The sequence below is a fragment of the Gracilinanus agilis genome, chromosome 2, assembly GCF_016433145.1.
Source record: "Gracilinanus agilis isolate LMUSP501 chromosome 2, AgileGrace, whole genome shotgun sequence".
Classification (NCBI taxonomy): domain Eukaryota; kingdom Metazoa; phylum Chordata; class Mammalia; order Didelphimorphia; family Didelphidae; genus Gracilinanus; species Gracilinanus agilis.
Genome location: NC_058131.1, coordinates 113,309,046 through 113,381,134, shown reverse-complemented (window position 1 = coordinate 113,381,134; position 72,089 = coordinate 113,309,046). Strand labels below are relative to the sequence as shown.

The 72,089-nt window shown below is 36.7% G+C and overlaps 1 protein-coding gene across 1 annotated transcript; it reads right to left on the bottom strand.

The window, feature by feature from the left end:
• Nucleotides 1–17,967: 17,967 nt before the first annotated feature.
• On the bottom strand, nt 17,968–66,992 carry PAPOLG (poly(A) polymerase gamma). Its single transcript, XM_044660673.1, has 22 exons — nt 66,736–66,992; nt 62,491–62,649; nt 61,051–61,117; nt 50,728–50,809; nt 50,531–50,644; nt 45,222–45,271; nt 44,792–44,903; nt 43,689–43,778; nt 38,146–38,284; nt 34,676–34,748; nt 34,160–34,280; nt 33,904–33,988; nt 33,157–33,210; nt 29,803–29,922; nt 29,474–29,583; nt 26,821–26,942; nt 26,064–26,239; nt 25,402–25,511; nt 25,104–25,327; nt 22,109–22,174; nt 21,823–21,879; nt 17,968–19,423 (listed from the first exon to the last, which is right to left on the bottom strand). The coding sequence occupies exons 1-22, from the start codon at nt 66,750–66,752 to the stop codon at nt 19,325–19,327; spliced, it is 2,247 nt and encodes a 748-aa protein (XP_044516608.1). The 5' UTR covers nt 66,753–66,992; the 3' UTR covers nt 17,968–19,324.
• Nucleotides 66,993–72,089: the final 5,097 nt, after the last annotated feature.

Here is a 72,089-nt window from a genome sequence, read left to right as displayed (position 1 = left end):
AAATGACCCCTAAATCTCCTTTTAGCTTAGAGATAATTCTGGGAACTCAGTATTTTACTTTGTTGCCTCTCCTACAATGTACTTTGAAAACAAAACCACATTATTTAAAAGTTAAATATTTTCTACAGCAGACCATGAAATGTTATAGCCCCAGGCAGCAAAAAAGTTAAAATAATTTTAAAAATAAAATATTTGGCCTAATTTAATTGAGTAATCTAATCAGTTGGTCTGATTAGATCCTGGGGATAAGAAGGGAAAAATGATCCAGGTTCTCTCTTCTAGGAGAACACAATCTCCTGACCCTGTTGTTGGTTTCATTTTAATAATAATGATAGCTAACATTTAAACACTGCGTAGCCAGGCACATATCAGTGCCTTCTATACCTTTCACACAACCTCTTCCCAGTGTCATTGTAGGGTATGCTTTATGATTCACAGCATGAAAAGATTATGCTGATAACAAAGCAATAAAGTGCAACCTCTGCTAGAAGACCTTTAGTTACAGGGAACTCACTACCTCCAGAGAGATATCCAAAGATCTCTTTCTTAGGGATCTTTGAAGAGATAAGACCACACAAACATGTATAAAGCTTCTTTCTTTTCCTTTCTCCATCTCTATGGCTCCTCTTCTTTTAGGAGTTCAAGTCACCTGGAAATGAATTTTCTTCTGAAGAATTTTTTACCACCCAAGTCCTGAGATCACATGAGTCAAAGTAAACCAGGATAGGCATTAGGGCAAATTAAAATAAAATGAATTCCAAGAATGTTTTCTTTTTCAACTCGAAGTGGACACTGAAATGGATAGAATTTTCTCAGTGAATCTATGAGAAATTCAGCAAGGCAAGAGAAAAGTGGGAACTACTGGTAATAGCAACAGTATCCAAAGCAGTGTTAGGTTTGGCTGGCACTTCAAATACTAAGAAGCTGTTAGAAATTTGGTCTTAGTTCATGGACATTGATTGAATACCTACAATGTTCAAATCTCTGTGCCATGATCTCTTATTAGAGGCTCTTTGGAGAGGAAGGAAGTGACGAGAACATCCATCACCTCTATTTGGGTGACATCCAAGATCAGATCACTCACGGAAGGAAGTGTCCGAACCACAAGACAGCTGCCATACTCACAACTTATTCTGCCTTCTTACCCAATTGTTCCTCTTTAACTTAACACTCATCATTGTGTTTCCACCCTAACAGGGCCTTCCCTTCTGAGCAAATGGAAATTAATTAGAAATCTGGAAAACATGAGTATATGAAAGAAAAAAGAAGACTTCCCAAATCTAGACAGGGGAAGGGAGAAAAATTCTCTGGATATGGGTTAGAAAGAGGTTTAGCTTGAGGAGGAAAAAAAAAACAAACTAACAGAACAAATCATGTCTCATTAAATAGTACTGTGTGACTGTAGTCCACCTGATTTCTAAAAGTTATGTTTAGGTATATAAAACAGAGTTGGGCCATAAGTTTATAATGGAGGCAAATTATGCCTATACTTTACAAAATAGTCAAGTAGGTATTATGGTTTTGAAAAAAGTAATTACTTGGGGACTTATTGAAAACATAGAAGATCAATGCTCATTCTCTCGTGGAAAAGTGGTTTAAGGGCATGAAGAGGCATTTTAAAAGAAGATTTTCCGCCATGTGAAAGGACATTCCAAATCACTAATGATAAATGAAATGAAAATCAAAACAACTTTGAAGCTCCTGTCACTCAGCAAATTGGCAAAGATGGCAAAAGCTGGGAAAAGGGGTGATGCTGGAAGGGCCGTGGAGAGACAGCAACATCACTATTTTGTTGGAGGAGTTGTGAATTGCTCCTGTCGCTCTTAAAAGCAATTTTCAGTATGCTAATATGTGTGTATTTTTCTTTGGAGAGGTGAGGTACTGAGAACAGCCTGGTCAAGAGCCCTTATCATCACGAGCAGTGTGTTCTCTTGATGCAGTCCCACGTGTGCTTCAGCACACACACACACACACACACACACACACACACACACACACACACACACACACACAGAGGTATTGTTTCCATTCTGCTTACCATGTGGCGGAGTCTTTCAATTATCTGCTGAGCTAAAACAGAATCCTTCCAACAGGTACCAACAGGATGATTAGAGCCTCTTTCTCACCTGGTTCATTATTTAAAGTAGAAGTTTGGCTAAGAATTCCCCAGTGCTTATCTTTAAAGACTAGACTAAGAAAGTAACTAAATGTGTGTTATATAATATCCTTTGACTTTCAGATTCTAATGTCTAATGTAAATCCCAAAGAGGGCAAAGACAGAACGGAAGGTTCCAAATATGCTAGATAGTTAGAACATGCCTTATTATGGAAACAAAGGACTAAAAACAATGTAGATACTCATAAATGGGAGGATAGCTTTAAAAAGTGCATTGCATGAATATGATGGAAGCAAAAAAATTCAGAGAAGCATCAGAAGACTTAAATGAACTGTTGCAGAGGGAAGTAAAAAAAAAAACTAGGAATGTAATATACATGATGACTTTAATAATGAAAATAGAAAAAACAATACTACCAATAAAATAGAAACTGGACACTGCATAATTACAAGCAATAAAAATAACAAAATGGAAATTGAACATAATATAATGATTAAACTTGGCCCCAAAGAAGAGATGAGAAAATCTCTTTTTAGGTAAAAAGTCCTCTTTTCTTTTTTTGTCAGAGGTTGAAGTCTATGGGCATGGAGCACTGTATATACTATTATACTTAGTTGATACATTGATAGTTTTTGCCTCATTTCTTTTTTCCTTCACTTTAAAAAGAAATTCTTTGTTACAAATGCAACCAGTTGCCTCTTGGCTTACTGGCAAGTGAGTGTAGACTAAAGGACTAAGAATGTTGGAAGAACCTGAGACAACCAAGCAAACTTTTATCCAGATGCCTCAGAAATACTGAAGAGAGTTGAGAATTGAAAGAAAAAGAAGGATAGAATAATCCTTCCTTCCACTTCAAGTGCAGGATGGGGGTGGAGCATTAGAGGGCTATGCCTTGGCATTGACCATCCTTTTCTACTTTCTGTGGTCCTTCCACATTAAGGCTCTTGTGGGTTTTAATTCTTTCTTTATCTGAAAACTGCCTTTTTATGTCCCTTGACTATTTGTCAACTGGGGAATGGCTTGGTTTTTTTGTACAATTGTCTTAGCGCCTTATAAATTTGAGAAATTCGTCCTTTGCCAGAGGTTTATGTGATAATTCCGCTCCCCCCCCCAATTTGTTGCTTCACTTCTAATTTTGGTTGCATTGGTTTTGTTTGTATAAAACGTTTTTAATTTAATGTAATCAAAATTATTCATTTTACATTTTGTAATGTTTTCTATCTCTTGCTTAGACTTAAATTCTTTCCTTTCCCACAGATCTGACAGGTATACTATGCTATGTTCACCTAATTTACTTATAATTTCCCTTTTTATATTTAAGTCATTTACCCATTCTGAATTTATCTTGGTATATAGGGGTGTTTTAATTCTAGATGATAGCTATTGGGTAAGATGGAAAGACTGCTGAGAGCTGACTGGGAAAGTTGCTGAGGAACATATGCACTGTGCTTCCCACAATTTCCTTTCCTTTTCCTCTTTTCCAGGCAAAAGAACAGTCTAACTGTCTTTTGTTAGTTTTCCATTGAAGAGCAGAGCTAAGAGAAAGAAACTCATTCTGTTTCCTACCAACTACACCTCTGGGCAGTTGGTAATCAAAACAAACTGTCCCCTAATTGTTTATTGTCCTTTTGTTGCTTATCTATTTAATCTCTTTGATATAAAAGGGGAAAATGGTGAATACTAATCCTGACAGGCGTGGTTTATGATGAAATGGAAAGAGCTTCCTAGAGGTAGTGTATTTTTGCCACTCAAGGAGAGATATTTTACTCCCCTGATAGACTGCTGGTAGGAGAGTAGAGGTTTTGTCCTGACTCAAGAAATGGAAGACAAAATTTCTACTCACTCTGGTCTTTTAATTAGAAATGTTCAGAAGTGCTCCCTTTTATTAAAAGTCCATGAGATACAATTCCTTTTTAGTATTAGCAAAGGTGGAGTAGGGAGGGAGGGAGGGAGGGAGAAAGACAGACAGAGTAAAAAACAGAGACAGACACAGAGAAAGAAACACAGAGAGAAGGAATTAGGGAAAACCATCCCCCTAGCTAGATTAGGGGCTCTTAACCTAGGGTCTGTGAACTGATTTTTTTTTTTAAATTTTGATCACTATTGCAATGTAATTTGGTTTTCTTTGAATTGCCTATACCTTTTATTTTGTGTATTTAAAACTAAAATTCTGAGGAGGGGTTCATAGGCTACACCAGACTGCCAAAGAGGCAATGATACAAAAAAGATTAAAAATGCCCACCCTAAGGGGCATCTGGGTGGCCCATTGGTTAGAGCACCAGGACTGGAGATGAAAGGTCCTAGGTTCAAATGTGACCTCAGACACTTTCAAGCTGTGTGATCCTGGGCAAGTCACTTACTCCTAATTGTCTAGCCTTTGCCATTCTTCTGCCTTGGAACCAATACTCAGTACCCAAGTCAGAAGGTAAGGGCTAAAAAAAAATCTCCACCCTCAGCTAGTAAAAGAAACCATTGAGGCCATATATATGTATTATTACACCTGAGACTTATTATAGATGAGTGACATCAAAACTAAGGGAAAGAAAGACATATCTGGAAATGCATGTGGTACAAAACCTAAAATATATTACCCCTTACTTTCTCCTAACCTCCCACCCTCAAAAAATAAGCAAATAAAGATGATTTCAGAAAAAGCTGGAAAGATCTGCAGGAACTGATACAGAGTAAAATAAGCCAAACTGAAAGGGCATTGTACACAGTAACAGCAATATTGGATGATGATTATTTGTGAAAACTTGGCTACTCTCAGCAATGTAATGATCTGGGACAGTCCTGAAAGACTTATGACAGGGAATGCTATCTACCTCCAGAGAAAGAATGGTTGGAGTCATCTTTCACATCATTTATGTTTTTAAAATTATGATTTTATTTAGGGGATTTGGTTATGTATGAGTTTGGTCTTACAACAATGACCAATGTGGAAGTGTGTTTTGCATGATGATAAAAAATGAAAAAAAAAAACACTATTAAAGAAATAAAGACTTAAAATGAAAAAAAAGCAAATAAATTTAAAAAGTAATTATGCTTCCTTGTCAATTTTGCTTTATTATCTTCCCAACTATAGACAAGTTAATTTCTCTCAGCACATTTGCTCCCCTGTAAAATGGGGAAAAGAATATCTATAGTACTAGCTCTAAATAGAGTTCTTGTGGCTAGGTGAAATGGATCAATTCAGGAAATGTTTTTTAAGCATTTTACTCTGTGCTAGGTAGGGCAGAGGGGCACAACTGAGGCTGCAGGTGGCATTGTCAGGGCACTGTCCCAGCCTAGTTTAAAGACAAATAGATATTTAAGTCAGCTCATCTATGTCTTCAGATCTGGGGGGCCAGGATCAGGGTGGAAAGGAAGAGAAAGTGAATAGCTGATGAAATTTTAAGAAGTTTACAATGTTTTGTCTAGGTGGTTCAGGATTTTTCTTCTCATTTTCTTTTGCTGGTGTTATGGCCCTGAACAAAATGACAGAACCCATGGCCACCATGCTCCCCTCTCTCAGGGCCTTCTTTCTGTCTGGGTAGATTTTTTCCATTCCCTACCCAGGCGCTAGCTTACTTGAAGACCCATACCATTAGTGACTTTTGAGATCTGGTTCAGTGAGAGAGATCAGAAGTCAAATTCTCCTGATTCCCTAACTAGGTGAGGACAGGGACAGTCTGTTTTCCTTTGTTTTCTCAGCACTGAATGTTACCTTTCATAGAAAAAGCATTAAATGTTTGTTAGTGATCCAGATAGCAGCTGATACATTTCCTGTCAGACAAAGAATCTACCCACTCCCACCACTCCTACTTGCCACTTCCCTCTCTTCTTCCTCTGCTTTAGTCAACCAAATAATCAAGGAGGTTGATTAAAGTCCAAATTTGAAGAGGTCTAAGTACACCATTAGAACCCTAGAGCTCATTTAGCTTTTTGATACTTGGGTTCCCCAAGTACTATGGCTAGCAGACTCCTACTTTCCATTCCTCTAAACCCTGTGATTCAGAAAACTTTCTGATTTAGTAAAACTCTCAGGTTCAAAGCCCAACTCTACCTCTTGCCACTTATATGAGCTTGGACAAATCAATCCTTCAACATGCTTTTATTTATTGCCTGATAATAAAGATTTTGGAAGAGAGCATTTACAGAAAACAATAGAACACAATATTATTATTTTAAAACATTCTTACCTTCTGTCTTAGAATCAATACTATACATTGATTCTAAGGCAGAAGAGTAGTAAGGGCTAGGCATTGAGAGTTAAGTAATTTGCCCAGGATCACATAGCTAGGAAGTGTCTGATACCAGATTTGAACCCAGGATTTCATCTTCAGATCTGTTTCTTTATCTACTGAGTCACCTAGATGCCCCCTTACACATATTTTATTCAATGCTGACAACAACCCTATGAGATAGGTGCTATTTATTATTATTATCTCTATTTTAGAAATGAGGAAACTTAGCCTGGGTGAGATTACATGATTTGACCAGGATCTCACAGCTAGTAAATTAAGTGTTTGAGACAGGATTTGAAGTCACTAGTTCCTGACAATGTCCAGAACTCTATCCAGAAGTACAAAAGTGAAACAGTTCATGCTCTTAAAATTTAGCTGAGGAAGCATGTTTTTATATAAATACAGCATTTATAAAACTGATATAAATTAATTGAAGAAAGGGGAATGCACTAGCAGCCTGGGGAATCAGAAAAGGCTTCTTGAAGGAGGTGATATCTGAACTGAGTCTTGAAGTAACTAGAGATTTCAAGAGCTAGGGAGGCGTGAGAAGAGAGTGAATGTTAGCCAGAAAAAAGGCACAGTTATAGTGTGGCACAGATGAGGTCAGTTTGATTGAACCTCAATGTACACGAAGGAGGGTGATGATACATAATAAGGCTGGAAAAGTGGGTGAGGACCAGGTCTGGAAGGGCTTTAAATGCCAAAAAGGGATTTGAAAGGATAGAGAGCCACTGGACTTTACTGAATAGGGGAACAACTTACTCAGATCTCAGGATTCTTATTTGTATGATGAGAGGATCAGGTGAGAAGACACTGAAGGTCCATTTTAGTGCTAAATCTATGATCTGGTGATCTCTCCCCATAATCTCAGGCTCACTAGAACCCTTCTCTAGTCCCTATCTTTTTCTGCCCTTCTTTGCCACTGTGCCTTCTGAAGTAGTGCCTAAGGTTTTTCCCTGGGGTTTCTCTATACTCTCTTTTAGTGACCAAATCACCTCCAGTGGATTTACCTTTGGGGTAAACCTCTTTCCTAAGCTTTAATTCTGCATTATCAACCTCCTCCTGGACATTTCAAACTGGGTATCTTATAGGGATCTCAAAACAAATGGATCTAAAACAGAATTCATCATTTTCCCCTCCAAATCAATTTCTCTTCTGAATAGCCCAATTTCTTTTGAGGGCACTACTATCCTCCTCATCACTGAGGTTTGTAGTCTTGGAATTATCTTTCACTCATCCCTCACATCCATTCAAGTTGTCGAGTCCTTGCAATTTGTTCTCCATGATGTGTCTCCTATCATCTTATTCCCTTCCTTCTACTCCCAGGGCCATCACCTCAGCAATTCTTACCAGAATTATTATAAGAGCTTCCTTCTTGGCCATTCTGCCTCAGGTATCTCGATTCTTTTTCCTTTTTCTCTTTCTTAACCTTTACCTTTAATCTTAGAGGCAATATTATATATTGGTTCCAAGACAGAAGAGCAGTAAGAGCTTGGCAATAGGGGTTAAGTGCCTTGCCCAGGGTCAAATGAGGTCATATTTGAACCCAGGACCTCCTGTCTATAGATCTGCTCTCAATCCACTGAGTCACCTAGGTGCCCCCATCTCTCCCTTTTTAACAGAGATGCCAGTGGTTTTTTCTTTTTCTTCTCATGTTTATACATTGAGTATTTTTTATTCCCCCTATCTACTTCCCCCATGTTCTTTGCTTAAATTTAAATTTATTTGCTCGTTACATTAAAATATCCAATTTATGCCTTCCCTTCCTTCCTTCCCCCTATTAGAGAAGGCATCATTTGACAAAAGAATATATATGTTTATAATACTAGGTCTTATTTACTTCTATTTATCCCTTCTTTCTCTGGAGGTAGACATGCACAAGTCATTCTTAAAACAATATTTCTGTTGCTGTAAATAATGTTCTCTTGGTTCTACTCATTTCATTCTTCATTATTTCATGTAGGTCTTTCCATGTTATTCCAAAATTAACCTGCTCATTATTTCTGACAGCACAATAGTATTCCATCACAATCACATGCCACAACTTGCTTAGCCATTCCCCAATTGATAGCATCCCTTCAATGTCTGGCTCTTTGCCACCACAAAGAGAGATGCTATAAATATTTTAGAACATAGAGGTTCTTTTCTTTTCCCCCTGATCACCTTAGGAAATAAACATAATAGTGGTATTGCTAAATCAAAAGGTATATTGAGGTTAAAACTTTTTTTTTAAATCCCTGACCTTTTGTCTTAGGATCAATATTAAGTTTTGGTTGCAAGGCAAAAGAATGGTAAGGGCTAGGCAATGGGGATTAAGGGATTTGCCTAGAGTCACATAGCTAGGAAGTATCTGAGGCCACATTTGAACCCAGGACTTCCCATCTCTAAGTTTGACTCTCCAGTGAGATTCCTAGCTGCCCCTACAGTTTCTTAAGTCTTTTTAAATTATACTTTCTTAAGTATACTTAAGAGTATAATTCCAGATTACTTTCTGAAATGACTGGATCAGTTCACAGTTCCAACAGTGTACTAGTGTCCAACATTTGCTATTCCACCCTTTTATCATTTCAGCCAATCTGATGGGTGTAAGACAATATCTCAGAGTTGTTTTGATTTGCATTTCTTGAATCAATAATGATTTGGAGCATTTTTTCATATAGTCATAACTTTGATTTCTTCAGCCAAAAGCTTTCTGTTCATCTTTTGACCATTTACCAATTGGGGAATGACTTATATTCTCATATATTTGATAAAATTCTCTATATATTTGAGATGAGACTTCTCTGAGAAATTGTCTATTAAATCTTTACCCCAACTTACTGCTTTCCTTCGAATCTTGGCTACATTGTTTTTATTTGTATAAAACCCTTTTAACATATTCAAAATCATCCATTTTATATCTCATAATGCTTTCTATCTCTAGTTTATTCATAAATTTTTCTCCTATTCATAAATCTGATATAAATATGTTCTCTGTTCTAATTTGCTTAAGATTTCCCCCTTTAGGTCATGTATCCATTTTCATCTTATCTTGGTAAGATATTGGTGTATATCTAGTTTCTGCCAGACTGCTTTCCAGTTTTCCCCAACATTTTTTACCAAGTAGTGAATTCTTATTCCCTAAACTTGGATCTTTGTTAAACACAAAGTTAATCTTTTGTAATTGTTTGTTGTGTATCTATTCTCACCCACTGATCTACTTTTCTATTTCTTAGCCAGTACTGTAACTACTGCTTTAAAATATAGTTCAAAATCCTGTACTGCTAAACCTTTCTATAAAATTTTCTCATTAATTCCTTTGATATAATTGACCTTTTCCAAAAGGTCCAAATTGAACTTTTCAAGTTCAATAGAATAATTTTTTTTGGTAATTTCATTGGGAAGGCACTGAATAAATAGATTGGTTTAGTTAGGATTGTTATTTTAACTATATTGGTTCTGCCCATCCATGAACAATGAATATTTTTCCAGTTATTTAAGTCTGATTTTACTTGTACAAAAAGTGTTTTATAAGGGTGTGCATGTAATTTCTGAGTTTGTTTTGGCAGATATACTCCTAGATATTTTATTCTATCTATGGTTATTTTAAATGGCTTATCTCTTACTATCTCTTCTTGCAGGATATTGTTGGTTACCTATAGAAACACTGATGATTTATGTGGGTTTATTTTGTATCCTGCTACTTTGCTAAAATGATTGGTAGTTTCAACTAATTTTTTAGTTGAATCTCTAAGATTTTCTCCATATATCACCATATTATCTTGAAAAGATAGTTTGATTACCTCCTTGCCCATTCTGATTCCTTCAATTTCTTTTTCTTAACTTATTGCTATAGAAGTTTAGACAGCTCTAAGATTATAAATTGTAAGCAATTGTCTGGAGCTTCCCTACACAGAAGCAGTTATGGGGTGCAGATGAATGATGGTCTTGCAGTCAGGAAGTTGAGCTTAAACCCTGCCTGTCTTAGACACTTAATGGCTCTGTGACTCAGGTAAAATGAAGAGAAAGAGGCTCCCTCTCTCACCAGGGGATTCTGAAGATCAAATGAGGCAAGCTGCAATGTGTTAGTTGTTATTATAATACTAACAAAATGGCAGACCTTGTTTAAAGAGGGAAGAGAGCACATTTAGGAGCTCACTTGTGAAAAGGCACAGAAATGGAATGTTCTGCCCAGGAGTTGTGTGCTAGTCTGACTGAACTGGAAGGGCCCTCCAGGGGAGTAATATGATCTAGGAGCAGCAAGGCCATGGGGTGGATGGCGGCTGGGCTTGGAACCATGAAGACTCATCTTTCCTGTTCAAATCTGACTTCAGACACTTTGTTATTGTGTGATATTGAGCAAATCAACTTAATTTTGTGTTTCTTCATCTGTAGAAGGAGCTGGAGAAGGAAATGGCAAACTGCTCCAGTATTTTTGCCAAGAAAACCCCAGATGGGGTCACAAAGAATCAGACAGGACTGAGATGACTTAACGACCAATATGAAATAGACAAGGGTGGGAGCCATATTGAGAAGGGCACTAAACGCCAGGATGAAGGAGTCTTCTTGTCAGACATAGCACAGGATCCAGACCCAGAAGACTCTGGTCTGAATGTCACCTCTAACCATTAGTAGCTGGGTTTGTCACTTCCCCTTTTGATAAAATCAGGATAATAGCTGTAGTGCCGCAACATAGGGTTGTTTAAAGGAGCAATTGAGATAATCTCTTTAGGGATATGGGCCTGCTGGTTGGGGCACAGAAGAGCACCTGGCCTGGAGTCAGGAGACTCAGACACTTACTAGCTGTGAGACCCTGGCAAGTCACCTAATCCTTAATTACCTCAGTTCCCCATCTGTAAAATGGGGACACACTGGAGAAGGAAACGACAAACCGCTCCAGTATCTTTGCTCAGAAAACCTCAGGAACCAATTCACGGAGTTATGGAGAGTTGGACACGACTGAACTAACGTGTGTATGAGTGGGGGAGATTGAGTTCTGCCCCTCCTTGGGCTCTGTTGATGTCGTCACAGGACACCTCGGCAGATGGGGAACTCCTAACGCACTCCCCAAATGACAGTACCGTTCTGTCTTTACGAAATGGGAACATTTCTCCCCAGTGAGTTGTTAGGGAGTAATGTCACTGGACAAAGCGGGATGGGCAATGGTCCCGGTGTTCGGAGAGAACAGGCGGGGAAATCTCGGGGAAATCTCGGGCTCTTTGCCCATCGCTCTTTATCAGCAGAGCTCAGGGGCTTCCTGAAGCAGAAGGACACATTCAGCCGCTGCAGGGTCAGCTCCGGGACCTGAGGGAGCAGTGCCTGAAGACAGATCCGATGAAGAGTTGTCCCTGGAGGCAGCTTTGGGGTGCCCCAGACTCTCTCACAAAGAATCAGCCTTGCCCACAAGAGAGAAGCAGCCCCGGCCACAGAGCTGTGCTGCAGAGGGCTCCCAAAGGAAACAACTCTACATTCCTCCGGTATTTAAGGAATAGGCTGCCCTGGTCACCTTTTCTACACTGTGTCAGTAAAGGGTAACTCAGGTTTGTGGGGAGAATGTTCCGTCATCCTATTCTTCTCCCGCGATCTCAGGGAAGGCTTTGGCTAAGACTAAACATTCCTGTGGACTGCCTGGGGTGAAACAACAAGCCGGAGGAACACAGGAGCAGCCCAGCAGCAGGGCTACGTGGGTGGCCCGAACCAGATTAAAATACAATTGGGAAATGTTTTAGCAAAATAAAAATACAATAAAACACAACTAGATGTCCCTGGCTCAAAGAAACCCTCCAGTCCTGTTTAGGGGCTTCCATTGCGGTGTTTGAAGCCTACAAGGCGCATGCTCCGATCGCAAAGGCCTTTGGGCCACTGCAGGGCATCTGACTTTGTCCTGGGATTTGGATCAACTCCTGTGACTGGGGCCTTCGGGAAGCCTCGGTGCAAACCTATGTAAAAGACTTAAGAAGCTGTCAGCCAATATGGCGCAGCCCCGAGCTGCAGCTACTCAGCGGGCGGCTTGTGGGTCCGGGAGCCCGGAGTCCCGGAACCCTGACGCTGCGAGTCTAGGTTTTTGCTCCCGGCCTTCAGGTGACGTTGCAGGCCAGAGTACTTGTGAAGTACCTGGGAGGAAACTGAGGAGACTCCAGCCTGAGGCAATGAGGAAAGAAATGCCGTTACCAGAAAGGATGGAGATAACAGTGGCATGAAGAAAAGGGAGCCGCACGTCCGGGTTCAAACCCTAACTCTGATGCTCTTCAGGTGGGCGACCTGGGGATTCAGGGGAGCCCGACGGACAGGAGATCCTGTGGAGATCTCGCGCGGGCTGCTTCCTTTTTCTGACTGCTGTCCCTTTTCTTCGGGTTCCTGATCTCCAGCGCTGCCTCATGTTTGAAGGAAATGAAATGGCAACTTTGCTCCCTGCAACTTCCAGATGGAATATAACAGGCGTTTCTTTCCAAACACTGAACTCTGATAACAGCAGTAAAGTGAAATTAAGGGACACATTCTACAGATCAGACTAGACGCCCCAGACTTCCTGCGCTCAGAAAGATCAGAAATGGCCCAATCAATGCTTGTGGGTTTAAAAAAGATGAGAAAATACCAAAAGGCCAATAGTTGCCTTCTTAGCGGGTGCTACTCAAAGATCCCACGTTTATGGTGGCCTCTGCTGTGCCCCTCCTATTCTTCTCTAGATGGAGGGCTCCACCTTACCCCCTTCTAGAAGGGCCGTGGTCCTGAGACATAAAATAAGGGGCCTCTCCAAGTACCAGCAGCTTCTTTGGCCTAACTGTATAGACCAGTGATGGCAAACCTAAGGCATGGATGGCACACAGAGCGCTCTCTGTGGACACATGAGCCTCCCCCCCCCCCCCCCCAAATTTGTTACTAGAAAGGCAAAGGGACTTGGGCAGAGCTGCTCCCCTCCTCCTCTCCACCATGCCTGATGACATTTTTTCACATCCTCCACCCCTCTGCTCAACAGCACAATGGGAGTGCTTTCTCCCTCCCATGTGAGGTAAGGATGAGGGGGAGGAGGGGGCACAGCACCCAGTCCAAGAGATTCACCATCACTGTTATAGGCCAATGATGAGCCTGGACTCCCACTCAAGCTCTTCTTTTGGATTTTTTGTTAAAACATTAAAAAAAACCAACCAACCAACCAAACCCTTACCTTCTACCTTAGAATCAATAGTGTATTGGTTCCAAGGCAGAAGAGCCGGAAAGGGCTAGGCAATGGGGGTTAAATGACTTGTCTAGGGTCACACAGCTAAGAAAGTGTCTGAGGCCACATTTGAACGTAGGACCTCATGTCTCTGGGCCTGGCTTTCAATCCACTGAGCTACCCAGTTGCCCCCAAAACATTTTCTTTAGTATTTTCCTTTTGTTTAGAGAACACAGTCAGAAGGAGATGGAAAAACACCTTTCTGAGAGGTTCCTTTTTAAAGGGCTGAGTGCTTTTGATTCCAGGCTGAGGATAAGGATTATTGTTTTAAAAGGGCATCAATTGAGCCTCTTGGGGTGGATGAACTGGCTACAGTACTGGATAAATTACAGTGCTCGAGGCTCAGTTTTCCTAGCTATAAAGCAAAGCAGTTGAACTGAATTCCCATTCAGAAATACAATTATTCCTATAGCTAGTCTTTTTGAATTATGTTTTTGACTGAAAAATAGTACACTGAACTGTATTATGAAACATTTTGGCGGAAGGCAGTCTCCTTTGTCTCTAAGAAGCAGCATAGTGTATCAGAGGGATTTCCTCAAAGCCAAGAAGACTTGGGTTCAAGTCCCGCCTCTGACATACTCTGTGCGACCCAGGATGTCAATTTCTCTAGCCAGCTTCTAGGACTCTTGCTGCAGAAGGGCTACCAACCTGCATTGGTAGAGGGTGTTCTCAACTAGGAGTGCCCTACACTAGTGAAATAACAGCGCTAGTTCCTGTTCTGACAAATCATTTTGGCTTGCTGAGCCATTCCTGTCCTCTCCCCACAACATTCATTCTTTTGCCTCTCACACCGGCATTTCCCCCAGGTGTGCAAGGCATCCCATCCATAGCGCTCTTTGAAGGCTCCATCAAAGCTCAACTCAAGGGCTGCATCTCCTGATCCCTTTTCTTCAAATGTATTAAGTATCCTTTCTACACATTTTTTTGGCTTTATTTACATGTTATTTCTTCTCAACAGAATATGAGGCTCCTAGAGCCATTTTGTTTTTGTCTTTGTTATCTCTAGTACTTTGTTTAATAGATATTTAATAGATGGTTCTTGAGTGCTGTCTGTACATCAAGGGTTCTTAAACATTGTGCCATGGACTCCTTTTCAGGTTTTTAAATTCCTAAAACACATGAGAATACAAAGGAAACTTTATAGTGAAATGTAGTTAAACAAGTCCATAAGACCCTAGGTTAAGAACCTTGTCAGGCTTTATGGGGAGTTTCTGGGTTGTCTAGAGACAGAGGTTGACTTGCTCACTGACCTAGCATGTCAGAGGCAGGGCTTGAAGGCACACCTTTCTGACTCAAAAGGTTAGCCCTTTATCATTTTGCAGCCATGAGAAATATAGCCCAAAGGAAAAAAGCAGCAAAGCAAAGCAAAGCAGAAGAGACTTTAAAAAATATTAATGGACTTCTCCAAAGACTTTTCCTATTAGATTTTCTTATTCTTTTCTCCCTCAAAAGTCCTTGAGCATTATAAAAAGGATCATAGCTGGGGAAGAGCTTAGAGTTAATTAGTTTTAACCATCTTATTTTACAGATAGGAAATCTGAGGCCTAAAGAGATGACTTGCCCAAGATTATACAGTTAATCAGCAGAAGAGAAAAAAATTCACACTTAAGTTCCCTGTCTTCATATCTTAACACTTTCTACTTTACCATGCTGACTACAGAGTGGCAGGAAATATTCATTCTGGCCATTTCTCCCATAGCAAAAATGAGAACATTTGTATTGAGAAAGTAGCCATTGATATTTCTGGTAGCATCTCTTAGTTTATACTTCACCTGTTAATAAAATCTAAACCATTAACAGAGCTGCCAAAGCAAGTTTATTTGATTAGTTTATTTGACACATAATTAGGTTCATGTGTACAACCAAGAAATAAGACAATCCCCAAAGGCAGAAAAGATGAGAATTACACCAACAACCGTCTAGAAAGGAAAAGCAGCTGTACTAATTTCACATGATAATGTAATTACGTTCACAGCACCATTTATCTCAAAGATATTTAAAGTGCTTTACAAACCAACAAGGTTGTCTTTTGCTGCAACCCTGACAATTCTGGGAAATAAACACTACCTTAAAAGGAAGATCAGCAAAGAACTTTTTAAAAAAGGAAAAAAAACCATGAACACTGGGTAGGATATTGTATTTAATAAAGGCCTTAAAAGAAAAATCCAAAGGAAGTTATAGGTTGGATGACTAAGTCCTGAATCAATGCCACTTACACAAGGCAAGCTAAAAAAAGAATATAAACACTTGATTTCTTTGCTTCTGGTCCCATTAAATTACCAGAATTTAATTCTTAATCCCTTCAATGTCCTGCTTCAATTTGCACTGAAACTTCAAGTCTTGGTGCAAGAACTTAGTTTTCATGCTAGATATTTATAATGAGATAGGATAGTTCTTCCTTGAAATAGGCTTTGCCAAAAGCAAAGTTTAGCCCAAGTATGGTTTTAACAATTCTAGGCTGAACATTCCTACTAAATCATATACTTCTTTTGGAGTCAGTCACATCTGAAGTATACTTTTTCACGAATAAGGAAATAAGTTCATTAGCCCACCTATTTCTTACCTTTCTTTTTTGTTAAGATTCATACTACATAGTAATACTACTTATCCAAGGCACTATCCATTCAAAAGATAGGGAATAAAATATTAATTGGCTATATATTAATCAAATGTAAGCTACACCAAGTTTTGTGGCTATTTTTTAATTGATTAATTTTTGATTTATTTAATTTAAATTGATCCTTTAAAGCTTTAGGTCATGGTGGGAAACAAATTCATGTTTATATTGTCAACTTATGTGTCAGTTTAACAAGCAATGAATTACTCTGCCCTTGCCAACTAAGTTCTGGTGATCTAAAGTTAATCTCTTTGCAGGTAGCAAGCACTAACAACACTTTTTAAATTCCCTTATCTAATCCCCCTTACTTGATCTTCCCTACTGTAAAGAGAATTACAAGGCATAATTGACTCTCTCAGGTTTAATGATGGTACATGTCTCTGTGCAACCAAGAAACTCAAACTGATTTTTAGAGTCTCTACACACACATATATATATATATAATCCCTATATCCTTCCCTTTCTCCTACATAAGCACAAATTACATAGTAAAATATAATGAATCTGATAAGTTCTACCTACTGTTTTGGGTAGAAAACATTTAGATTCTGCCTAAAACTCAGTTTTGGAGTGCACCTGATCTGGCTTACCCTTTAATCTTATGCAACCCTCTGATGTAAGGTTTACTGTCAAATTACAATAGGAGTTTAAGAATATTGTATTTAAAGCTGAAATCTGAAATGAACTCTAGATTCTATATGGATCTGTGTTTCTTATGTAACACTTTGTTATCTCTTTGAGAAATACTGATTGGGCATCTATACAAAAAGAGAGAAGTGGGGTTTGATTTTTGAGCTTAGAGGAAATGAAGTATGAGGAAAATTTTCTTATAAGTAAGGGAAAGATTCCATATTTGAATACACACTCTTCTCATATAAATAGAACACAAATGATTCTGGAGAAGGATTTTCTTTTTAAAACAGTAAAGGAAAAGAAACATCTTTGATGAGTTGGGGATGACTAGGTATTAACACAGGAATTCAAATACAGTATTCTATATTAACAATGATTCATCAAATTCATTAATAAGCTTTAAAAGTTAATTAGTTGGACAACTTTACCAAATACTAAAACAGATAGGAATCATCCAATCTTGCTCAAATTAAATTATTTGGGAAATAAACACCAGCAAGAGATGCGGCATCCATTAAGAGTCATAAGGATAAAGGCAAAGACCTAAGCTTTCTGGAAAGTTTATTAAGGAAAATACTAATTGGGTTACTCCTAATAAAATAATTAAGGATAATAACCAATTTTGTTCCTCCTTTTCTTTTCTCTTAAAAAGTTTCATTTCCCTTTTCACAAAGTAAGCACTATAAATTTCCATTTCCCAGACCATGTATGAGGGGAGAAAAAAAAAAAAAAAAAGGAAGACCATGTAATAGTTATGGAATATACTGAGTACTGAAATAAATAGACTTCATGACCAAGGTTCACAAAAAAAGATATTAGCTACTGTTACCTAATCTGATACAAATACACTCACAATTCTTGGTCAAAAAAAAAAAATACATATGGCAACAAAAAATTTTTGTACCTGTTTGAACTGAAATTTGGAAAGGTGAACCTGTCAGTTTACTTTTTGTTTACTAGACTCAAATGGTGAGTAGTAAGGAGACAGCTGAAGATGTTAACACATGCACATCTATAAATAGATTTTAGATCTGTATATCTAAATGTCTATCTATAAACATGTAGATATAAATAAAAGTAGGTGTGATGTAATGTGCACTACTTTTAAATGTGTTTCTTCCAATCCAAAAGGTAAGATTTTTTAGCATAATCCATGTAAAAAATTAAAGCGAGACGATAAAGGTTTTAAAGTTTTCTCTTTGAAAAGATGGTATCTTACAGTACATACAAAAATACTCTGAAAATACATACGACTTCATTTACAAAACATTGAATCAAACATATTACAAGAGGAATTACATGGTTATGGTTTTTTTTTTTAATAAACTGCATGCTTTCATGAAACTTAAAAAATTACTAAGAAATGCACTGAAAAAAGCAGTGTAAAAAAAAGACAACACATGTAGTTTGTTAAATGAAGATTACAAAGGCCCTGAGCCAATTAATGTTCAGTTGTAATGGTCATTCAAAAATGACTTTTAGATTTCAGTAAAACCTACCGCTTGTTTCTGCATGCCTCGTCAGTGGAAAAAACCTTTTAAGGTTGTGGTGTAAAATGATGGTGTAGAATTGTCATGCCCAGTTAATTCCACACCAGAAAGATGTATACTTCTCATATATTATGGTGTTAATATTCATTGGTACTGGAATGAGTTCTGTTGCTCTATAAAAGCGTTGCAAAAACATGAATTAACCAACAAGGATGACATGAGATGTGGTATATAACAATTCTACCATTCATACACTGACTTTCAGTATCCTGGTTACATTTTGATTTTTAATAAAGATGCATTTCACAGACCTCCATAGGAGGCAAGTTAGAAAGGATACATGGTGCTTGGTGCCTGTATTTAATCACTGGACTAATACTCTCTAGTAACTAAGCACCATTTTGACAGAAATGCACACAAAAATTAGTTTAAATATTCTATGTGCCAACCTGTGGGAAAAATAATTTAAATCAACAATAGATAGAACAGACAAGTATATCTACACAAATTGGGAAAGCAGAAATGATACCTCACATTCATGTATCTGACATTTCACAACAGGGCTTCACTGACTAAAGTAAATATGTTGACATTTAGTAGATTACAATTATGGGACAATTTTTTTTTGTTTTTAACTTTTCAGTTCCAGACAATGATTATAACACAAGACTTGAGGAAGGGGGAAAAAAATCAGGACTATTCTATGGTAGTCCACAAGGGTAAGGATGGGTCCCCCCATAACAGAGGAAGCAAGCATCTAAAGTTAAGGCAATAAAACTCCTAAACTTAAAGCCATAATATAGTAGACAGTCTGACAGCAGGTGATTCTGGAAAAAGTTACACGTAGTAACAGGAATATCCTATACCATCTGCAGGTCAAAGTGAAGACATAAAAATTCAAAACCAGATCAGGGTTTCCAGGCTGATGACTGTAACTCTCACCGTATTTTATGTAGGACAGCAACTGCAATAAAAAAAAAAGAGTAGCTGCTTGTGAGCCACTAAACCATTGCATATTCTTTTTTATGTGAGGAGGCACATTGCCTTTACCGGTTAAGGGTCAGTCGGATGGAATTTTTAATGACTCGGATGTTATTTGTTGGAACAGGAGATGATGAATCTGGTAGTTCTTTACTGGGTAGTCTCTATAAGAAAAACAAAATCAATCAGGAAACGTTAACACAGACTTTAAAGATCTGACCACTAATTTAAGATACCAAGTAAAAATGATAACTCTAGTCCCTATCCTGCCACAAATCCTTTAGCTCCTAATTTAATACAGGTAAGTGTCCTAAGTGTATTCAGTATCTTCTAGTATTCATAAATAGCTTTTCACTCTAGCCTTTTAGTTCACATATTTAAGGAGTTCCACATTTCTATAGGGGTTGAGGGAGAGAAGAAAAATAGATAGGAAAGAAGGGAGTATCAACAAAAAGTAAAATTCCTGTTAATTATACCTCTTTTTACCTTCTTTCCTTAAAGGGGGAAATTAGTTTTCCCAAAGAAGGCAGGAAGACTGTAGTTCTTCAATAAGTCAGACAATGTTGCCAAACATATGGTGCAGGAAAGATGGGAGGGACACAGGTCATACAAAAACAAATGTGGTTACTGCCTTGGGAAGGGCAAAAATTACCAGAAATGGAACTTGGTATCTGATATTCATACACTTCCATATTATTTCTGCATTGCTTCCACAGAGAAGTTAATTAACTGTCAACCTGGATTGTTGTAATTTGTAAGAAGCTAAAACCCCAAAGAGATTTGTACCTTCTGGCCATCCTTTGTAAGATTATAGAAAGTGGCATCTTTGTGGGAGATAAGGGAAACACCAGGAAGGAAACTATCTGTGTGATGGATATAGCATCATTTTCTTACCAACAGTAATATATATATAGTATCCATGTTAATTCTTCTCAGTCCTACTGAACACATGTTCATGAAACTCAGAGAGCTTTCTCCAGCTCTTATTATCTTCTTTTCTTAAGTGCCAGGTATTTGCAATGTATTGTTGTTTAGTCTTTTTCAGGGTCACATGGCTAATGTCTGTCTTGAGGCCAGATTTGAACTCAAAGAGAATTCTTGAGACTGGGCCTGGCCCTCTAACCACTGTACTACTCAGTTGCCCTGTATTTACAATGCAGGGAGATATAAAAATGAACCACAGCATCTCTCCTCTCCCTATTATATACGGAAAGTTCTTGCTTTATGTAAATGGATTATTATACAAACCTCAACCTAAAGCATGTTTTCACAATTTGAATTTGCCCCTGGAGTGGAGAAGAGAGATAAAGGTAGGAGGGAGTCACATTCCCACAGGAAAGGAGGGGGGAAAGAAGAGGCAGCTTGGGACAGAGAAGTGATAATGGGTGTATGTGTATGTTTGTCCTAGAAAGATGGAAGACAGACATAGAGGGGCTACAGCAGGGCACAGGTCTCTTTTCTCAGTGCTGGAAGTCTCAAGCCAAGCTCCAGTGGTCTCTCCAGGTATCTGTTATTCTGATTTCAACTTGGAGGGTTTTGGTTTTTTTTGGGGGGGGGGGTTAGGTGGGGAGGGGGTGCAAGCAAGGGTGGGACAGCAGGTAGGAAGATGCAGAGCACTGAACTGAGGGGCAGGAGCAGAGCATATTATTGTATAGTGAAGTTAACAGATTTTTTTGAATGTAGATTTCTTTCATAATTCTTTAGATAGCTGAATTTGCATAATGAGAATTTATATAAAGCAAGAACTGTCTGTAGTCATTTTCAAAACAACCTTTAGGCTTGGGTGAAAAAAAAAATGCTTTTTCTATCCCCAGGAGGTTGCTAGATTGCAAGGTAGCATAGTTGATAGAACACCTAATATCAACCATAGCTGGGCCTGTCCTTGATTGCACAGCCTGCAAAAGACTTAGAAAATGGTTCATGTAGAAAGTGCAATAATTCTTATTCCAATGGGTGTTGGGCATTTTGTTCACTGTAAACTTCCAGAGACAGTCTTTCCCATGATTTACATAAACCTGTTTTCTGATTGATCTGCCAAGAGATTCTATTTTATTATTTGGGGAGATTCCATTTAACCTTAGAACATTAATTGAAATTTTATTAGTTCTGATTTTTATATTTTATGATCTCCACCATGAAACTACTATATATTTAATTAAATGCCAAATTTTCCTATAATGTAATTATTTGTTCAACATTAGATTCAAAGTTTATATTGAAAAAGTATTATGAATACTATTTGTTCTTTCGATAACAATACTATATCGTAAAATATCAAACCTTTTATTGTGATAAAAGATGCCATGGCATCAGATTTTTGTGTTCAATCTCTACTTGTTTCTTAAAAACTAAAACAGAAAAGGAGGAAAAAAATTTGACTATGGAAGTCCTCCACGAACCCAATTTCTCTAGCCTATAATGGATTCTTCTCTGAACTCCTAGAGTATTTATAAAGTTAGTAATATGCAGCTTAATATATTTAATTGTTTGGCTTTATATATTTGTCTCCCCAATTAAGTCATGATCCTTGCTACAGAATTTTTACTTATAAACTATTCATTACCTGTAGTCTAGATGTGTCAATGGTTGGAATAGGCATAGACTCTCCTCCAAGGCTATCCTAAAAGGACAAAAGCAGGTAAGTGAAGCCTTTTCATTTATTGTGAAACAACTTGTGACCATAAATGACTCAGTTCTTACAAAGATAAAAAACTGTATTCAACACACATGGAAAACAAGATATTTAATTTGCCTTGCTTCTCAAACAATATATTCTTCCATTTATTATTATGCACATTATGATGTAGTTCTTTATAACTAAGTACTTAAAATGAACATTACATACTCACCATAGGTTTTCTCTTCCCATCTTTAGGAGCACAAGATTCTCTGAAAGCTGAATCAAGTCCAATAAACTATAAGAATAAGGATTGGATATGTATTAAAATCATTTGCCGTCACATAAACAATCTTTAATATATGGAGAATGACAAATATATACATATTACAATCAACTAGCACAATACTTAAAAATTAGGGTAAAGTCAGTACAATTGAACATTTTTCTTTTTATGTCACTTTCAGCCTCTACAACATGAGGGATCATACTGATTTAGTCAGAAGTCAACTACTAAATCCTGCAAAAAAATTACTCATGCATTTACCACCACCTGCTGGACATAAAGCAGATCAACACTATCACCTAAGCGGATAATTATGATAGGTATCTTAATTCAAAGTCAATAGTCATAGCTTTTATGTAAGTCAAGTAAATTGGCTTTAATTTTTTTAGCATCTTAAACCTATCACTGATAGGGGTACTTAGGACATAAGCTGTTGACACGATTCTTCCATACTGTTTAAAACATGTCCAGGTTTTCTGTTTTCTCTAGCCTCCTCTATTATTCATCTAGATCAGGGGATGGTATATGATCTGTCATCTGTTTTTGTACAGCCCCATGAGCTAAGAACCATTTTTACATTTTGAAATAAGGTTTAATTTTATTAAAATCGGTTCTAGTTTGCTGACCCTTAATCTAATTCCTCCTTATAATATGGTTGAATCTACTCCACTGACATGCTACTTTGGAATATTTCATTCAATACACAATGGGGCATAGGGTGGAGTGGCAGAGAAAAGTTCAAGATGTGTAAGGTCTGCACAGCAATGAGCTAAGTAGCTGTGATTCAAAAACCAGCACAGCTAAATTCAGAGTGGGTTTTGAGCAAAAGGTTGGCAAAGAGGTAATGGCTTTTTTTTGTGTGTGTGTTTGGTAGCAGTCGATCCTCAGAATAATCTCCTAAACCTAAGGAATAAAAGGGTAGTAATCTCCAGTGGAAGAAATACTGATATTGAGACTATAAACTCCCTAACAGTAGAACTGTGTCTCATCTTAACTTTTTATCTTCCTAGTGCCTAGCAGAGTGCTTGCCCACAGCAGGCACTAACTAAAATGTTTAATCCCAAAGTGCTGAAATATGGCTGAAGATATTAAATTTGCTTTAAAACAAAACAAAAAACAAAACCCCTTGCCTTCTGTTTTAGAATCAATACAAGTATCAGTTCCAAGGTAAAAGAGCAGTAAGGGGTAGGCAACTGGGGTTAAGTGACTTTTTCAGGGTCACAGGACCAGGCAATGCTGTGAGGTCACATATGAATTCAGGACTTCCTGCTTCTAGGTCTTGTACTCCATCCAATGAACCTCTTAACTGTCTCTCAATTTGCTTTTAAGAAATCAGATGAATGGAAACTTTCATGAGAATTTAAACAACGTATCAAAGTATTTTATATTTAAAAACAAAACAAAATAATACAGTCATGGGTAGGTTAAGCCAATATAATTATATCTAAAAAAGTACCATTCCTAAATTAATACCTAACCTCATCAAAGTACTGCTTTGAAGGACTAGAATTTTAAATTCATACGGAGGAAACAAAAAGTCAACATTTCAAGGAAAAGTATAAAATAAAAAGTGAGAAGACTCTCAGCACAAGATCTCAAACTATACTACAAAGTGGTAATCTTTGGTACTGATTAAAGAATAGAAATTAAATACTATACAGAAGTAAATGAACATAGTACCATAGTATTTGATAAACTCAAAGCTATTTGATAAAAACAGCAGAGAAAAACTAGACAACAGCTTGGTAGAAAATAGGCATTTAACCAATGTATCTTAGTATAGACATCTCTCAAGAGTTGGGTATTTATATTATACCAAGATAAAATTTCAAATGGCTAGTAAGGTGATCTCATAAGAAAACTTGAGAAGCAAGGAAAAATTTAAACTTTCAGATCCATGGATAAAGAAGAGTTCATGATCAAACAAGGGATATATAAAGGATCAAAGAAGATGAAATGAACAACATAAAATGTTAAAGGATCTGCATAAATAAACCTAATGCAGTCAAAATTCTAGTGAAGATAGGTAAATGAGGAAACAACATTTGTAGCAAGTTTCTGTTAAAGACTGCATACCCAAACTGCATAAAGCACTGGTTGATTTATATGATTCTGGCATTCCAATAGATAAACAGCCAAAGATTGTGCAGAGGTAGTTTTCAAAGCAAGAAATCTAAGCCATCAACATCCATATGAAAAAACGCTCCAGATTACTAATAATTATACAAAGAAAGTCTGAGCAGAATGCCAAGGAAGAAAATGACAAACATTGGAGGGGCTGTGAGAATAAAGGCACACTAAATATTCTGCTGGTAGAGCTTGTGAACCATATGCACAAAATATTTATAGTAGCTCTTTTCATAGTAGCCTCAAATTGTAAAGTAAGGGGAATGGCTAATCAAATTATGGTATGTGAATGTAAAGGATTATTGTACCATAATAAATTATGAAATAGATAATTCTATAGAAAACTAGGGAAGCTTATATAAAATGATAATAGCGAACAGAATTAGAACTATTTATACATTATGAAAAAAATTTTTGAAAGACTTTAAAACCGATGATCAATGCAATGATAGGCCTTAAGTCTAAAAGACTGCAGATGAAACATGTACCACCTCCTGCCAGAGGCGATAAGGCTTAAAATGTTGAATGTGACATACATTTTTGGACATGGTCATTGTGGGAATTTGTTTTACTTAACATTTGTTATAAAGATTTCCTTTTCTTCTTTCTCAAGTCCAATGTGGCTAAGGAGTGCAGTAGGAAGAAGTGTTAATACATGCTTGTAAAATTAAACACAAATGGGAAAAAGTAGAATAAAACAAAACCATTTAGGTTCTTAGATTAATAAGAGGACTGAGAAAGCCAATGGGGAATGTCTGAAGTAATTGTTAGTAGCATTAATTAGATCAAAAATCTAAACAGAAATTGTCCATACCTTTTCTATGTCTTTCAACCTTTTGGGAGATCCATCTAAGGAAGGTGAATGAGATCTTTTGGATATAGCACTCTTAGATGTTACACTTAACATCCCATTTTGATGTTGCTGCCCTTGGACTAGATTATGGGATGTTATTATACGAGGAATGACATTTCTTCCTACTACAGTTGGAATGGTGCAGATAGCTGGAGGTGATATGGCTTTTATTGTTGAATCAATTTCTGCAAAAGAGGAATTCTTTTAGACTATCACACATACAATGGAATCATTAATAGCAAGAAGTCTAGATACATACTTGAACCAATAACTGGGATAGATAATCCTTGAATTGGAGGTGAAGGAACAACATCCAATGGCTTTTCTGCAATGGTGGCAGGTGCCATTTCATCAGGTTCAGCACAACTGCTGTTAAAAAGAAACAAAATCTAAATTGTCTTATGATTTAAAACAAGCAAATATTAGCTTTAAAATAGGTACTGCTACAAAAAAAAATTCCATATTACTCTTAGGGCTTCCGGAATTATGGGAAATCAATGAGATCTTTAAAACTTCAAACACAAAAATGAATTTTTTTATTATCTGTTTACTTGTCAAAATTCTCCATTAATAAGCTTTCATTCTTGTTCATTACACAGAAAGATCAAATGAATAATTAAAAACTTTCACTAAAAGACTATATTTGAGAACTCTTTATAATCATTTTCCCAGTGAATTTTTCTCACTTGTCATTCCAAAAATCTGAAGATTGAGGTGTAGCCTATTTTTAGAAAATATCTGAATGCTAATGAAACTGACTAGCAACCTAGCACATTTAACCTAAACATTTATGCTAAGTTTTTTTAAATTGCACTTAGTTGCAAAAGAAAAAGGTTGTTTTTTTAAAAAAAGTTCCATATTTTAGATCAAAACATATCCTACAAAAGCTATTTAATGAAAGATAAACTTGACAATACCTACCTTTCCATTTCTACCACAGGAGGACTCTCAGGCTTGGAATGCTTGTTTAATAACACAGGGGAATTAAAAGGTGTTCCATTATCAGTGTCTCTGGAACTATCCAAGCAATTTCCATCCAGGGATGATCTCTTTGACTGAAGACCACTAGCACTTCGATTAATATCTTGTAGGCTTTGCTGAGAAAAAAGTTTGCAGGATTAAAAATTAAAATACAAACAAAAACCAAAATTGGATATAAAAATTTTTATTATATTATTCTTTCATGAATGAACAAAGGCAAAATTTAAATCTAGGGATGGCTTTGTTCACGTAACTATCTCCACTGTCAGTATTCAAGGAATATATACTTAATATTAACTCAAGTAGAAAGGCAAATCTATACAGGTCTATTCTGAAATGCAAACACAGATAATTTGCCTATATGGTTAAAAACAAACAAACAAACAAACAAAATCAAACCTGTCCCATCTGTATTAGAGTCAATATTAAGTATCAGTTCTAAGGCAGAAGAGCAGTAGGGCTAGGCAACCGGGGTTAAATGACTTGCCCAGGGTCACACAGCAAAGAAGTGACTGAGGCCAAATTTGAAACCAGGACCTTCCATCTCTAGGCCTGGCTCTCTATTCACTGAGCCACCTAGCTGTCCTGCAATTATCTTTTGCCTTGGATTTTGCTCCATTTGAAATCATCTCTCTTCTTATTAGGGAGAAAAACTGAGACTCGGTTAAATCAATTAAGAATCAAGTTACATACTTACTTTCTTTTTTTTTTGGAAAATTTCTGCAGGAAGATAATGATGAAGCTGCTTTTTCTTTACATGAGTTGCTTCGATCTTCATTCCTTCTTTTAACATGTTTATGTTATTTGCTTGCCTATATACTGTAAAACAGTGTTTTGTTATATGGAAATTTAACGTTTAAATCACAAGAGCTGCTTTTTCTTAATAACACAAACTAGTACTATGTATAGGCATACTTATGAGACTAGTATTCCTAAGAACATTTTAATTATAATATCACCATTATGAAAACAACATATAACTGATTCAGACCAGAAAATATCTTTGGAAACATCTGATTATAAGTCTGTTCAAAGACAAAGATAGAATGATAAGAATATGACCAAGAACCAGTCCCCAATATCTAATCAGATGGAATGAAAAGCAAATCAAAATAACTGAAATTTAGCTTCACACACATCAAATTGGCAGAAAAGATAAAAGTAAGAAATAATGGAGGGACTGTGAGAAGTTAAGTATAGTAATACACTGTTGTCGTGGAAATCAACTTGGAATTATAATTTTTTAAAGTGCTGAATTTGTTCATACCTTTTAACTTAACCCACTACTGAGGGGGATGTACCCCCACAAGGTCAATGACAATTCTAGGTCAAAACATTCACAATACCACTCTTTAAATTGGGCACTCATCATATTGAAAGAAGGTGATGTGGTGAGATAATCAGAGGAATGTGGGAAGAGTTTTATTAATTGACACAGAGAAAAGAAAGCAGACAAGAATATACATGACTAAGTTAACGTAAGGGAAAATGTTAAAAAGCCATTAGAATGTAAATTAGATATAGAACCTAATCTTAGTTCCAGAGGACTTTTCTACAGGTAGTACACTACAGGAGCAGACTATCACAGATACTGCCATCTGGAATATTGATGGTTTGGTTAGTTGTGCTTTTATTCTTTTTTTGTTTTCTTTGTTATGAAAGTTTAAAGTGAAGTTTGGGGAAATGATAAAATAAAAAGTATTAATAAAACATTAACAGAAAGAAATAGACTAGTCAACATTAAATTCAACAAAGCTTTTATTAACATGAAATTAACTCATGGGCACATATTTACTAAACCCAAAACACTCTGATGCACAAACTCCTCAACTAGGTTCTTGACATTCTCTGTCCTACAGATTCCCTTTTTCATATGCTGTAGGTTTGGCCAGTGGAGGGACTCATTATAAATACCATTATCTCAATTCTTCCTAGACCTGGTCCTCATAGCTATGTGTTGGGTGTGCATACAATTTAGTTCAAGTGGCATGGGTTCCTTCCCTTGTTTCTTACTGGATAAATACCCTAAGGATTAAGGGAAAGCAAGATCAAAAAACATTTCTATTTTTCTGGTGGGGAAAAAAGGCCATGATAATAATCATCTTCTTTAGCTAAATCTTTAAGAAACTAGAATTATATCTATAGCTTGTAGATCAAATATGTTTTGTTTGACTTTGAGGCTTTGCTCACATTAATATTTTAGGCAAAAAATGTTCTAAATGAAGTAGCAAAAAAACCCCAACCACCTGAAATTTATAGCTATGTGGTTAAGTTCTCGGTAGGGCTTAAGATGACTTGGCTTTTTCATAAGGCTGGTGAAACTACATCAATGACATGTAAACTTAGAGCTGAGCCTCTGATATAATATGTCTCACAATTCTCATGAATAGTTCAGTGTGTTAAATACCAGTATTCTAAATAACGCCATCAGGGCTTCTAATGAACCCCCTCCTGCCCTAAAAAAAAACAAAACTTGGGATCTTTGTGCTTTATTACAGAAGCTCACATTTACACAGCTCTTATAAATTGCTTTACATAACTCATTTCATCCTTGTAATAATCCTGTAAAGTAGGGGTTATTATGATTTCCATTCTACAGACACGACCATGTGCCTTCAGGTGAGATCTGAACCTCAAGCTTCCCAAGTCCAATACTCCAGACCCTGCTGTGCTAGAGTTCATAGGGCAGGAAGTGCAGGTTCTTGGTCCTTTGTGCTATTTCCTATGTTTACTCCATGCTATTCCTTCCCATCTACTGATTCCCTCTATGATTCCAGAACAGTTCAACACTCTACAGAGGTTTATTACTTATTGGAACAAGTAAAAAATTCTCTCCCTGGTTTTCAAGAATTTCCCATAATAGGTTCTAATCTTACCTATAATATGGAAAAATTAAATTTCTCTCTCATCTTCTTGACATTTCAGAAATCATTTAAAAATTTCACAGTTATTTATATTATTAAGAACTTAAATACAGTTGTGGCAGTAGTTATTATTTTTTTAGTGTGTACCATTAATAGCATATCTTAATTTTTAGGAGGCTATTTGTAGATAGCTATAGAACTACAGAATGAGTTAAAACAAATAACTGTGGCAAGAGGTCAAAATGAAAGTGTCATTAAAGAAAAAACCAAAACATTTAGGTATCACTTTGCGTGATACTATTAGAATGATAATTTTAAAAATTATTTCAGCAATACTATACTTTGCTCCTCACAGTTAATAAGCACTGAACCAAGTGGCCAAAAAGGTCACATTGGGTGTGTAGCCTGTACTTGGGTAAGCCTGCATGCATAGCTTTTTACATATGAAATTGGGTTCAATTTTTTAAAAAATCCTTAAAGTCTTACCTGTATCAGTAAAAGACTGAATATCATATGTTAAGTCTATGTTAACACTTTCTGCATTTTCAACCCGCCGGAAAATTATTCCAAGGAACCACATTGATACGTAGTCACTCCTTTTAAAAGAAAAAAAATTAAAAATAAATCTTAGGATAGTCCCTTAAATTTAATAATGAAAATTATAGATATTTTTCAAAAATTACAAACTTTTATTCTGAAAATCTCGTAGCTAGCCTAAGCATTAAAATTTATAGTAAATGTCAAACGGTCAAATCAAAAACATAAAATGTCAAACAGCACTGGTTCAAGTGGTCAAGAAAAGATTTTAAACTTACTCTTTATAATGTTCCTTGTTCCCTGGAAATGACTGAGGATTAACATGGGCAAGAGTAATAAATTCATTCCGCTCCAAATTTCCAACAAGTACACGGATTTTAGATTCTACTAAGCCAACCCTAAAAAAGGAAAAATGCAATAGTTTTCTTGGTTTTACCCAGTATTAAATTTGACAGCTTTGTATGTTTGCCAGAGCAACAACCCCAAGTGTTCAAACAGACACATATTAGGCTGTGGGCTAAGGCAACTGGCCTTAAAATGTGGTCATCTAAAAACTTCTTAGAGCCTCTACCTCTAATTCCAAACTAAGCCATGTATGCACTTGGCACAGAAGTAAAGCAACTAACCCAAACAAGGAAAAAGTATTTTAAATTCCTTGTTCATTTTTTTATTACTGATTAATATACTACTAATTATTTAAAATTACTATACAATGGTTACATTCATATTTTACCATTATAATTCACCAAAATTTATTAAATGTCTACTAAATACAAGGTACTGTGCTAGATGTTGGGGATCCAAAGAAGAAAGACTTCTTACATGGCATTCTATGTTGGGGGAATAACATGTATGAAAGGAAATACAGCAAGAACTAGGAAGTGATGGGGGTGAAGAGCTGAAGTATCAGAGAAGGTGGTATCTGAACTAATGAGCCTTGAATAGAGATAGGATTCTGAAGGGTGAAGAAGAGGAAAAATATACCTCAGGGATGAGAGTAGCCTCAGTGAAATAAAGTGATAAGAAGATGGCCTATCAACATTAAAAAATAATCCTATCTTTATGGGACATAGAACACATGAAAAGGAATATCAAATGGAGTCAGAGGACAGTACCAAATGCTAGGCTTTATATTTTATCCCAGTAGCAAGACAAAACCACTAAAGATGGCAGAGCAGAGGAGTGGCCTGATAAGATCAAAGCCTTAGGAAGATTACTTTGGCATTTGTATGAAGAATAGATCGAATAGGAGGAAAGTAGAAATGGGCAGACCAATTCAGACTATAATAATAGTTCAAATAGATGATACTGAACTAAAGTGGTAGTATTACTTATTGAATTCCGGGGACTGATGGAATCAATCCCATGGAAGAATAAAAAGGACTTAGTACCTGACTGGATATAGGGAATAAGGGTTAGAAAAGAACACAAATATCCCTAAAGTTTCATACCAGTAAAAGAAAATTACTTTTCATTCTGCCCAAACCTTCATGAAACCTTTCAATACCAGGTCCACATTTAAAATGTTCAATCAGTAAGATTTTTCATAGGATCATAGTTAGAAAACATCCAGTCCAACTCCCTCATTTATTATAGATGAGAAAATTGAGAAGTTTGCCCGTGCTCACACAGGTATAAGCATCAGAAGAGGGTTTTGAACCCTGTTCTCTGACTCCATAGTCCCCCTTTCCATTGAGCTAGGTTGCCTTTCAAATGCACCAGTAAGGAAAAAGAGGCTTACTTAATTAAAAAAATATTTATTTACCGACCATCTACAATGGGTGTGATAATACTAGTTATAGATAACATAAAATGAATATGATAGTTTTTCCCTTCCAAGAGCTTATAATCTTGAAAAGACAAGATTAAAAAAGCTTTTTCTTCTGAGCCACCTCCCTTCTCCTTTTTATCCAGATATTTTACTCCAAATTTCAACCATTTGGAACTTTGTAATGAATTGTAAAAGGTAAAATTGTAAAAGCTTCAAAGAGTGGTCCCAAAGCCTGTGTATTCATATATATAAGGTAGCTGATTCAGATTATAAGAAACAACAGTGGCTACTGATAAGCAGCACGAAATGACAATAGAGGGAAGGGGCCAAAAGAACTAAAGATATTTAAAACATTAGTTCTATTATTTTCAGGAAAAATAATCCTCAATATGGCTTCTGGGGACACTGTTGGATTATGAAACAGTAATTATATTCATCATAAACTTGAGTCAGGTTAAACTTATTCTTTAAATTAGAGAAACAACATATTTTAGGAAGTCTTCAATTTAAAAAGGTAGTTCGCAATTAAAACAAAGGGTAAACTTTAGTTTCCCAGGAAATACATTTATGTTGATTTCTTATTCCTTGATGATGATGCATTATTGTATATACTTCATTAGTTCAGGGACCCATGATTTTGCTGATAGGGGTACACCAATATAGATCACAACCCCTTTACATTTTAGCAGATGGTCTTTGTGAGCTGCTATGGCCAAAAAAATAATCACCTGGTGGCCAAGCCTTTGATGATGAACCTCTCCCTCGGAAGGCAGATATCCACTCCATTGCCGGGCCTGTACTCGAAGCCAGCTTGGTAGGACCTGCTAGAACTTGTGCTCCACTGGCATAGCCTTCGAGAACCCAGGGTCCCCTCCATGCCATGATGAGTAGGAAGGACTTTAGTGGAGGTACTACATATTACTAAGTGCTAAATTGAATATAATCAAGTGACAAAATGCAATGGTACAGACAATAAATGGTATGGGCAATTAGAAAGGGGAGATAGCAACATTGACTGGAATGATTAGAAAAAGGCTTCATGGAAGAGGTAGAGTTTAAGATAGGTACCACACTGGGCCTATTCCTCTAACTCTCAAAAGAGCTGGCCAAGTTGAAATGTCATCACAAAGCATCATAAAGATATTCTAGTAGCAGCCTAGTTGTGCAATGCCTCTGACTACTACTTGAAAGGATGCTTGGTACCCTTAATTCTACACATTAGATTATAGTTTGTTGCTAATATGGACTATACTCTTTGACCTACCTGGTGATATAACTTGATTCAGATGATAGATGGGGTAGGACAGGTCACAGAAGCAAGGGGTAAAGGTATGATTTCAAGGGTGTCAGGAAAAGCCTTCTCAAAAATAATTGTACACCTAGTTGGGGATGTTTGAATTTCATTTTAAAAGCTTTTCATACCACAATTAGAAATAAGGTTTAAATGAAAATCAGGGAAAGAACATTTTAATCTAAAGTTAAACTAAGGGTAAAAGATTAATATATTGAGGAATAGTACTAGAAGGATGACATAGCCCAAGAAGGGAGGCTGGGGATAGAAGACAATGTTTGTCTACTTATAATTCTGACTAGGGCTGGCCTTGACATGTACACAGTGGCCCATGTGGTCAAGAATCTTAGAATTGAGAACAGGGGTAATAAGGAAAACTGCCTTGTACATGCACCAATAACTCCCTGCTATCCCCAAATTTGAAAAATTTGCTCAGCACCAGTTATTAAATTCACTATCAGGGACACTCAATTTCAAAGCAGAGAAGTTAAGGATGCTGTTAAGGCAAGAAAATTTCTTGTACCTCTATGGTTGAATTATATACATGAGGTTTAAAAAAAGTAGTCTTACCATTCTAAATGGTTTTCTTCTGTGGATGCACTGGCAGTCAATACTATATAATGCCTATGAAGAATTTTCAGTATTAAATGGCCGATGGGGATTCAAGAAGGAAGTGGGGAAAAAAAAAAAAAAAAAAGAACAGTCAATCAGAGTATCTACATCATTTCCATTCCACCACCACCAGTATGACTCCCTGTTTTTTCTTTAGTTATAGCAAATAATTAAGGTATATTCTTAGATGTATTTATGTTTTCACTAGGTGGGTACTACTAGCACCAATACAGATTACAACCTTAACGCATATATTTTATGAAAGAAATCATGGTCTAATTTCCAGAAAATAAATTGCAGAAACTCATAAAAAGCTACTTAAAAACCTGTAAAAATGAAATATGAAAATAAATACCATTTTATATATAAATTGCACGTATCTGCCATTGTAGGTACATATATGTAATCAAAAACATTTAACTATAAAAGTTAAAATACATGGTAGACAATATTTCTTTTTTTTTTTCTTTAAGAAACAAAAGACCTTTACTTCCCATCTTAGAATCAACACTGCATATTGGTTCCAAGGCAGAAGAATGGTAATAGACAATGGTGGTTAAGTGATTTGCCCCAGGTCACAAAGCTAGGAAGTGGCTGAGGCCAGGCCTGAAATCAAGCCTTGCTGTCAATCCACTGAGCCACCTCACTGACTCCATAGACAATATTTCTAGCCAACATCTGACCCATTTAGACAACTCCAAATACCTGTATTTCTGAAAAAAATTTGGTGGTTCAAGAAGTTTGGACCAGTCTGATTTTCCTTGAAGTATTTCATTTGTTACTGCAAGACCTGTTTTAAAATAGACGTGAAAATCTGTTGTTATATCTTACTCTTAGGAAACCCTGAACCAAGCAAAGTTTCATTAACATTGGACTATCTTATTGGTTTTGAGAATCAGATTGCCAAACATAAACTTGAAGCAGACCACAGACCCAAGGAGACAGATAGTAGTGTGCTTACCTTGTTTGAACTCTTCTACCATTACTGTCCGAGTTGATGTAGATACATTATATGTAGAATTCTGTTGTGGATAGGCAGGGGTGATTATGGGCATGAGATGATATCTATCAGATGGATTCACCTATGAAATTGGATAATGAAAGAATTAACTATTTTATTTCTTCAACAACCATTTACTGATTATCTACTATGTGGAAAGCAAGCTATTTCAGTGGTCCCCATTTCATTTTTCCCCAACCTAAAATACATAAAATGGAATATAGGTAAAGTAATAATTAAGTTAACAAATGGCTATGAAGAGAATGATGTAGCAAGCTGACCTTGGATAATTTTTAAATAGAGTGGTGGCAATAACAAAAATGTTTTTGTTTATTTCTTCTTATCTATTTATAGAGCAAATGGGAAGGAAAAGACAAGAGAGGCAGGCAAAAAAAGGCAAATAGGGCCAGAATCATTACAAATAGATCTCAGCTTGGAGAGCAATTAAAGAAATAATGTAACGAATTATTCACATACCCTAGGATCCCAAACAGGTAAATTCAGATTGCTGTCTTCAGGTTGTTTCAAAAGCACTGGATTTGGCCATTCCCTATATAATTGCAGATAAAATCTTTTTTTTTTTAAGGAACTTGAGAAAATATCAGAATTGCCATTTTTGATCCAAGTCTTATAAGAATGGAAACCTAATTCTACAGCAGAATCAACTTTTGTTTACATAACACAAATGGCCTGTGTATACAATATTCATTTAAAAAAATATAAAGGGAAGGATTCTTGTTTTGAAATAGTATCTTCATGATGGGATCTATACTGCCTTGCAATAAGTAAGTAATAGAACTGGAGAACTATTGGCTGCACTGGAGTTCCCATTCCCAAGTCCATCCCTCTTATCCTAGGACCAAGGAAAGAAGCAAGAGGTAACGTCATTTTAATAAAATGAATATATAAGAGATGCCAATTATCTAAGGCATTTTGCGGAATTTACTAGTGTTGAGGAGAAAGGGTAGCTATAAGGGACTGTGAAATACTAGCTCAGGGGTCGGCAACCTTTTTGGCCATGAGAGCCATAAGCGCTCACAGTGCACGCTCCTGTAACAGTGCCTGAAAAAAAAATTGACTTTATGGCTCCTGCAGAAAGAGCCATATCTGGTTCGAGAGCCATACATTGCCAACCCCTGCACTAGCTGAACTCATCCTGAATAAGCAGTATACTGCCAATATCAATTGAAACTATGGGTCAACAAGCTCTATGTACTAAGAAAGAGGTTTGGGTTCCTCAATACAATATAACTGGAGAAATATTGTGGATTATTATGCAGAGAGCAACTTAAATGTGTATTTACCAAGTTGAACATTATGTAAATGTTTGGGTTTTTTTTCCACAAAGCTTAATCATATTTATTATTGATGTGGACATCATCCCTGAATCAGCAGTGTGGATAGAGTCAGACCAGACTTGTTAGAGCAAAGATCAGAACTAGAGAAATATGGTATATAACTGAAACTCAATTCTTACTCATTTAAACAAGTTACTGACAATATAAAATGGGGAATGGATAGTAGATATGACACCAACATTGATTTTAAACATTTTACAAAGAAATTTAACTGATATGAACTATCAAAAGAAGCTCAAAAGGGCATTAAAAAATGCCTTAGTTAACAAATACTTGACCTACTTTCTAAAAACATTAAAGCCAAAAGTAATACTACTTTATAAGTCATTGTTAAAAGTTGACAGTGTTATAAAATTCATAAATAACAGCAGGAGCAATGGAAGGTGAAAAAAATTTGATGAACTCAAAGTTATCATGAGAGCATTTAAATGCAAAAACAAACTGAAAAACGGAAAAGATCTGAAAACCTTAAAAATATTTTTATTAAAATCTTTTCACATTACCTACATTTCCCAGTAAAACTCTTCCCTTTATTATTCCTTTATAATAAAGTAAGAAAAAAGGGGGTGGGGGGAAGAATGGCAAATGTAACAGCAATGGATCAATTGAGGTTGCTTATAGCAAACTTTTCAACACTAAGATCAGTAGAGACACCATGTTTATCATTTCTATTATCAATGCTAGATGGGTATATAGAAGTAAATATGATGTTAAAGAATTAGTATAAGACTAAATATAAAGGTCACACAACTAAGGGCATTGAGGAAGTTCTTAAGGTACCTAAAAGGAAGGGCAGATACCAAAAGAATCTTAATGACACTGAAAAAAAAGGCACTCAAGAGACTATTGACTACCAGCACAATTATATAGAGAACCACATTATTATTATCACACAGTTAACTCAAAGATACAGTAAATACAAGAACTTACTGTGCTTATTGATTAGGAAAAAGCATTTGCTCCCATAAAACAAAATGTTGCCTTAAAGACTCTCTTCCAATAAGTTATCTCCTGTCTACATATCAAAATCATTTTAAGATTCTTTGAAAAATGTGCTTAACTACAAAAATAACCTTGTTCAAGGCACAATATCAGGCAAGAGAAAACAGAAAGATAGATGCTTTCTACTATGTTGGAGGTGTAAAGTACAAGTTAAGAGATTCATTGTGGATTGGGTGGATGTGGGGAGAGTTCTCCAAAATGGTGTTAGGTGGAGAAGACATAGTGTTCCCCTGTAGATCCTTCTATAAGAGATCCATAACCACCCAAAACTCTTTGGCCTGACCATCATCATACAAAAAGGCCAAGTACTAGAAGAATGTTTATAGCCTAGATTTTAACATCCCTAAACATCTCCTAAAAATGAAGGCCCATCTTTCTTTAAAATCATTATTTTACCAGAGCTGTTGTATGGCTGTGAGACATAGAACACAATAGTCTGCTAAAAACTGAAAATGAATAGCACACAGAAGGCAATAGATAAGTGCATGTGTGTAAGCAGATAGGAAGACTACAACTAATGGAGGAATATTGAAGAACAAGGAAATATAATAGAAAAAAGTTGGGCTTTTACATGGTGAGGGGTGCCAGTAGAAAGTCTGAGTCTATCTGATATCTTCATGACGTCAGGAGAGAAGAAAGCTTCTAGCATGTTGGGTATATCCCTATTGGTGAAGTTTTATGAAGACACGGACAGGAGCTGTGCTGGATGTATGAATAGGTTGCAACTAGAGGAAATATCCAAATCAATGATTAATTTGAGTATTAATAATTTTGTTGAGTTTGAGTCTTCCTATATTAGCTTGAAGGGAATTAAAATTTCGTGTCTGTTTCCTTGATCTAATATAAAATATGTTAAATGATAGTTAAGAATTTCTGCAATGGTCTTTTATACCAGACCCTTCTCCGGGTACAGGTTAAGATCTCTATATCTACTGAGCTAAGGATGATATGATATAGTGGCTGCTCCTAACCTCTGCCTTTACAACTGGGATTAGATGTGAGAATGGGAACTTTACAGACAATAGTCCTTTCCTGCCTTAAAACATTTTCTGAGATAAAGAATATCAAACGCCTTCCCAATATACTTGAAAATTTTGATAAATTTTACAATGACACTCAAAAAGACAGTATTTTAACAACATTGGTAACTCTTTTCCCAGTGCAGATCAAAACTACTCCATGCCTTAGTAGATTACTCAAAAATTTATCAGATTTCTAAGACCTGTCAGAGCTTATATTCCATTAGTCTAGAACCCAGTGCCACTTCTACTGCATGATAAGGCACTAAAGAATGACTATAGCAGAGTAGTTCAATTTTTAGAAGAGCTATCATATAGCTTTTGAAAGCTAATGAAGAGGTTTTTAGTACAATTAATTTACTATGATATGAAATTTGTTATAATGGGGTTCTACTTTTATATGCTAGGTCAAGTAGCAACACTATGGGAAGATAAATTTACACTAGTATAAATTAGAATTGAGGAGAAAGTACAAAATAGGAGAGGTTTCCAAACAAACTTCAATTTACTAACATTTTATAGAATACACATTCAGTAAACTTGTTAGTTACAGAGATAAATAACTTACCACTTTGAAAATACTAAAAAGAACTTGTGGACTAGGGTTGATGCCGCTGCATTTGGATATAATTGACAAGTTCTTGCAACCAACATTGCCCAAGAGACACCACCAAGAAATCCTAGCATGTTGGAATAAATCCCTCGTCCTAGAATAAACAAATATTTAAACTACAGTCACACTTTATTCTTAAATTTTTACTAGCTTTCCCCATACAAAAAAGGATCCTAAGAAATCCTAATAATGCCATCTATAAAGTAAGGTTCTAATTCATGGCACTGTAGGTTGGTTGTTTGGTACTCTGAACAGGTCTTCCTATAGAAAAATGTTATGAACAATGGACAAATTCTCAAAAGAGCCTACAAAAGCCTATTTAATCCATAATGTAGCAGAACCAAAATATTAATCTGATTCCTTGGGGGATGAAGTCATCTAGTACTTTTGTGGTAAGAGAAAATAAATGTAGTTGGGGGATCAGGTGGTGAGGGTGGGGGTTCAGAGAAAGAGTGTTTCTCTTCTTTTTCTAGGCCAGAGCAAGTTCTAAGCAAAATTTTCAAGTAAGTTAAATTTGGTATTTATTCCTACTTGTCTACTCATGCCCTTCCATGGAAAAAAAAATCTCAATTCCTGGTGGTTATCTTCCTTGCTCCAATGATAGCCCACCCCAACTTATAAAATGCCTCATAATTTCTCCCTCTCAAAGAAAATATTCCATTCTCAAATATACAGTTTTTAACAATACAGTTAAAACTTAAATGGGCCTTTAAATTAATGGGATTTCAGCTTTTTTTTTAAAGAAACTTCAGAGGGCCCAACCAAATTAAGATGTAACTTAGAAGTGTTTTAACAACATAAATACAATACAACACAGATAGTGTTAGTTTGTAGTTTTCTAAGTCAATAGCAGCTCCCAGTGATCCTTGTCTATTTGAATTTTACACCACTGCTCTAAAAGCATCATTGCAGTTGGTTGTTCCTAAATAGTCAATTGTAAAAGCTAGTTATTTTCAGGTTGGGAAGCAATGTGCATACTAATTTTACCTAAAGTCTACAAGAGTTTTTTCAAAACTGGAAAAAGTAGAACTCCCCAAAAGCATTTAAAAAATAACTCTGAAGTTAGCTTAAACCTTAATTTTTGTATCATGACCACATAATTATTGTAAAAAGCACCTTTTCTTCATGTGAATTTTAAGAAAGAGGAAACCACTGGTGTCATTCCACTCTATTCTGGTTTATACTAGATACCATGGCATTACACACAACAAAAATATTAATTTAGGATGATTCAGTAGTATTATCGGGCATTTTCCCTAATTTTAACAGGGACCTTACTTGGATCATGTAAAAAGCAACTTCACAGATTCAGGATCAAATCAGTTATCAAATGAAGCAAAACACGGCATGACCTTTTTTCCCCTTTAAATTTAGAGGTACTAGGTGAGCAGCTATTACAGATAGCAAAATAGAGCAGGTCTATCACAATCCTCAGTCCCAGCGTGCCAAAGTCCTGAAAAACACGATTCTAGGCACTCGGAGATTGAGAGATTGATTGATTGATTGTTTGTTCCACGCACAGGGGTATCTTCTTGAGTTTCCTCCATCACCTATCCTATAATGAGGCTATAGACCCTGGGAACCCAATCACCAACTAACATCTGTCACAGCCAGTATCAGAGCTCTATAGGTAGAAGCAACAGTGTTTGCCCTGAAATGGAACCACAAGTAGAGCCTAAAACTTAGCCTAGGAGTGCTTAAAAAGAGATAGAACCTGTGCTTCTCAAATGTTGAGGTGAATGCTTAAGTATGTGGTGTTTTCTGGGCGTTAAGAGGCAAGTCTAACAGCAACACTTAGAACAGGTTTGCTTTTGGGGTAAATGAAGTGCTCCTAAATCATTGAACAGGTGTCAAAAATAAGTTTTGTCCTAACACAGTAAGGATACAAGTGGCACATATTTTTAGCTTTTGTACATGAGGTCTCCCTCACCTCCTCATGGAAACTCTTGTGACCTTCTGGTCAAAGGGAGTAGCAATTCACATGGTCTTAACCTACCAAGTCTGAGAGGCTAAATCAAGGAAGCTGGGCCATGAAGGAGACAAGTTTTGTTTCCTTTTAGGGAAAGGTAATCCCTAACATAAGGATTAGGGAAGGAGGGACCTGGGCCAATCAAATTCAGGAGACAGCTTTGTTTCCTTTTAGAAGGACTGAGGAAGGAGAGGCCTGGGTCTCTCCCCATTTGTCTTTTTAGGTGGGGAGGGAGGAAGAGATGCAAGGCTTATCATACTGGGAGTGTTATCATACCTTCCTATTTTGAAATGAAGCCAGGGAGCCAGCAGCAAGCAAGAGTTCAATCTTTTCAGTCTAGACCCTAAGGAAATGATTATCACTGACATATTGCCTAAGGCAAGGACTTGGAACCAGAAGACATTCTGAGCATCAGGAAGCCAGATGCAACAGAGGGCTTCCAACAGAAGACATTCTGAGCATCAGGAAGCCAGATGCAACAGAGGGCTTCCAACAAAAAGGACTAACGTCCACCTGAGATTCAAATTAGATGTTCAGGTCCTAAGCCTCAGGGTATCTAAGTTTTTGGAGGGTCTGTACTTAAAAATTGGAAGATATGAAAGCTTGTTCCATGTATAAAATATCCATCTTCTGGGTATACTTCATCCTTCTCCATCTTGGGACAAAGATATTACTGAAAGCAAGTTCAGTTTGTGCTGGGTGATCAGAATACCAATTAAATTTACTGACTAAGATGCCCAGTGAAAACTCCCTGCTATTTCTACCTCTGAATTTGTTGTATTAAGAATGATGGGGGGCAACTAGGTAGCTCAGTGGATTGAGAGTCAGGCCTAGAGATGGCAGGTCCTAGGTTCAAATCTGACCTCAGACACTTCCTTGGAGCCAATACACAGTACTGACTCGAAGACGGAAGGTAAGGGTTAAAAAAAAAAAAGAAAAAGAAAAAAGAATGATGAGCAATAAAAATTAACAGCACCTCAAATCCGGCCTCAGACACTTCCCAGCTGTGTGACCCTGGGCAAGTCACTTGACCCCCATTGCCAACCCTTACCACTCTTCCACCTATAAGTCAATACACAGAAGTTAAGGGTTTAAAATAAAAAAAAATAAAAAAAAAATTAATAGCACCCCCTCTACTAGGCTTAGTCATCACAAGACCCTATAAGGTGCCCTGATCAGGGGGATCTTGATCAACTACTAGATCTTTCCCCCATAGTACAGCAGGCATGCAACAACAGTTCCTGATCCCCTCCATCCTTCTGCTTCAGGGTCAATATTAGCTCAGACAATATGCCCTCTACTCTAAGTCCCAGTCACTTCAGCCCAACCTTTTCAGCATTAATTCTTTCCTCTACTCTCACATTCTTAGACCTTCTGAAAACCTGGCTCCACAAACAATTTCAAATAGGATGTCTCTTCACTTTCCTTTGCCCTCAATGAAACCTAGCTTCCCCTAAAAGACACTGGAACTTGACTACCTACTCCAGTAGTAGATGCAATTTCTCTCATGAACTCCATCCAAATCATTGGTCAGGAGAAGAACAGACACACAACTCTATCCCTCATTTTCAGGTCCTTCCTTCCTTCTGTTGCCACCACTTAGTAACCTCTCTCCAATGAGTCACTCATCAGTCATTCCATCTTTCTCTAACACCTACTTCAGATCCTTGTTTTAGTCATGTACTCTGGGTTCTTTCTCAAGGTTTAGTATCTAGATTACACCTTCTTTTCTAGCCTAGGCTAGAGTTTGGGACTTAAAATATATTTTGAAATCCCCTCAAACAGCCTGTCTTGTAGTTCAATCTCAATTCTTATGAATATACATCTTCCTTTACCTAAGTCACTTAGAGAGCTTGAACTCAGTAAAAGTGAGTGTGCTACTTTTATTATCCTGAATTCTGTAACTTTTCTAACTATAACCACCTAATGCTTCCTTACTCTGCCTTATTTCTCTTTAAACCTTTTTTATGGTCCTGTAAACTCTATTGGTCTCACTTTGCTTGCTTTTATCAATCCATCTTGCCTCTATTATTCACTAGTTCACTTATTCATGACCTTCTAATTCTTGAATCACTTGAAGTTTTTTGCCTTCCCTCTTGTCCTTTTGCATTTCTTTTTAAAATCTAGGCTGGTTCATTCTGGATGGCAATTTGGAACTATGCCCAAAAGGCTTTAAAAGACTACCTCCCCTTTGACCCAGCCATACCACTGCGGGGTTTATACTCCAAAGAGATCATAGGGGAAAAGACTTGTACAAAAATATTTATAGCTGCACTGTTTGGGATGGCAAAAAATTGGAAAATGAGGGGATGTCCTTCAATTGGGGAATGGCTGAACAAATTGTGGTATCTTTTGGTGATGGAATACTATTGTATTTAAAGGAATAATGAACTGGAAGAATTCCATGTGAACTGGAATGACCTCCAGGAACTGATGCAGAGTGAAAGGGGCAGAACCAGGAGAACCTTATACACGGAGACTGATACACTGTGGCACAATTTAATGTAATGGACTTCTCTACTAGCAGCAATGCAATGACCCAGGACAACTCTGAGGGACTTAGGAGGAAGAACTGTGGGAGTAGAAACATGGTAGAAAAACAACTGCTTGAACACATGGTTTGATGGGGATATGTTTGGGGATGCAGACTCTAAATGATCACCCTAGTACAATTATCAGTAATATGGAAATAGGTGTTGATCAATGATACATGTAAAACCCAGTAGAATTACATGTTGGCAACTTGGGTAGGGGTTGGGAGTGGGGTGGGTTGGAGGGGAGGTAAAGAACATGGATCATGTAACCATGGAAAAATATTCTAAATTAATGAATTAAGTAAAACTTCTCGATTCAAAAAAAATAAATAAAATCTAGGTTGGTTGCTAAGTTCTTTATGCATAGAAATCATCTAGTTAGGAAAAATCCCATTTTTCTTCTTCATTAGAATTATTTCCCTTTATCTTTGGAATTTCATTCCTGAGGATTTCCAATCCCTTCTGGGCTGTCTTTCCCTGAAACATTTTAGGCCATGGGATGTATACTCTAGAGCAGTAATGGGCAAACTACAGCCTGTGGGCCAGATTTGGGTGGGGGGGCCCTGAAATGTTCTATCCCTTCAGTGTGACATTATTCCTAATCTGACGAATACAATGAGTAGGATACAATACAATGAAACTTCAAAAGAGTTGCCTTAGAAACAGACTGATAGATAAGCATTTCCTTTCCTTTGGCTCCCTCTTTAAAAAGTTTGCCCATCACTGCTCTAGAGAGCAGTGTACCTCAAGTCAGAAAACCTGGGTTTGAACACCGGATTCACCACATATGAATTTTATTAATTTGGCCAAATCTCTAAATCTGTTTCCTTATCTATAATGATTACAATACATGCACTACTTATCTTTTTTAAATGAGTTGTATCAATTCCCCTGAGTGCTTTAGTCTTAAAATAAATACTTACAAATTGCTGGGACAATTGTAAATGGCAGTCTTATTTCCAAAACTTAAAAAGAAAAATACAATGAGTACTTACTTTTTGCCCACAGTTTGACTGCTCTAAGAGTTAGTCTAAAAGTTTCCTTATTTGGCACCAAATGCAAAATTTCATCTGTAACTCTGCAACCTGAAAGATAGATTATTCATGCATTAGGACAAAATAAAAAATACTACAAAACACTAATTTGATTATTTCATATCCTGTCATTATTTCAAATGCTAAAAATGTGACTAGCACTGAAATATTAAAAGGTTTATTTTCCGAGAACTTGCTGTTTTAAAAATATTTATAGAGTATAAACCTTTCTTTTCTAGAAGTTCCCAGATTTTCTCAATTTATGGGAGCCCTTAGTGTCAGTAACATTTTCATGGTGCCTCTAGATCGAAACACCTAACACTTCTGTTTATTTAAGCAATTAGGTCAAGAATTTAAATATCCTTTGGTGCCCCTAAGAGCTCAGTGTACAATCTTGGGAGAAGCAAGGATCTATAGCAGTATTGGGAAATATTTTTGAGTTCATGCCCAAATGTCAATGTCAAGCTGCCTGTGAGCCCCGCTACATTACCCCAGAGAGCAGAGGGAGGAAGTGCTCTATTTGGGCAGCTGGATAAAGGGATGAGGCATGCAATAAATGTTCTCCGGGGCTAGGAAGAAGGGGACTGGAGCAGCTTCCCAACACCCCACCCCCACCCACATGTGTCAATACTTTGCCAATGCTGATCTATAGATTAATGTATACAGGCAATCTGAAAACACACACACACACACACACACACACACACACACACACACACACGTTCCTAATAACTTTTAAGTAACTTGTTGTGGTAATAGTGATATTTAGAATAATGAATCCTGAGTTCTGATTCCACCAAAATTAGTTGTGAACTTCAGCCAAGTCATTAATTTTTAGGAACCTCAGTTTATCCCTCTAAAAAAATGAAGATCATAATATTTGCACTATCTATTTTGCAGGTTTGATATGGGGAATTGATATGGGGAATCAAATGAGATTATATATTAATGGCTAAAAATCCATCCAACTCTGAAATACTAAGCTACAAACTAAAGATTCATTAGGTGCTTTAGAAATAATTTTATTCTCAAATATGCAATGAGGCTTTTCTTTTAAATCTTACCATTGAGGCTTCGGATACACCTTATATCTAGGCTTCTCAGACGTGAATCATCGCGTAGATCTAAGTTATCAGAAACAGTTTGTATTGCCAGTCTTGCAAACACAAGATCAATCTTGAGAAGGAACAATAAAAGAGAAAAGCCAATAAGATAAAAACTAAAAATAGAAACACCCAAAGATAAAAGTTTCATATAAAAGATCAAATTATGAAAAGTTCAAACTACTAGTAGTCTGGGAAATTTTACTGAAAAAAGGAAGCTTTCCTAAATCTCAAAGAATTCTTACACCAGAAATCACTATAGCAATGTATTAGACAATTGAAATGACCTCTTAAAAAGAAATTATTTCAATTATGCATGCCAAGCAAAGAACAGTCAAAAATTTTATCAGTGAAATACTTTGTAATATCAAATAATTATTACAATTCTTACCTCAATACCATCAAATTCAAATTTGACAACTGGCACGTAAGCATCTTCTACTGCCTATCAAAAGAAAGCAGGAAACTATTTCTTATGTGGTATATGTAGTTCCTTTCAGTCCTTCTTTATCTATTAAAGCAAATGCCACTCTCATATTATATTTCTTTTCAATTATAATTTTACCAGGAAAACAAACCACGTCCTTAGTTATATCCTTATTAAATTTTCATAGTCACCTGTGACTAGTTTTCTTTAATCAAACATTTCAATCAACAATTAAAGACTCATTAATTTGGAAGAAACATGTGAGTTAATGGAAAATACATTCCAAGACAGCACCATTAATACAATGAACAGGATAGGATCAGGGCTTCCTTAACTCAATAAAGTGCTCATATGATCTGATGATGAAAATATTAAGTACTTATTTCAATGCCTTCTTAGGAACTGGTCAAATTCATAATGCACATATATGAACAAAACATGTACTCTGTTCCTACCCAATCCATTAATGGGAACAGACAAGTAAGACTGATAAATTACATGAGTCTTAAAATTATAGGCCTTTTAAATCTTGCCAGGTTTGCCAGGTAGTTTACAACTTCTATTTTCATTAGTAAGTAATAAATTGACTTGAATTGAAAATATCTGACAACATAGCATTGAGAAAGAGCAGTAGAGTTAGATTTGGATGATCTGGATTTGAATTCTGGCTGGATTTGAATTCTGGCTCAGCTTCCTTTGTCCTGGACAAACTATTTAATTTCACTGGGCCCCAGTTTTCACATCTGGAAAATGGTGTGAAGGGATGTTAGATTAACATCTCTTAGGTCCCTTTCAGTTTAAGTTCCTTTGATCTCAATAAATTGATTAAAACAAATCAATTTCTACCCCATTTCATAAAGCTTTTCCCTTATCCTCCACAAAAAAAAAGTTTCTCCTTAAACTTCACATAATATTGCCCTGTAACTGTAATCTATTCATTATTTGTCACTGGAAGTGAGGAACTCTGTATTATCAAAGTTTTTATTTCCCTCAGTATCTAGCCCACAGTAAGCACTCATGGATTTGAGCAATACTTACTAAATGAGGGTCTTATTTCCTGACATGTTTTTGTTTTGTGTGGGGTGGGGGTGGGGGTGTCTGATCACATCATTTCATTAGTTGAGGAAAAATTCCCCCTGACAATACAAGTCAGCAACTGTTAAGCAAATTTATAGTTTTAGAGAGGAACCCTAAACTGAAAAGGTAAGTGACTTTCCCAGGATCACAAAGTCAATAAGGGTCAGAGATTCAACTTGAACTTGGGTTTTCCTAACACTAAGGCCAGATCCTTTAAACCATCATGCTAGTTTCTAAAATATCATGCTTCTAAAATGACATTAGGTGTTCAAAGTCCAATGATAATTTTGCCTTCAAAAATGATCTAATTTATTACTTTACTCACCTAGACTGAGGGTTGTAAGAAGCTATAAGAGATCATCTAGTCTAAATCCTTTCGTTTGCAGATGAGGAAAATTGAGGCCCAAATAAGTGCAGTGATGGGCAAAATACTGCTGGCTGCCTGCAGGCCAGATGTGGGCCCCCTGAAATGTTCTATACTGCAGGCCCAGACATAATTCCTAATCTGACAAATACAATGAGTAGGATACAATACAATCAGACTTCAAAAGAGCTGCCTTAGAAACAGACTGACAGATGAGTATTTCCTTTCCTTTGGCCCCCTCTTTAAAAAGTCTGTCCATTACTGAGTTAAGGGATATCTGAAGGTCACAGTATGAGGAAGCAACAGAACTGGTACATGAATCCTGGTCTCTATTTTAAACTCATGCCTTTTCCCTCTACAACACATTCTTATTGGAATGCTATTAGAATTATCCAGGGGGCAGATGGGTGGCCCAGTGGATTAAAAGTCAGGCCCAGAGACAAGAGGTCCTGGATTCAAATCTGGCCTCAGATACTTCCTAGCTGTGTGACCCTGGGCAAGTCACTTAATTCTCAATGCCTAGCCTTTATTGCTCTTCTGCCTTGGAACCAATACACAGTAATGATTCTAAGAAGGAAGGTAAGGGTTAAAAAAAAAAAAAAAAAAGAAAAAAAGAGTTAATCCAGCATTCGGTCTCCTTCATAAAAACACTAGTCTTAAAAAAACACTTTTTTTCCTATTCCCAAGTTCACTAGAAGAACACTCAAAAGAAAAAAAACCACAACAATGTGGCAGATAAAGTTTGGCAGAATTCATAAAAACAGTATTTTGGGGGACAAAGGCAAGCTGGTGGAGAAGATATATAAACCTCCCTGATCTGCTATCAAATTACTCTCCCCAAAACTTTCATATAACTCCTCCAAATAAATTCTGAGTGGCAGAATCCACAAAAGGACAGGGTGAAACAATTATCAGGCCAAGATAGCTTAAAAGTTAGCAAGAAAGATTTGTCTCAGCAGGGTGAGTAGGACAGCTTTCCAAGGAAGGCCTCACCTTGGCAAGACAACATGGGTTATTGGGGCAGCTGAATTAGCAGGAAAGGTTTCTAGCCACAGATAGTAAGGGGGTAGAAAACTGGTCAGAAAGAAGTTACAGGGGTCTTTTTACTGGCTCTGAGTGAAGATTCTACTGCATGCCCATATACCTGGGATCCATGATCCAGGGCAAAGGGAAGCACTAGCACATTCGCGCTTGTGACTGCAAAGGAGATAGAAGAAAAATTTGGAAAATAAATGAGTGATGCAGGAAAATCATGAAAGAAAGAGTCAATAGCTTGGTAAACGAGGCACACAAAAAAAGCAACAATACTTTACAGAATAAGTCAACTTGTTAAAAAGAGGTACAAAAATCCTGAAGAGATTAAAGTAGAATTGGACAAATGGAAAAAGTAAAGTAAAAAGTAGCACTTATAGGTTAAAAAGTAGAAATGGACAAATGGAAAAGGAAACACAAAATTTCACTGAAGAAAATCATGTCTTAAAAATTAGAATTGGGCAAATGGAAGCTAAAGACTTGAGACATCAAGAATAATAAAATGATGTAAAAATTTTTTTAAAGAAGAAAATGTGAAATATTTCATTGGAAAACCAATTTACTTAGAAAACAGATCTAGGCGAGATAATCTAGGAATTATTTGATTACCTAAAAATGATATAAAAAAGCCTAGACATCATCTTTCAAGAAATTATGAAGGAAAATTGCCATTAAATTCTAGAACCTGAGGGTATTGAAAGAACCCACTAATCACCTCCTCAAAGACATCCCATAATAAAAACTCCCAGGAATCTTATAACAAATTCCAGAACTCCCATATCAAGGAGAAAAAATTATAAGCAGCCAGAAAGAAATAATTAAAATATCAAGTAGCCACAGTCATGGTAACAAAAAATTTAACAGCTAATAATATTCAATGAAAAAGAAAACTTTCAAGCATTCCAGATGAAGACAAGAGCTGAATAAAAAATCTGACTCTCAAATGCAAGACTCAAGAGAAGCATTAAAAGATAAACAGTATAGAGAAATAATAAGAAATTCAGTAAGGTTAAGCTGTTTATATTCCAACAAAGGAAGATGATACTTGTAACTCCTAAGAACTTTATCATTCTTAGAACAGTTAGGAGTGTGCATAGACAGAGAACAATGGTGTGAGTTGAATATGTTGGGATGACATTAAGAAAAATAAAATTTAGGGGTGAGAAAGAGGAATGCATTGGAAGAAGGGGGAAGGAAAAAATAGAAAGGGATAATCTCTCGCACGAAATAACTTTTACAGGGGAAGGGAAGATGAAAAAGATGGATGAGCAAGTGCTTGAACCTTAATTTCATTGGAATAGGCTCAAAGAGGGAAGAACATATACATTCAATTGGATAAAGAAATATATCTTATCCACAAGAAAGTGGGAGGGGAAGGGAATAAGAGGATGGGGCAGAGCTATTGATAGAAGAGATGGCAAATTGGGATAGTCAGAAGCAAAACATTTTTGAGGATGGGCAAAATAAAAGAAGAGAAAATAACAAGGGAAAAATAGAATGGAGGGTAATAAACAGTAATCATAATGTGAAAACAAATTTTTAAAATAAATTTCTCTAATAAAGGTCTCATTTCTCAAATACATAGAGAAATGAATCAAATGTATAAGAATATGTTATTCTCCAATTTACAAATGGTTAGAGGATATGACAAGGCAATTCTCAAAAGCAATCAAAGTTCTCTAGTCATATGAAAAAATGCTCTAGAACACAATTAAAGAAATGCAAATTAAAACAACCATGAGGTACCATTCCATACCTATCTGATTGACTAATATGACAGAAAAGGAAAATGACAAAACTTGGAAGGGATATGGGAAAAATGAGACATTAATGCACTGTTGTGGGAGTAGTGAACTGATTCAGCCATTCTGAAAAGCAATTTGGATCTATGCCCGAAGGGCCATTTAAAAAAAAAAAAAAAAAAAATATATATATATATATATATATATATATATATGCCTTTTAACCAAGCAATACCATTACTAGGTCTATGTCCCAAAGAGTTAAAAAAACAAAAACAAAAAGGATCTTTATGTGCAAAAATATTTAAAGCAGCTCTTTATGTAGGGCAAAGATTTGGAAAGTGAGGGGAATGGCTAAGTAAGCTGTAGTATATGATTTGAATGGAATACTATTGTGCTATAAGAAACAATGAGTGAGGTTCTCAGAAAAACCTGGAAAGACACTCATGAACTGATACAGAAAGAAGCAAGCAGAGCCAGAACATTGCACACAGTAAGAGCAATATAGTATGATGAACAACTGTGAATTTAGCTATTCTCAGCAATACAAGGATCCAAGACAAAGATCCCAAAGGACTCATGATGAAAAATGCCATCTGCCTCCTGAGGAAGAATTGATACAAACTATATTTCATTTTCTTCAATTTTTTGTTCTACAAATAGATAAATGTTTTACTTGATTTCACATGTAAAATCTGTATCAGAATGCTTACTGTCTCAGTGAAGGGGAAGAGGACAGAAAGGAGAGAGGGGAATTTAGGATTCAAATTTTGTTAATATTAAAAATTGTCTTTGCATGTAATTGAAGGAAAAAAATAAAATATTATCAAACTAAAAAAACCAATAACAAAAACAGTATTTCCTTCTCAGTCTGCTCTAATCTATTTAATATAGCACATTTTACTTTTTGCATATAGAGAAATGTAAACCTTCATTAATTTAATCTCATAAAAATAATCAAATAGCTTAAGATTGTTTTTTAAAGATAGGATCTATATTCCATCGATAAAAACAAATGTTTATCATCAGTATTAAGTTAACACTCAAGAGAGTAATACTTGCCCTTAAATTTCTAATTCCATCCTGATGTTTGAGTTTCTCAAAAAAGGACTGAAAAAAATCAGATCTTTCCACATGTCTGGGTGCAACACATAGTGCATCAATGTCAGCACCTGCAAATACAAAATATCTCCTTTTAAGAAAAAAATATGCTAAACAATGTTGTTAAAATATCACAGAATATAAATGTTCATACCTTTAGTGTGTACTCCCAGTCTATAAGATCCAAAGGTAAAAATCTTACCACCAACATTAGCCACAACAGAAGGTGGTAGATTCTGAAATGAAATAAAACAAATTCTTAAAATTAGGACAAAAACCATGATATTTCTTTATGTAGATAAATAGTATTACTATAGCACAGTTTAGAGTAAAAACAGACTTATGAAATTATATCACAGTTCTCTATTTACAAAACAAATGTTTGACAGTCCTAGTTTTCTTCCTCCTTTCACTGTTACAGAATTATAGGATATTAGAGTTGAAACAGACCTCAAAATCTATTTAACTTAAAATACACTTGAACAGGAATTCCCCATACGCTATCCCTAACAGAGTACTTATACAAGTATCTAGTGATTATATGTGACCATTGAGTTAGAGCTAAAAGAACCTTAATATGTTTTCTAGCATAAGCCCCCTCATTTTACAGTTGAGGGAACTGAGGCTTAGAGAAGTTAAATGATGTGCCTGAGGTCAATAGGCAGTAAAATGGCTGGATCCCACTGACTCCAAATTTGGCACTTTTTGTTACTAAATTTTTTCTTATGTAGCATCTGAATTATCCTCGACCTTCCACATATTGCTTCTAATTCTATCCTTGGAGGCCAAGAAGAGGAAGTATATAATTCCTCTTCTTCAGTCCCCTCACCTATGCAAATTTCCATCATCCTTAGACTGACTAGAGTTTGTCCATGTTTTTAACTAATTAAAACATGGTGCCTAGAAAAAAAATACAATACTCCAGATATAGTCTAACTAGCAGTAGTACCATATCCCTCTTGCCAAACATTTATGATTTTGCTTCTATCAACCTATTAACAGGGTCATTAATGACCACTCTCCTCACCACTGCCAAATCTACACTATTTCCTTGGTCCTCTTTTTGATGGGGCTAAAGAGTTTTCCAATACATGAGATATCAATGTTAATTCTCTTTCCTTGAAAACACTTGTTCATGATGATGTTATCCAGATTCTTTTTGACCTATGGCCACTTGTTCATCTATACTGTTTCCTCCATTAATCTAACAAATAAGTGGGGGGAGGGGAAAGAAGGCCCTTGGTCCTCTATCCTCTCTAGATTAAACTATATCTACTCTCATGGCTAAAATTTATTACTTCCATGCTGAATCTCTTTCAAGTTCAATCTCTTTTCCAAGTTCCACTCACATATTTCCAACTAGCTCAAGCGATATTTCTATCTGAATGTTTATCGGTCACCTCAAATACACTGAAAATCAATTAACCCAGTGTATCAGAGGAGCCCTCCCCTCTACTCCTAAACTGTCTGTCCCTCCTGATTTCCCTATTTCTGACACTGGTACTATCAATCACCATATCAAAACACAGAAAATATATTAAAGTATTTGTTAAGCATTTACTAGGTGCCAGAAACTGTGTTAAGTGTTGGAAACATAAGCAAAACAAATGCTCCCTATCCTCAAGGTCCTAACATTCTAATGGAGGAAGATACTATTAAAAAGGGAGATGATAGGAATAGAAAATGTTAGAAGAGTTAGGAGTGGAGTCAGGAAAGACACTTGATTTCTTTTGTCTGAATCTTTCCAAGCAGATAAATAAACTTAAATCTCTCTACTTCTCTCTGGTTGATACTGAGGAATCTTTTGCATCTCTGTCCCACCTTGTGTAGTACTACTGTAATTCCAAGTTTGGAACTATTGCATGAACTAGTCTTGGACCAGCACACCAGCCTTTGGCCTACCATCCCTCCCACCCATTTCACATGCCACCTCCAGATTATTCTTCCTACAACCCAGTTCTGATTTTATCACACACCTGCTTAAATATTCTCAATAATTTGCCACGTAGCTACTCTGGCCACATTGGTCTTATCATCTTCCAGACATGTCTTGTACTCTCTAGGTGCTGTGCTTAGGGGACTATTCTCCTCCTATGACTGTCAGTCTTTCTAAAAGCACCCCTTACAGTGGTGCTCTGTGAAGCTCTCCTTTGCTAACTTAGACTACGATGAGCTCTCCTTTCAGAACACATAGAATCTCTGACACTATTAAGTGTCTAGTCATAAATAGTTTCTCTCATCTCCTCAAAAAGAGTTAAGTAACATCTTCACAGCACTACATTTCCTTGTTTTCCCAAGAGGATTTAACTGAAGTACCCTGTACATAATCAAACACAATTATACACTTTAAATCACAAACACCTTCTTTGGGACAATGGAGCATCAGTATTTTAAGAATAAGATTATAGAACAAGTCTATGGAATATAATATATATAGAATATGTAATTCTATATAGGATAAAATAGACATTAGATTAAGATTTCAGGAAAAATATCGTAGAACAAATTCAATCCCTTTTCCATGTAATATAGCAGTAAATACACAGACATCCATGACATTCCCCGCAAGTCCCCTCTTTTCCAGGCTAAATAACTCCAATTCCCTTACTCTCTTGGTCACCCTACTTGATGGGTCAATAAGCAGTAAATGTCAAGGTGTCCTAACTTATCAATGTCTTTTGTTTTTTAACCACATACTTTCTAAGTAACAACTCTAAGACAGAAGGGCAAGAGTTAGGTGAACAGAGTTAAGTGACTTTTCTAGGGTCACACAGCTAGGAAGTGCCTAAGGCCAAATTTGAAACCAGATCCTCGTTGGTGCTCTATCCACTGTATCACCTTCCTGACCCTCCTGCCAGTGTCCTTACTGAAATGTGGTGCTCCAAACTAAACACAATATTCCATATTCTTCGCTATAAATGTTTAACTTTGTTAGTATGATAGTTATCATCTAAGTTGAAAATGGTTTTTTTAAGTTGAAAATGTTTTAAATGTACTAATTTGAAAATAAAGTTACACAGAAGTAAATAAATCATGTGCACTACTCCTGCTGAAATCTGTAGGCTTACACTTCAAACAATAAATATTTAGCAATGGCCTTTTTTTCAATCCTCAGCCTTTCTGACTTCTCTGCAGTCTTGAACAATATTGATCCACCTCTTCTTCTTGAAATTTTCTTTTCTCTTTTAAGTTTTTGTGACACTACTCTTAGTTCTCCTACCTGTGTGACCTCTCCTCCTCCTAAATCAACCACAAATTATCTAATTCACTAAAACAAGTATTTATTAAGCCCTTATTACACGTGAAGCACTGTTCCAAGCATCGAAGATACAATCAAATACACTCCTTACCCTTAAGTGAGATACAACATATAAACATGTGTTATCATTTGGAGGATAAGGGAACATGCATTAACAATGAAGCAGATTAGGAAAGGCTTCCTGTAGGCCATGGCACAAGAACTGGGTCCTGAAGAAAGGAAGAGAGTCTAAGAGGTAGAGTGAGAAGGATGTGCATTCCAGGTATGAGGGACAATGTGTGAGAAATCCTGGATACAGAGTTTAGGGATTAAAACGGACCAGTTTGGCTACCCTACTTAAGAATAATAATAGATAGTATTTTATATAGTGTTTACTAGGGCCAGGAACTGTACTACATGCTTTACAATTATTATCTCATTTGATTCTCATAACAATCACAGGAGGAAGGTTTTATTATTAACCCTATTTTATAGATGAGGAAATTGAAGCAGATGCTTGAGTAACTTGCTCAGGGTCATAAAGGGGAGTGTCTGAGGTTACGTTTAAACGCAGGTCTTTCTGAATCAATATCCAACAACTCTATCCACCGCACCAGCTAGTTGTCACATGAAAGGAAGTAATGTATGAAGGAAAGAAATGATAATTTATATAACACTTTCCATGTGCCAAGCACTAAGTTAAGTATTTTACAAATATTACCTCATTTGATTCTCACAACTATGGGAGGTAGATAATATTATCCCCATTTTACAGATGAGGAAACTGATACAACAGATCAAATGACTTGACCAGGGTCACACAGTGGGTAAGTGTCTGAGGCTAATTTAAACTTGGGTTTCTTGACCCCAGGCCCAGGCTCTATCTATTACACTACCTGGCTGCTTAAGTGATTCATGTTGAGTATAAACCAAGAAAGGTAGTTGAGGGGCTTTAATGCAAAGTTGAGAAGCAGAACCAACATTCTGCAACTGACTTGATGAGGGGAGGTATTTAAGACAGATGAATCAAGGAGCCTAGACATCTAGAGTAGATAGACAAGAGTGTCCTCAAAAGACACAGAGAAGTCTGGAGGATGAGGGGCTTTAGGAAGAAAGAGAATTAATTCTGTTTTAGATATTACGAGTTTGAAAACTTGATGGGATAGAGTTCAATAAGCAACTGGTGATGTGGGGCTGGAGTTTAGGAAAGCAAATAAGGCTAGCTATCTAGATCTAGGAATCTCTAGCAGAGACAAGTGAGCCTATAAGAGCTTCTAAAATCACAAAGACAGAGGGTATACAGAGAGAAGACAAAAAAGGAAAAAGGAAAGGAGGATACCCCAAATTAGGAAATTGGGGTGGGGGAAGAGGGAGGAAGCTGTAAAAATTAAAAACCAACATTTTACTGACATGAATCAAAGAATCTGAGACTTGGAAGGGATCCCAGTACTCAGTCAGACCCATATATAAAAGGAATCCGCACTATAAACATTCTAACTTTGAAGGTTTAAAGATTTTCAATTAAGAAAAAACTACTACCTCTTGAAGCAGTCCATTCCATTTTTGGACAGCTCCAATTATTAGGGAGTTTCTTTGACATCCAGCCTAAATGTACCTTTTTTGCAACTATCACTGATTATTCCTAGGGTTACTTCCTTGGGTACAAACAAAACAAATTCAATACTTTTCCCACACAACAACTTTCCAAGTACGTCAAGACAACTACTGTAGCATTCTGAGTCTTCTCATCTCCAAGCTCAACATGGATAGGTTCCTTTAATCGAGGCCTTTCACTATCCTGGTCGCCCTTCTCTGAATGTATTCCAATTATTAATGTTCTTCTCAAATCCTGATTCCTAGGAATTAGGCATCCAAGAGCACTCCAAATGAGGTCTGACAAACAGTATAATAAGACTATCATCCTCCCATCTCTGGAAACTATACCTCTCATAATATAGCACAAGACTGCATTAGCTTTTTTGGCTACTGCATCATACCACTGACTCATCAAATCAAGCTCAAAGTTCTCTCAAATCAGAGATCTTTTTCAGCACAATTGCTATCTAGCTATGCCTCTCCCATTTTGCACTTATAAAGCTGATTTTTTGGGGGCATTAAATATAAAACTTTATTTTTATTTAATTCAAGCCTAAAGGTTTAGTTTGCCAAAGTATTTTTTAATTCTGTCAGTATTACCCTTTCCAAATTTGTGTCATCTGCAAATCTAATGAGCATGCCAACTATGCCTTTATCCCAAGTTACTGATAAAATTGTTTAAATAGCATTACCAAGCACAGATCAAATTCTATTAGATGCAAAACCATACACATTTGAAAAGTGTCAATAACAAACCCAATTTTGTTTCAGTTTGAGCCTCTTTATTAAGACTAAACAAAAGCCTTTAGGAAATCTAAATTATTTTACTTCACTAAAATCTAATTCTCAAATGTTTCTTGAAACTTTATTAATCTAATATGATGATCTATGTAAACATAGCAAATATCGAAATACTTTCCCATTTGAAAGCAGACACTTATTTAAAATAAAATTATTGGCAATCATGAAGCCCTAGATAAAGACATCTCAACTAAATTGAGTAGCTTATACATAAGAAAAGGATATATGTATAGGCAAAAATGAGGTTATCAACAAATCCATACAATCCACAGAATTTCTCAAGTGTTTGAATAAATAAGGAACACTGAAAAGTTATTTTAAACTCCCCACAGTTCAAGGTCAGTATGATTATGCCAAAGGGAATAAAGTCAATATTATTTGGTAGGTTAGTGGTAAGTGAATTTAATTAGTACCAATCACATAACAAAGAGCTATGTAAAACTGTAAGATCTCATAATTTACCTCCCTACCTTTAATAGCCAAATATCTTAGATGAGTTGCTCAAACACCATGGGAAATAAAAGGTTAATCACAACACTGAAGAATTCAATTTCATCTAGCAAAAATGAACAGATTTGGGGTTGTATTCTATTTTAAAATGTAAATTTCCTAGTTACATTTTAAAAAAATGATTTACACAGAGAGAGCATTTCAATAATTGCTGGATATTTTATTATTTTTCCCTGTGGTGAAAAATAAGGCCATTGGAGACAGAACAGCATTTTATATGAGAGAAGAACAGCTTTGGAGCCTTCCTAAGAAAGTGAGGAACTTTGACACCCCCCTACCCCCCACCCTGGATCTTTCCTAACAAAACAGATCCTAGTTTAGGACTGACATAAAACCAGCAAGTAGAAATAATCTTCTTAGATTAGTCAATGATGAGAAATAAGTTTGAGGTCTCAGGTAGAGATAAAATAGGATGAGTGAGACAAATGGAATGTTAACTTAGAAAATGACAAAGGGGAGTGGTATAAGCAGAAAGTAAACTAGATTAGCAATTAAAGGATTTGAATGCTTTGCTACAGACAACCTGTGTGATCTTGGTGCAAATTACATGCATTCTTCTGGTCAGTAAGTTCCTTCACTAGTAAAAAAAGGTTTTTAGACAATATAACCTTTAATGTCCCTCCCAGCTTTACCTATGATCCCACAACATCTATATCAGATTAGAATTTTTAAAAATATATTAAATCTGACTAAAGGATATGAAAACTGGCTATTTCTCCCCTTATGGGAAAAGGCAGTTTGGGGGGACAGCAGAGAGTGGGGTGTTGGTTTGCAGAGTTGAAGTAACTCATGGATGATGAAACTTTTACCAGTGCATACTGCCAACTGTTTGACAATGTAATTTTAGAAGGTGGCGTGACTCATTGAGAAGTAAAATAACTTGCCCATGGTCGCATAGCCAGTATGTATCAGAGGGCCCAGATTTTCCTGACTATCTCTATCCAGCTCTAAAGAGGAAGCATATAAATAATAAATTTCAAAGTTGAAAGAGACCTAGGATGTCATCTAGTCTAAGCTACCCCTGAGCAGATATCTCTATAACATCCTTGAGGACCAGTAATTTAATCTCTGTTTAAAGACTCCTATCAATGGGAAACACCCTACCTCCTAGGATAGCCCATTCCACTTTTCAATAGCTCCAATAATCAATAAGTTTTCTCTCACGTCAGTACAAATTTGTCATACTATACTTTGGTGAAGGAAATGCTCATTTGTTCAGGGTAAATCTGCTAGAACTATAAAACAGCTTTTAGAATAGACATGTATGATACTATCTAACTTATATGGCAACCTCAACTATTCCAAATACAGTATCACAAAGAACCAAGAAGGCAATAAAAAGAGGTCTCTGGGAAGCAAAACTTATCAAATTTACAGATTACACAAAACTGAGGAATCCTAATATAATAGGTAAGCTCCAAATAAATCTTGACAATCCAGAACACTGGGATAAAAATCTAATAAGATGAAATTTAATAGGGATAAATGTAAACTCTTACAACTGGGTTCAAAAAATAGGCTTTACAAAGTACAAACTGGAGGAGAGAGGCTTTGAGACAAAGAGGTGAGGGTTTTAAGTAGACTATATGCTCAATGCCATCAACAGCCAGCAATGATATGGCATCCAGCAAAAGGTAGTGCAGTCTTGGGCACATTAAAGACCCAGCTTTAGAGAATATGGAGTCTCATTCTTTCCTCTTCCCTGGTCAGACTGGGGTTGGAGGGCTCTCTTTAGTACTGGGTACTACCTTTTAGGAAGAATAATAAGCTGGAGTGTCCAGAGGAAGGTAACCAGGATGGGAAAATCTTGGAGTTGAAAGGAAAATTGCTTTATTGCCTTTATACTATTGATCATGAACAGAGTGATTACATATGATCTTTTTGATTAAGTAAAGTTAGACCCAGTTAGCAAACTATGTATAAGATGTCAATTATAATAATAGAATATTAACCATAATACTAGAAAGGATAGTTTGGTACATTAAAATATTGTAGCAACAAAATATATTAAAAGCTTCTGTTGGAGGAATAAAAATTTTAGGTCTTTTGATAACTTTAGTTATCTAGGGAAGCTAAAACCCCTGCAGAAGGAGCTGGGTTCATTAAGAGTGGAGTGTTCAGCTGGCTTGATTAGATAGTATGAAAACAACCTTGTTTTCTTCAGGTGTTTGATGCTTTAAAGATTTATGCCACTATAGACTCCCAGGGTATCCTAGGCAAGAAAGGTTACTCTGAACTAAATAGTATGATAGTTACTGGACTTTGAAGTAAATGTTTCAAACTCCTGTTATCAAATATGATTGCATGTTTCTTAACATCCTCTGTATATTCTGCTGCATTAATGACTTGTGCCAATTAGCTACGAAAAAAATCCATAAAACATATTGTTGAACATCTATATGGGGTCTTATCACAAACTGGGTGTAGTAAGATCTCCAGCTTTAATTTTCCACAATTAAAGTCTGGATCTTTAGCTCGGAATTATGGCCCAGAGATTTCTTTATTCTAAGAGTCCCTGTCACAGACCAGCTTAAGGAATTAAGGTGATTAAAGCTGAAGAAGAGATGGCTCAGGGCAAAATACAGCTATCTCTAAGTATTTGAAAGACTAGTCAAAGTAAAAGAGGGATCGGATGTGTTTTATTTAGGCAGAACCAAGAGTAATAGAAATTGCAAAGTGGAAAATTTAGACTGATGTAAGGGGAAAATAATCAATTATCAAATTATCCATAACGAGAATGGTTTTTATCTGGAAGTTGTGGGTTCATCTCTCATTGAAAAGCCACAAGATACTGAATGTGTTATAAAGGAAGATTCTGTTTGGGGTACGAGTTGAGACCCCTTCCAATTCTGAATTTCTGTGAAGACTAGATGTTGTACAAAAAGAATCTCTTCTCTGATCATTCATTATGACCATAAATGAAGTTCCTCTCCTGATGTAACACGGTGATGGCAAACCTGACACGTGTGTGAGCACTGACACACATAGCCATTTTCAATGACACGTGGCCGCATGCCGAGGATGAAACATTTGCTGTACTGTAGTGTAGACTCTCTGTGCACTATAGATGACAATCCTACCTATAATAATTTACCTATTTTGGTTTATTAAATACAGCTATATATTACAATTATACATTTTTGTTATTTAAACCATAAATATCGTGAAATTTTTCTCAAAGTGACACACCACCCGAGTTATGCTCGTTTTTTTTGGCGAATTTTGACACACCAAGCTCAAAAGGTTGCCCATCACTGATGTACCTGTACCTTTTAAAAGTTTCCTGACTTCTCTTCTTGCCTCTAGCTACTCCTTTCTTCAATCCAACTTTCTTACAGCTACCAAAATAATCTTCTTAATGAATATGTCTGACCATTTCATTCTAATGCTTATCCTTCAGGGACCAACTTTACCCGACTTTTTGGGCCTTGCACAAAGGTATCTAACACACACTGAACCAAATTGAGAAGTATTCACTCAGTTTCTCTACTCTTATTCTACAGAGTCCTAACAAGCTTAGTTAGTCTGTTTCCAAGCCCACAATAGATTAGAAGCATAAGAAGAAAAACTGCTACAGGAAGGCCACACTGACATTAAAGACAAGTAAAATGTATTAATAGGAAAGAGCCAGAAATATCATAAAAATATACCTAATAACTCAAAGTACAGCAAGATGGGGGAGGTGGACAGCTCACAGGTGGCAGAGCTGGAGGGGAGTGAAGCACTTGGGCCACTCCTCCCACCTTCACCTATGCTGAGGACATTCCTCATTTCACCCAGCTCTCTGCCCAACAGCTCAATAGTTGTGTGTGTGTGTGTGTGTGTGTATGTGTGTGTGCGCGCGCCAGGAGGGTTCCTACCACTCCCTGCAGGGGAGGGGTACAGAGTGGGGGGACAGGCACTCCACTCAATCTGGGGGGGTGAGGCCCAGAACTAGGTCTTTTAAAGGTTCTCCATCACTGCAATAGACCTTGAGGATACTACTGTATACACGAGTACAATAAGTGATATCATCATTAAATTTTTGCTTAATCACAAGGCATCATTATGCATAGTACACTCTATTTAAGGAGATAGAAACCAAAAGAATGTGGAAAATGTTTAAAAGATTTCCAACCAAATTTTTATTTTTAAAAAATGTGGTGTCTAAAATGGTACATTCTCAGCTCTCTGAATTATTTAGATAACAGGATTATCTGAAATTATTCTTTCTTTGAGGATTCCAGATACCTAAGATTTTGCCAGGCATTTTCTTCTAATCATGTCTTTGTTCCTTAGCTATGTGTGTCCTTGGGACATCAGGAGTAGCCTATTATTTTAAAAGATTCTTACCTTACTTTCACTGAGCTCTGAAATCCATTCTTTTACCAAATTATTCAGTTTGCCAAGAACAACAAGCCTACAATAAAAATAATAGGTTTTAGTTTAGGGGAAAACAACAAAAACAACAAAATAAGTTCTCAATTTTAACTAGAATGACATCCCTAGAAATGCTGGTTTCGGTGGAAAGCTGTGCTATGCAGACCACAAAACAAAAACAAAAAAACCCCTAACATTTGTATAATGCTTATACAGTGTGCAATGTATGATGCTTAGCACTTTATAATTATTATCTCACAACCCTGGTAGGTAGGTGCTATTTCCCCCATTTTATAGAAGAAGAAATTAAGCAGACAACTTGCCTAGGTTCCCACAGCTATTTTCTGAAGCTAGATTTGAACATGGGTCTTCCTGATTCCAGGCCCAGTGCCCTATCAAGTATGCTACCTAGAGCCCATGTTATTTTTCATGTATCAAATTTTTTTTTGTATCAAAATTATTTAGGGGTACAAGATTTTACCCATATATACATATCTGTTTAAGAAGTAGTACCTATACTGGACAGTCTTATTAAATAATAGTAGCTCATATTTATACTATTTTGAGATTTAAAAACCAACTTCCTCCCAACAACCTTGTGAGGTAGGTAGTATTACCCCATTTTAAAGATGAAGACAACTGACGCCAGAGAGGGTAACTGACTTTTCCATCCAGGATACTGCCTCTATCATAAAAGAAAATTATTACAAAGAGCCCCATCCTATTCTTCTAATCTTAATTCCCACTATTCCCTTTCTTCTACCCTACATACCAACCAAACTGAGGAACACTGAATAGTCCAAATAACCACCCCCCTTTTGCTCACACCCTTTCCCAAACCTAGAATGCCCTTTCTAAACTCAGTTCCATCTGTTTATAGTATACTTTTGAAAGTCCAACTCAAATGCCATTTATTAAATGCAGGGAGAACAGCCTGCTCTTACAATCTATCCTTCTTTTAATAGCATTTTATGTATATTCCTTGTATGGTCTTTTACAATCTATCTAATATTGTAGTTATTCATATAAATGCTAACTTTTAATCTGGATGGCAAGTTTCTTATAAATGTTCATCTTTAACCTAGATGGTAAACTTCTTGAAGTCAGAGGTAACTCATTTATCTTTGTATCTCTGGCAGTACTAGTGTCAAACTCAAATAGAAATGGGGGTCACTTCTCTGTATATAAGGAATTCTGTGGGCCATATATTGACACAGTTTTAAAATGTAATATTATCTGTTTTATTGCATTTTTATTTATTTTGTTAAATATTTCCCAATTAAATTATAACCTGGTTCAGGCTGCACTCATGAGTCTTGTAGGCTACATGTCAGACAATTCTATCTTATAGTACCTATCACAGAACCTTGCACATGGAAGGTTACTCCACTGTTTGTTAAATGAATTACATACCTGTGATTTAATTCCTCTTCATCTTCAAATACTCCAAAAGGTTTCATGGCTTCAATTAACTTCTGTGTATAAATATGATCTACTTCTTTGGGTGGTGCCAAACTAATTGGAGATGTAATTCCATAATGCTTTTGACGCTGGGTCTCCAGCACAGCACTTCTGCTTAAGGAGAAATATAAATGGAAAAAGGCAAAATTATTATGAGACACTGGTTCAGTAGATCTATTATATTTTAATTTCACTTTAAGGACTTACTAAAGGCACTAATGTACATTACACCAGGGTGATGTTTCAGTTTTGGTCAAAAAAGGCACTCATGATTTTCTCAGGTCTCTGGCTTTTGAAGAGAAGGTGATAGTATGACTTTTCAAGTTAAAAGCAATGTGCTTTAGCATTAAGGAAAACTATTTTACAGAGCTCAAAGGCAGGGAATAAAATTTGAGTCAGTGCCACTATCACCATATCTTAAAGGAGTAAACAACCAGGCTGGTCTAAAATTCATAGAAGTAGGTACTACTAATATCTTTATTAATTCGCCCTTTAAAAATATTGATAAAATGCTTTGAGACAGAAATGTCTGAATGTTGGTGTTTTGGGGGGTTTTTTTTGGGGGGGGGAGGTGGATGAGGAACTAGAATTTTCAGAGTTAATACACATATGAATGTCTGAACTCCTACTGCCTATACAATAATGCTCAGTAGATTAAAGAATACCATATTCTACTTCAACACAATTAGCAACTCTTCAATTTGAGAAAAAGTCTACCTGTGAACCCATTTGTGTAAACAGGATATAATGATTTAAAGACATTTTTTATTTTAAATGTCATCATTTTTAAGGTCAGTGAAAATCAAAATACTATACCAATAACATACATATAAACTTGATATAGGTTTATTAATAATTGCCATAAATAAGCATTCTTTTCTGAAAGCCCAAGACACAATATAAATCCCTTACCTAAATTCTTTCATCTAACCACCACATCATCCCCTTCCCCCAAGATCTCTCTCCAGGAAGGGAATGTTTCCTTCAACCAGGGCTGGGGAGAAGGAAAAATAGGGAAGGATCCTGGAGATAATTCCTGGTCCTCTATAGAACTCTTACTGGATATTGTTATCTTAGGGATTTTCACTCATTAGTGGGGCAACTGAAGTCAAGAGATACCCAGATGGAATCCAGTCTATACATACTAGATGTCAACAAGTGACTATATCTCTGTTTCAGTTTCCTTAACAGTAAAATGGGGATAACATCCATGGTACTTAAAGGCTTGGGAAGCTCTGTTGAGAATGTATGTAAAAGAACTTTGAAAATCTTAAAATGCCATCATATTATGAGAGTATATAAATAATACAGTATCACATCATTTGGAGCAGAAGTTCATCTGGTATTCAATTGTATAAATGGCACTTTATTAAGAAGGTACAGGGGGAAAAAAGGTATAGTCTGTAGTTCTCCCACATTTTGCTAGTTATTAAAACCTGTTTTTCCTAATTTTTGAAGAGCTGTCTAGGTGACCAGAAGAGATGTGTAAAACATACAATAAAAAGTTTTAGATGGAGTAATAGAATGTTAATAGTTAGAAGAGACCCTGGAGATAGTCTAACCAATTTTTAAATTTTTAAGATAAGAAACCTGAGGCCTGAAGAAGTGACATGCCCAAGGTTGCTTAGGTAATCAGAATTCTTTTGAACCCAGGTCTCCAATTCTAAGTCTTGTGCTCTTTCATTATACTAAGCATTCCAAAAAAAGCACACCACTACTATTTGATATCAAAACATAAAAGATTTTAAAGACTGAATAAAAAGATCAACCTTGACTTCAAGACCATTGATGAGAATGGTGCCCACCTCATGACAGTTGGACCAATGTACATCAATACCATCTTTTCAACTATTAAAATAGGATGAACTTTCCATATATATAACCCTTGCCTTCTGTCTTAGAATTTATACGAAGTATTGGTTCCAAGACAGAAGAGCAGTAAGGGCTAGGCAATTAGGGTTAAATGACTTGTCTAAGGTCACACAACTAGGAAACATGGGAGTCAATTTAAACCCAGGTCCTCCCCACTCCAGGCCTGGCTCTCTCTATCCACCTAGCTTGCCTTACATATATTTTCAATAGCTAATCCAAGAAACTAGTAGCTTTTCAAAAGTTAGGCTAGTACGTATCAAAGGTGACTTCAGTCATTCAAAACAAAAAACACTATCAACTCACTCTGAAAGGGAGCTACTAACAGAAAAGTCAAATTATTTTACTAGTGAAAAAAAGTTAAATTAGAAGGTACTTGGGAAATATTCAGGCTTTTGAAAAGAAGAAAAAGCGTAGAAACGGAATCGAGAATAGGGTAATGGATCTAGGTTTATGGGGATAGTGGGAGGTAGGGAGAATTTGTTCTTCTTTTATTCTATCAGAGTTAATCCAAATTATTTTTATTGTGTTGGGTCCATCTACCCTTCTGCAAAATTCTCAAATGTACTAATTAAAATGTCCTAATGCATATGGTAGATGGTACAATGGTGTCAGGAAGACTCATGTTCCTGAGTTCAAATTTGGACTCAGACACTTACTAGCTGTGTGACCCTGGGCACTTCATCTTGTCTGCCTCAGTTTCCTCATCTCTCAAAAGATCTGGGAAGGAAATAGTAAACCACTCCAAGTACCTTTGCCCAAAAACCCCAAATGGGGTCTTAAGAGTTGGTTATAATTGAAATGATTGAACATCAACAATGCATATTGTTTTTGTTTGACACTACACATTATAAACTGATAAAGATTCCAGGCCTTCTAGACTAAAAGACATCACCAAAGATAACAGATTGAGAAACATATAGACACAAGAATTCAATAGGGTGATAAAGGTATCAGTATATAGCTATTAAGCCTATAGCTACAGTAAGAATTAGAAGCTTCCTAGTCAAAGATTGTTACTTTAAAAAAAGGGAGGGGGAATCATACACTAGGGTCAAAAGATAACTTAATATCCTTCTTAAAATACTTATTGATCCTTAATCATAAGGGCAAAACGGAAGATACTTAGTTTCCAGACAATGACCACAGGATGACTAACAATCTTTGTGTTGCCAGGTATTTGAAAGAGAGAAGATTGTGAAAGTGGTTATAGGATGGGCCTCAAAGTCCACAAGGCCCTGTTCAAGTGACATCTCAGACACACCATACCTTTAGACAATAACTTAACTTCTCCAAAGCCCTGGGCCATTTTCTTAAGACAGAAATTTCAGAGCAAGTAGGGTCTGAATTGGTAGATTTTCTTAACCTAAACCATTGAAATCCTCCCACCCAAACTGCCTACGGATAAAAAGTATTTCCTTTCTTCTAGTTGAATACACCAATTAGTTGAAAATAGTTGTGAATAATAGTTATTATAATAAGTTATAAGTTGTTACAACATGCTATTAAATGAAAATAATGTTATTATAAAGATAGCATAACAAAAGTTATTATAAGAAATTAAAACTAGTCAACAATCTTTCAAGAACAAAATTTATAAGTAGTTTCGATTAAAAAAAACCCCCAACAACACTAAGACCTTAAGATGGAGAGGTTAAAGATGAGATAAACTCTTTGACTAAAGAAAAGGGAAACCAAGGTGATTCCTCTCATAGTGAAATGAGCCAGCAAACTAGAAGGCACTTACTAAATCACTACCTGGTAGGTGTTTTTGGTATTGTTTTTGTTGGGGGGAGGGGAGGGTGGAGCCGAGAAAACCAGCTAAGCAGAAGCAGCCAAGTGCAGAGCCCACCAATTGGGAACTGGAGAATATGGTCGATGAGTAAAAGCGGCATCCTTTGGACGGGATGAAGGGATACTAAGAGGACTGGAGGTGGAGGTGGGGTGGGGTGGGGACAGGAGGGCAGCATGGAGGCAGCAGGCAGCGTAGATGGGCTCGGACAGGCTCCGGAGCCACAGGGTGTGCCGGACAGACTCCTGCTTCACCCCACCCCACTCTTTTCCCAGACGCTGGGCAGCATCAGCAGCGGGACACGTCGCGGGTGGGGGACGGGGGAGGGGGCGAAGGAACAGGAACGCCACAGCCGCAGCCCCCGGGGGAGGGGCGGGGAGGCGGACCCGGCATGAGGCCTGGGTGGGGTGGGGGTGGGGAGGGGGGGTAGCAAGGGATAGCGTCTGGGAGGGCGCGACGGGACACCTCCCAACTGCCGCCCCCGCCCGCAGGGCCCAGATCCCGCCCGCTACCCCGCGGGCCTCTCCTGCACTCACGCTGACATTTCTTTCATCGCTTCCTGCGACTCCACCTCTGGCAAGAGTCCTTCGCTCTTCCCCTCGGCTACCCCTGTCGCACCTTCCTCTTCCTCCTCCTTCTCCGTTCGCTCCCTCGGTTTTCCTAGGCTGGCTCGCTAGCTGCCTAGCTCGCTCACTCACTCGTTCGCTCACTCACTGCGGCCGAAACATCCAACCCAGTAGCGCAGCCCAAGCCCACGGGGCCGGCCCTATTTATGACAATACAGCGCGGCTGCCGCCGCCGCCAACGCCAACATGGCGCTCCTTCCCGACGGGCCTCGCGCGGCGGGCGCCGGCGCCGACTCCGCCCCCAACCTTTCCTCTCGCCGCACGCTAGGCTCTGGGATGGCCGTGCCCTCTCCACCTAGCGGTGGCTTGCGCTCCCAGTACCCTAGAATCACTGAGTTTCTACTCAGGCCCATAGCGGGGCGGGATCCAGGTGTGTGGCTCTGTGAATCCGGGGCTCTTCCTCTTCCCGGCCCCCAGACCCAGCAGGCTGACGCTCACTCTCCGAGGAACCTCGGAGATTATGCCTTGGGACCTACCGCGGGGTTTCATTGATGTCTTCGTTGATGCCTTTCAGTTATCTTCTGCCTCTAGTGCTCGCTCCGAAATAGCTTTCTTAAAGATGAGTTTATTTTTAAGTGAACAAGCATTTGTTCTACTTAAAATTTTTTTGGCTTACTTTTAGTTTTATTCTGTTTATTATTTATCATATACTTACTATTTGTTTACTATTTGTATGTTTAAATTTCATTTATTTTTATTTTTGATTTGTAAGTTATAAAGAAAATTCTTGATAATGGAAAGAAATTAAAATGTTTTCATTTTACCATCTCCATAATTACTAAAAAGAAAAAATTGTATTATACAATAGTAGTGGTGATTGTGCAAAACAAATTACCACCTTGGCCATGTCCAAGAAATAGGTTTCTTGTTCTGTAAATTAGTCCATTATCTTTCTGAAGTGAAGGGGTTAGTGTTTATCATAAACTCTACAGAAATCATGGTTGATCATTGCTCTTTTTTTAAAAAAACCAATATTGACATACTATTGTTCAGATTCTGCTCACTTGGGGCTGCATGAGCTCATGGAAGTTTTTCCAGGTATCTGAAACTTGTCTTTTCATTTCTTACAGGACACTAATATTAAATTGCATAATTGGTTTATACTGCTGAGTCAGTCTTTCCTCAATTGATTCCTTTGGATTTCATCTCCCTTTCTCCACTGGGGAGAAAAAGTGGAAAAGAAAACCCTTATAACAAGTATACATAGTCAAGCAAAAGAAATTCCTATGGTGGGCCTTTTACAAAGAATCTCAAGTATATTATTAAGTCCATCACCTCTCTGTTGGAGATACATATAATTTACATCTTATATAAGAACTCCAAATGAATATATGAAAGATATGGAAGCTCTCTTAAAAAATTATTTTGAACCTAAGCACCAAATAAAATGAGCATTTCCATATATATAGTAGATCAGAAAAAGAGATTTACATATGAAACCTGCAATAATTTACACCAAAGCCTGATTTTGGGCAATGTACTTGTACATTTGTACAGTGTACAAATCTTTAACTGTAAAGATTGCAAGCTCTTTACAGAGCACTGGATTTTGAGTCAGGAACACCTACATTCAAATTTTGCCCCAGATACTAACTAGTTTTGCCACTATGAGCAAGTCATTTAACCTCTGCACAGCCTTAGTTTTCTCATTTGTAAAATGGGAATTATAGTACCTATCTCACAGAACTGTTGAGAATACCAAATGAAATAATAATATATGTAACATTTGTAAAAATTACAGCAATACAGATATGTGAACTATTATTGTTGTTGTAGCAGTAGATCACAGGATAATAGATTTAGCATGGAAGAGATCTTAAAAGTCTTCTAGTACAACACCCCAGTTTTACATGATAAGTAAGCTGAGTTCCAGAGAGCTGGAGTTTAAATTTACATATGTAGTAGTAAACTGCAAAGCTGGACATGAAACTTAGATCCTCTTGTGTAATATCTAAATTAAATGTACAATACTTTAAATATTTTTTATAAAGTTTATTATCTAACAAAATAGAACCACGTGACAAGTTTTTCTAACTGCTCAAAATCCCTGTGCCACCAAAGCTGCTGACAGGAAAGAAAGAGCCTGAGAGATGAACCACCACCAAATTTATATCCTGTCTATGTCAGCACATAATGACAGGGGTTCTGGGGATTGTAGTTTTTACAGTATCAAATTCTAATTACACAATCCCCCCTGTGATCCTTTGGAAGATTAGTCTCCCCAGTGAATCTTGTAAACATAACCAACTTATAAATTACAACAATTTGGGGATAAAAGGGAAAGAGTACAATTCACCCCAAGGGAAATTTCAGACTTATGTAAGATTTAAAATTGTGTTTGACTCAGTATGAGACTTATAAAATGAGATTGTGGTCACCGTTTATAAAATATTAGCCCCAAAGTAAAAAATGACTGTTAGCAGCTTTTATTAATAAGGTAGAGATATTAAAAGTGGGAAATATAGGAAGGAGACAGAGCTTTGTCTAGCCTACCAGCTTAAATGCTGATCCAGTGAAGTCCAGCTTAGCCTACAGCAAGGACTCCCTCAAGTCCCAAACTCCACATGGAAGTCCTAGTGGTGTCTTCAGCTAGAAATCCACCAATGCAAGCCTATTCCTTCAGCCTGAGCCACTCACCCAGCAAGCCTTTCCAGCATAGAAAGCTCCAGTCAAGGATGAGTCTAGCACAACATGACTGCTTCTAAGAGTCTTCCTCCAGAGCTCACACTGAAGAGAGTATCCTATCAAAGCACCAACTGAGAGAGTTCAAACTCCCTGAAGAACCAAGGAAACCAAGAAAGTGAATCTTGTCCTTTGGTCTCGCCTTTTATACCCCCTTTTCCATGTCACTTCTTGTCTCTTCCCCTCTTCACAAGAACCAATCAAAGTCTCTCAATTTATCTAACACTGCCCAGAGGACAGTGTCTGTGGGATCCACTTCCTGATCCACTTCCTGATCTCTGAGGGTATGAAGTCTTATTAAAAGGATAAAAAAGGTTCCTGACTGATTAAGTTAAAAGGGTGGAGCACTGCAAGTACTTGATTAAGTTAAGATAAAAAAATTCCCTTTCACACTTAACCATTTCAGATTGAATAATAGAACTTAATGGGTGGAACTAGCAGACCTAATCAATTGTTAAGTACCCTTTTGTCTTAGTAGTTTCTCCCATTGAATCAAAGCCTTCTCCCAGGAAGCCCAGCCCTTGGCTTGACTCTTCCCTTTTGAATCCCTTGTAAAGTACCAGCCTCTCCCTGATAATCCTGTCTTGGACTTCTCATTTCCTTGTAACCATAGTAATGTCAATCAATCACATTTCCATGTCCCCAGTTCCCCAGGAGATGTATAAGTTCCCCAAATTTTATTGTTTTTGGGAGGATGATCTAGTGTGGTTATCCTCTCAGAAATACTGTTGCTAGAGTGCCTGAGGCTCTGTGGTTTTAGGCTCTTGACTCTGGATGGTGATAAAATATTGAACACTATCTCTTTCCTGATTAAAGACTTGATTTTTCTGACTACTTTAATAATTCTGTGTTTTTCCAAGTTAATAGTATATATTACATTTTATAGAATTCACTTGTTAAAAGGGCAGAGAGGAAGCCACTTAAGGGGTCTCTGTGAAAACTCAGTTGGATAAAAGTCTCTTAGATAAAATATCATAATAAAATAAGTGTGGGAAAGAAAAGATGAAAATAGCAATGGCATCATGCATTTTTGTATGGCCCTTTAAAGTTTATAAAGCACTTTCCATACATCACTTCTATGAGAGTGGTAATACCAGTATTAGAGGCTCATAAGAAATAAGATCAGAAGGAATCTCAGATATTGTCTAGTTTGAGTGCCTTGTTTTATAAGGAAAGGAATTATATTTATTAACCAGTATTAAATTATCTAAAAAATTGATACTTTTTAATATAGTTGAAGATTTGGTACTAGTAAACCCCTCTTTTTTTCATTATTTTCTATGTGATTCCTTTTATTTTTTTTTAAACCCTTACCTTCTGTCTTAGAATAATACTCTGTATTGGTTCCAAGGCAGAAGAGTGGCAATGGGGGTTAAGTGACTTGCCCAGGGTCACAAAGCTAGGAAGTGTCTGAGGCCAGATTTGAACCCAGGACCTCCTGTCTCTGGGCCTGACTCTCAATCCACTGAGCTACCTAGCTGCCCCCTTTTCCATGTGATTCTTGACCTTTTTTGCTTCCATGTGTATTTCCTTATAATTTTTTTCTAGTTCAATAAAGCAAACCTTTGGTAATTTGATTGGTATGACATTGAATAAGTAATAATTTAGGTAGTATTATAATTTTATGCTATTGACATATCCTACTCATGAACAGGTAGTATTTTCCCAATTACTTAAGTCTCTCTTTACTTCTGGAAAGAGGAGTTCAATAGCTGTAACTGTAATGGTTAAAAGGTCGCCAAATTGTAATAATTAAAATTAAATCGTGAGGTTGTTAGTAACTTTATTACATCAAAGTAGTGATAGTAAAGAGAGGGAAATGTAGGAAATGGGTAGAGAGCAGTTTAGCTAAATACCCTAATTGCTGTTCTAATGGAATAGGGCTTATCACCTACAAAGGCTCCTTCAGGTCCAATCTCCAGTCACGATTCTGCAAAAGGCTTTTCAGCATGAGTCACCAGCCAGTAGTTTCTCCAGCAAGAGTGTTACCAATGCAAGAATGTGTCTTCAGACCTCTGGTCATGCCTTTATAAGCCATTTTCCCCACCCACTAGCTTTCCCATGTCACATTTCAGGAACCAATCATAGTTCCTTAATGTGCCTGGCACCACCCAGAGGGGCAATGCCTGTGGGATCAATTTCCTGTCTCTGAGGGTGTATCTGTACTTGCACATCAATGGTAAAAGGTCTTCAAGTTCCTGACTGATTACATCAAAGGCCACTGATTGATTACATCAAAGAAAACAAAGGGAGGATAATTCCCTTTTCACATATTTATACAGTTCTTATATGTATTTTGGTAGATAGATTCACAAGCACTTTGTACTTTCTGCAGTTATTTTAAATGGAATTTTTCTGTCTCTTTCCACTGAATTTTACTGGTATTATATAGAAATATTAATGAATTATGTAGATTTATTTTTATTATTTATTATTTATATATATATTATTTATATTATTTTGCAAGTTTGCTGGTTATTGTTTCAATTTATTTTTAGTCAACTCTAGGTTTCTTTAGATACATTATCATCACTCCCAAAAAGTGATTATTTTGTTTCTTCTTTATCTATGCTTATCCAACT

Bases quoted from the DNA above. Each gene is read 5' to 3' on its own strand.
- PAPOLG (XM_044660673.1), bottom strand. The intron at 33,211-33,903 runs GTATTTGGAGTT...AATTCTTCATAG, and splicing joins AATTTTTTTCAGAAATACAG to GCATTATATAGTATTGACTG. The intron at 22,175-25,103 runs GTATGGACAATT...TTATTCTTATAG, and splicing joins GGTTGAAAGACATAGAAAAG to TTTATTGGACTTGATTCAGC.